We start from the raw sequence: 72089 nt of genomic DNA, 5'->3' as shown, positions 1-72089 counted from the left end.
ATCCAGAAAAGGTCGTGGTGGTGGTGTTCCAGTGGCTCTGCAGGCCATGGCACAGTGCCTCTTGGTCTACGGAGTCAAATGCAGCTTCGATGTCAGGAAGTGCCATCTCGACGAGAAGGCAAAGGGCAGGGAACTGCGTCGATAGTCGATTGCCCTTTGCGAACCCCTGGGTTGCCAAGTCGTGCCACGCCGCAAAATCATCTTTTGCAGCCAGGCAAGTAGGACGGAAGCAAAGTCCTATCCTGGAACCAACAGCGATATCGGGCGGTAGCCGAGATGCCTCTCCCCCTTGTTAAAAAAAACCACACGCCACTCATTACATTAACCACCATGACGAGGTAGTTTATTTGGGGAACCACACGTGGGTATGTCTGTGACGCCGATAACACTTAGCTTCACCGTGTGCGCGCAACGCGACGCTTTCCAAGTCACACGTAAATTAATAACGCGCACAAACCGACAATTCCACATCAGGACACAAAGCACCATTGTTTAAACTTCATCGGGAGTCAACTGGGATGTTACAAAACCCAATTATTTTGTATTCTTGCCCCAGAAATATAATTGAATGCGGTCATTGTCAAGATGCAGCACACACTGGAATGTGTAATGTTAACATTTACAACCCTCAATGTATCCCAGGGTAATGTGGTGGGGGGGGAGGCAACGAGGTGGCCTGAACAAAACAGGAGACACGAATGCAAGATGCGTGTCGGGCTATAAAAACGTAACTACGCCGGGTACGAAGATGTCGAACGTGTTATATTGCTTGCTGAAGTCACCGGTTTACTTGCCCAGGTCACGTGCGAACCGAGTCGCCACCAACCTGCAACGAGTTCGGAGCGGCTGATAATGAAACTACTTGTTCACCCAAATATGTTTTGTGTTTACTTTTTTTTTCCTTCCACGAGCACGGTTTAATCCGCAAAGCCGAGTAACCCACCCACCCACACAGACAACGGAGAGTTATAGCCTGTGTGACGAAGCGGCGAGTTCCGGCAGACGAGTGAGAACAATTTGAGGTTGGAGGTTGGGGGGTGGAAATTCGCCACGGAGTTCCGTGTCAAGCGGCCACCTCATGTGTCCACAGTTCTCTTGCACAGTGCATTGAGTTAAAGCTCGAAGGAATACATCCTAAAGGAAGCGAGGTGAAGAAGTATGCTACGTAACACAATTCTTGTTCCTGGGTAGTGTTATTTTGTAATTACCTATGCCTAAAAAGTATAGAAAATGGCTATTATTCCCCACAAATTCTGCTTTTGTGACCAGGACAGTGATATTTCGAAATTTACCTATTTTCCAATGAGAAAATGGGCGAATTTGGGTATTTTCGTTCACAAAGTCAGAAAAAAACAACATATTAATCAAAATTAACATGTATTTATACTAAAGTAATACAAAAATGACTACAACATATTTAGAAGTGAGTAGTTTTTCGAGATTTGCGATTATACTGTAAATCACTTTCACGAATCAGCCCCCAAATGTAGTCTGCCATCATGTTCTCGTTATACTGTCCTTGCTAGCAGCGTTAAAAGTCCAGTATATCCTGGTGGAACTGCTCGCCTTGCTCCTCCGAGTACGCTCCCATGTTCTCCTTGAATTTATCAAGATGAGCAGCAAGGATATGGATTAGGAGGGACATCCAACAGCCCATTGTGCCGTAGTTCTTCAAAGTCTCAACCAGCTCCACATAGTTTTTGACCTCGTGATTGCCCAGGAAGCCACGAACCACTGCGACAAAGCTGTTCTAAGCCACTTTCTCCTTACTAGTGAGCTTCTTGGGGAATTTATTGCACTCCGGGATCTTCTTTATCTGGGGTCCGACAAAGAAACCGGCTTTGACTTTTGCCTCAGACGGCTTAGGGAAGAAGTCTTGAAGGTACTTGAAAGCTGGCGACTCCTTATCTGCAGCTCTGATATTGTTTCATGAGGCCCAATTTGATGTAGAGTGGTGGCATCAGCACCTTCCGGGGGTCCACTAGTGGCTCCCACTTGACGTTGTTCCTCCCCACAGAGAACTGTGGCCAGTCTCGCCTGTGGTAGTGCACATTGGTTTCCCTGCTGTCCCAAAGGAATGCCACCATTTTGAAGTCTCCGATGACCTCCCAGCCGTACTTCAAGGCGTCCAGCAAGGTTTTGATGCTGTTGTAATCCTCTTTGAGGTGCACCGAGTGAGCCAGGGGCAGAGACGGGTACTTGTTACCATTATGGAGCAGCACGGCTTCGAGACTCCTGGATGAGCTGTCAATGAAGATGCGCCACTCATTCTGGTTACAGGTGATTCCGATTGCCTTGAACAGACTGGTCACATTGTGGCAGAATCAGAGCCCATCTTGACGGGTGAAGAAGCTGCAAGAAGGTTGATGACGCTTCCTCTGATCTGCGACTTGCGCACTTTTATCCAACAAGTTCAACTGCTTGAACCTAGACGTCAAAAGCTCGGCATTGGACTTGGTGAGACCAAGATCTCTGATCAAGTCGTTGAGGTCTTTTTGGTAACATTTTTCATGTATGATATATTTTTTTCAATAACATTGAAAATTGCTAAACATTTTAAAATAAAAAACTGTTACAATTTTTAAAATTGTCAAATTTTATAACATAAAATTCCGAGCAACAATTGTCCATCTTACCTTCCAGAGTTATTTTTTGCATTGCTCGCAGGTGAAATGAGGTGCCCATGGTTTGTCTTGATCCCCGACAGGCATGCTGAAATATGCCTTGTAGGCCTCACACATCATAGCAGATGCTTCCACAGAGTACTTTTTCACTTTTTTCTTGATAAATTGGCCGCAGACAGAGCAAAATGCGTCTGCCGGATGCTTGCAACCTCTTGATGCCATCTCAGAAAAATGCAGATATGTATCCACTTAGGCAGCTGGAACTAAACTGAACTGGTGGGCTTAATATATACGAGTATTTATATTAATGGAAAGTTCTAGAATGTTCGAGAAGTTACTCCAAGTTTACTCAGCACTCAATCTATCTGGAATGTTCTGGTAAATAGGTAAATTAAAAAATATCACTGTTCTGGTCACAAAAGAAAAGTTTGTGGGGAATAATAGCCATTTTCTGTACTTTTGAGGCATAAGCAATTAGGAAATAACACTACCGAGGAACAAAAAATAAATAAAAATTTGTTACACAGTGTTATAGAGCCTTAGCAAGGGTAAGGGTCAAACTTAAGATGGTTTGGGCACGAAAGAGGTGTAACTCGAAGGGCTATCGAGATGACACTGGGTGAGATAGAGACAGAGGGTGAGATTTTAGGATGTGGTAGAATGCGATACGGGGGGGGGGGGGGGGGAGTGGATGTGACGAGAGAGGAGCCACAGAATAGAAAACACAACGAGAGAGAAAATCCCAACAGCCAAAGAAAAATTGGGACCTTTGGCTTCGATGATGCTCAAATACAATTGTACGTCTAAAGATATTCCGCTCATCCAAAAGTTGTCTCGGCTGCTGACCTACCTGCTCGCGATGTTCCCATTCTCCATCCTAGGTGTTTTCGACAGCGAGTGAGAGCTGCACCTCTATACACGATGCTAATAATGCAGCCAATTCACATATTTGTTTTCGCCCTCCCAGTCCTATTTTTTACAAGTTGTTCCATCTGCGGTCCCGTCACCAGACAGACATTCCCATTCGGAACTCGCTTCGTGTCAGAACGACCCTTAGCAAACGTCACGCCTACTTCTGAAGTACCCTCGATTGCCTCATCCCACACGTCCTACATGGAGTGTGAACACGATAGACACCCTCTCTATTTATGACCAAAACATGAGAATTTCTCCACAATTCTGACTGTCGCCTGATGAGGCTGCTTATAATGATTACTGGCGAAACGTCACAGTAATCGAATTGTAAATGCACGTTTTATTTACGTAACAAATCTTACTAATTGGCTGTGTTGGGTGGTGGCGGGTTTAACGACGCATTTATATTTAAGCGATCTAACCCAAAAAAAACCCTTTATTATAGATATTGGTCGCAAAAGTCTACTACATGCTAAACAGACACCACAGGGCTACTACCTCTGAGGCCCTGTGATCATATAATCGGCCTCTTACCAATTCGCTCTTTTGTGCTCTGTAGAAAAATAAACAAAATAGTTTTTTTTTTTACCAGGTAAAGCCCAACTGAGATATTTCGCTCGTTTTTAGAAGTGACCTGGCTATCGCAAACAATAGCTCAACGAAGTGGCAACATCACGCGGAAATGTATAGCAGCCAAATACTCTAAACGCATGTTGATCCTAAATGTGAAGGAAAAATCGGAGCGCCCGGAGAATATTCCATGCGACCACGGGGAGAGCAATGAAGACTCCAAATATACAGCAGGCGTCATGGTCGGGATCGAACCCACGGCGTCCTGTATACCAGGCGAGGTAGTTAACATCTCGCCACCACGGCGCCCTGGGTGGTCCTTGCAAGGCAATCGCCCAAAAGTTTGAACTTTCAGAGCAGGAATATCCAAAATATGAGTAAAAAAGACATGTAATGTATTTTTTGCGTGTGTAGTCATTGGTGACCAGGCTTAGACCATACAATTACTAAACTAGAGACCCCAGTTAATTCAAGAGCGGCCAATACCCAGAATCAAACCCAGGGTCTTCGTGGTTTCCGGCTCAATGTGGATACATTACTAGCCTCCTGAGCTAGCCGGCCACCTCTCGGTACAGCCGATTCACGCCCGACATTTGTGGCTATTTCATAGCAAACTCTACTACAGCTCCCAGCAATGGAAGTGTGGAGTTAGGAGTACTCGGGCATAACTACGCTTCAAGGCCTGGTAAGGTCCACGTGCGAAGAGCACGCACACGTTTCTAATGGAAGACAAGCGATTAAAAATTGTGGCCTCTATTGCTACAATTTGATACATTGCATTGCGTCAATTTCACATATAAATAATGTTAGCAGCTACGGTCAATCTACTGCTGGATGAAGGCCTCCCCCAAGGTTTCGCCATCTCTCGCAGTCTTGCGACGCACAAATGCATCTGGCCATCTATCCTATGCCGATGTCATCATTACACCCTGGACTCATTCAATTATATTCTTGGTTCTTTCGGTAAAGTCACGTAGAAGGGAAATAATAAAATAATATTACTTTATTAATATTATGAATATTTTTTATTATTTCCCTTCTACGTGACTTTACCGAAAGAAAATAATATTAATATTATTTTATTTCCCAAGATTTAATTCAATTATGTTGAGGTGTGGAGTGCTAGCGTCAGGTCACACTCGCCTTGGGGGGAATGCCGTCAAGGTAAAGTGACGTCATGCCCCCCGGGGTATTTGAGGAGAGACCCGTGACGTAGACGGGGTCTTCGCCGTGAGCCAGCGGAGTGAGCGTTAGGGAACAGGGGGGCTCCAGGATAGAGGGTTGAGAGCCAGGCTAAAGGGGGGCTGCTTTACCCGGCTGGCCGAGTTGGCTGAACCCTCGGTCAGTGCTGTGGGAAGAGCCTGATAGCCTGGTGGGGTGTAGGGAACTCCCAGTACCCTTCCCCTGGGGAGATGAGTTAAGAACTCTGTGTTAACCCCTTCCCCTGGGGAGATTAGTTAATAACTCTTTGTTAACCCCTTCCCCTGGGGAGATTAGTTACTAACTCTGTGTTAACCCCTTCCCCTGGGGAGATTAGTTACTAACTCTGTGTTAACCCCTTCCCCTGGGGAGATTAGTTACTAACTCTGTGTTAACCCCTTCCCCTGGGGAGATTAGTTACTAACTCTGTGTTAACCCCTTCCCCTGGGGAGATTAGTTACTAACTCTGTGTTAACCCCTTCCCCTGGGGAGATTAGTTACTAACTCTGTGTTGACCCCTTCCCCTGGGGAGATGAGTTACTAACTCTGTGTTAACCCCTTCCCCTGGGGAGATTAGTTACTAACTCTGTGTTAACCCCTTCCCCTGGGGAGATGAGTTACTAACTCTGTGTTAACCCCTTCCCCTGGGGAGATGAGTTACTAACTCTGTGTTAACCCCTTCCCCTGGGGAGATGAGTTACTAACTCTGTGTTAACCCCTTCCCCTGGGGAGATGAGTTACTAACTCTGTGTTAACCCCTTCCCCTGGGGAGATGAGTTACTAACTCTGTGTTGACCCCTTCCCCCGAGTTAGGCGCAAGCCCTTAAATAAAGAGTTGGCGTCAGCCCCTACACGACTGGCTTCAACGTCCTTCTTACCACACAACAACTACACCCTGGACTAATTCAATTGGAAAAATCGGCATCAGCAGTGGACACAATTAGTAATATTCTGTTTTGATTGCGTAATGCCCTGATAAAAATTATCACCAGTAGAAGAAACAAAGAGGAAACTGTGGTTGTCGGGAGTTTTGATTTTCATAAAACGGGTTCAGAGAAGACGTAAAGGAGAAATTGAATTGGCCGTGGCGTGCCGACTCAGCTGATTGCGTGCCAGCCATCATGTACGCATGTATGTACCATGTGTACAGATGTGTGTACACATGGTACATACATGCGTACCATGTGTACACACGTGTGCACGGTTGTGTCTGGCAAAAACAACCCCCTACCTCCTCGTTGGTGCCGGACGGCAACGCTGTGGTGGGCAGTGCCGTGGAGGGAGGGCCTATTTAGATTGGCCTTTCCCCTCATGGCGTATGTAACCACCACAGCAGCCAAATGGGGGCTCTGGACAGGTGCGAGGGGCTGGTAACCCCATCCACCTTCAATTAATTACCACAAAACCACGACTGAAAAATGTAATTAATAAGCTTGTGCCGGAGGCCCCCGGGGGGAGAGGCATCTTGACATCTCCTAGCCAAACCCCATTTGGCAGAGCAAGGAGACTGAATCCTTACCCTCGGGGCTCCTCCAGAAACAACAAAAAAACACTAGGGGTGGCCACGTGGAATGTTCGAATGCTCACTGCGGAGGAGAGGCTGCCACTCCTCTGTCGGGAGATGGACCGGTACCGTCTGGAACTCTGTGGTATTCAGGAGGTCCAGTGGATCGGTTCTGGCTCCTGCCACTATGAGGAGTGGACAGTCTTCTACTCGTGGCAGGAGACTGCCAAACAACAGGGAGTGGCTTCTTCTGATCAAAAGAATGAAGGGGGCGTGGGAGCATGGCGGTGAGGTGTGGGAAGCTGTAAGCTCCAGGCTACTTTGGGCTCGCCTTCCCATCAACCAGAGGCGAGGAGTGGTGGTCGTGGTTACTTATGCCCCCACCGAAGACGAACATCCGTGAAGGGATGCAGGCAAGGCCGATGAGTCAGATGCCTTCTATGACCTCCTGTCACAGGTGCTAGCTAAAGTGGCCCCTCGGGATAAAGTCATCTTGTTGGGTGACTTCAAGGCCCAAGTTGGTCATGATGCTGGCACCTGGTCTGGAGTGATTGGAAGGCATGGGCCAGATCAGCTCAATAACAACGGCAGGAGGCTGCTAGATTTTTGTGCAGCCTATGGGCTTGTAATTACCAACACACTGTTCCGGCATCGGCGCATCCACACATCATGGATGCATGCCGGGTCTAAGCAAGGACATCTGCGGACTACATAGTGATGGAACAGTGGATGCGGGCCCATGTCCTTGACATCAGGACCTACCGTGGAGCTGATCTGCTCACTGACCATCGACTGGTCATCTGTAAGATGCGCCTGCCATTTTTCCACTCCAGTGGTGGGTGTACACCCAGGATCCCATTCAAACCCATAGTGGCATGGTCTCAGCTAGCTGATGAAAGTTGCAAGCGAGAATTTCATCATCGCTTGCGGCTGGGGTTGGCATCGTCCACCACTCCTGCTGATGTCGAGGGGAAATGGGCGAGGTTTAGGACTGCGGCTCATGCGGCTGCTTTAGGTACACGGTCCAGACCTCCCCAGAGACCCTTGGCTGATAGAGGTGTCCAGGCTGGCTGAGAAAAAGCGACAGGCCCACTCTCATCGGCTACAGCATCCCACGTTGGAGAATGAGGAGGCTTACCGCAGCCTTCGCTCAGAGGTTCAGAGAGCCGTGAGGCGCTGCAAGGATGGGTGGTGGTCGCGGGTTGCTGAGGAGATGGAGTCTGCCTCAATGGCCCGCGATCACAAATCACTCTTTAACTCCATCAAAAAAGTAACCTGCAGCGCCATACCTATTACCATCATTAAGGGAAACAACAGTGATCCAATATCCGACCCCCCAGGAACTGGTTTGCAGATTTGCTGAGCATTTCTGTGAGGCATTTCTGTGAGGTCCTGGGGGAGGGGAAATCCCTCAGCCTGGAAAACGTGGGACAAAGTGGGGATGACTCTGCTGAGGCTGCAGTGCCTCAAATATTGGAAGAAGTCATCCACTGGGAGTGGCTGACTGAAGTGCCATCTGTTGAGGAAGTACTGAAAGCAATCCGGTGTCTGAGATCAGGAAAGGCACCGGGCAGAGATGATCTCTAAAGTGAAATGCTGAGGGAGGGTGGCGTTTGTGCACAGACAGCCCTACATGACATCATAACAACAGTCTGGACCACTGGACGGGTTCCGCAGGATTGGAAGGATGCCCTGGTGGTCCCCCTCTTTAAGAAGGGGGACCGCACAGACTGTAACAACTACAGGGGCATCTCACTCCTCAGTGTGCCGGGAAAGGTCCTGGAAAGGATTATTCAACGTCGCCTTGCTAGGCACACTGAGAGGCTTGCGGAGCCCCAATGCGGTTTCATGAAAGGGCGGTCCTGCACAGATGCCATATTTTCTGTCCGTCTGCTACAGCAGAGGTGTAGGGAATTCCAACAAGACCTACATCTCTGCTTTATTGACCTGGTCAAGGCCTATGATACCATCAGTAGGCCTAGGCCTGGGTTGTTCTTCGTGCTTTCGGAGTCCCTGACCCTCTGATCATGATCATTAAGGACCTTAATGATGGTGAGCGGGCCTGGGTAAAACTACGTGGCGAGGAGTCGGAGCCATTCCCTGTACACCTTGGGGTTCGTGAAGCCTTCAATAACTGTACCGGAGGAATTTACATCTGGTAAAGATACAATGGGAGGCTGATCGATGCCTGGGTGCAGTCAAGGGATGGCTCTCTATTGCTCAACCATGTTATGTATGCGATGATCTGGTAATTGCTGCTCACTCAGAGGAGGAGTTCGAGGCACTGCTGCTGAACCTGGAGCTTGCCACTAAGAAGTAGGGCCTTACCATCAGCCCCACCAAAACTAAGCTCCTGCCTGGGTATTTTGTACCATCGGACACTCCACCCCCACAACTCCCAATTGGTGATGGGGCAGTTGTGGAGAGAGTGAAGAGTTTCCCATACCTGGGCAGTGTGCTCATGACCGGCTCCGGTTTGACAGCAGAGGTCTCACTACGAATCAATCGAGCGGCATTATTTTTTCATCGGTTGCGTAACGCTGTGTGGAAGCTACCTGGTCTGTCGCTCCACACGAAGCTTCAGGTCTTCTCGGTCACAGTCATTCCCTCCCTTCTCAACGCTTGCGAAACGTGAACCTGCGTCTGCCCCGTGACCTCGTGCCAGCGGGCGTTGGACACTTCACGGCGGTTGTTGTTGTTGTATACGCCGCGTGTAAACGTCGTGCTGGGTCACGCCGATGTTAGACGGGCGAACACAGGGACCGCGGCCAAGATAAATAATTAAAGAGGACGGCTGTAATGGAGACAGAAAAAGGGAGAAGACCCGAGGATTGGAGGAAACCCAAAGGAGATGTGTTCAGCGGGAAATAAGGAGTGGAGAGAGACTGGTGGAAGGTTCCAGAAGTGGGGGAGAGAGAGGAGAGATAGAGGGGTCTGGGTCAGGAGCACGGGGCTCCGGGATAAGAAAAGTGGCTGAAGGAGTTTCCTTCGAGTGTGGGTCATTGAGTGCCCATTATTGCGTCACTGACTGCGGGTTACCGAGGGTGCATTACTGGAACTGTTACCTGCACGACTTGTGTGGACTCCCTTTCGCATGTACTGCCATTCACCGTAACTCTACATCATTGGCCCACTATCTTACAAATCGTTATTCCTTCGATCATACGCATATGCTTTACGTGGGCGTATGGTACGTGCTTGCCTGCGTGTGTGTGTATGTAGATACCCTGTCTTTATATGTACACGTGACCTGGCATTGCTAATATCCTTACGGCCGAGTCGTAATTATTTTGGGCACCGGTTCAATTTTGGCAACTTGGGGCCACAGCACCAACGTACACCGAGCCCCCATGCTATTGCCAGTGATGTCCCAGAGTTTGTGGTAATGCCTATTAAAAAAAAATACACTTATCTCTAACCTGTAAGAGGCATATCGTCATTATTATTAAATAAATATGAGTTAATAAATAATTTGTAAAATATATTTCTTTAGAAAAAAATAAAACAAAAACATTAATATTAAAATATAGATTCAATATTAAAATTATACAAAGCAAATAAATTACATATTTTTGTGTTACAAAAATTAAACTTTAAAAAATATACAGTCCAGTATATCTGGTGTATATATATATATATACCAGGGGTGTTATGTGTATTCTGAGCCACGGAATGTTTCAGCTATTTCTGTTAATATCAACATTCTGCAGGCAGGCGTAACGGGAAGGGTTAGCACTATAAACGCGTGTCACAAAACCCTCAAGGGGCGTGGGAAACGCGTCCTTGAAATTCCTAACATCATGAAATGCAACCCAGAATCCGTGACAGTGATGGACAACCCAGAATCTGTGACAGCGATGGGCGACCCAGAATCTGTGACAGTGATGGGCGACCCAGAATCTGTGACAGTGATGGACAACCCAGAATCTGTGACAGCGATGGACAACCCAGAATCTGTGACAGTGATGGACAACCCAGAATCTGTGACAGTGATGGACAACCCAGAATCTGTGACAGTGATGGGCGACCCAGAATCTGTGACAGTGATGGGCGACCCAGAATCTGTGACAGTGATGGGTGACCCAGAATCTGTGACAGCGATGGGCGACCCAGAATCTGTGACAGTGATGGGCGACCCAGAATCTGTGACAGTGATGGGCGACCCAGAATCTGTGACAGTGATGGGCGACCCAGAATCTGTGACAGTGATGGGTGACCCAGAATCTGTGACAGTGATGGGCGACCCAGAATCTGTGACAGTGATGGGTGACCCAGAATCTGTGACAGCGATGGGCGACCCAGAATCTGTGACAGTGATGGGCGACCCAGAATCTGTGACAGTGATGGGCGACCCAGAATCTGTGACAGTGATGGGCGACCCAGAATCTGTGACAGTGATGGGTGACCCAGAATCTGTGACAGTGATGGCGACCCAGAATCTGTGACAGTGATGGGCAACCCCAGAATCTGTGACAGTGATGGGCGACCCAGAATCTGTGACAGTGATGGGCGACCCAGAATCTGTGACAGTGATGGGCGACCCAGAATCTGTGACAGTGATGGGCGACCCAGAATCTGTGACAGTGATGGGCGACCCAGAATCTGTGACAGTGATGGGCGACCCAGAATCTGTGACAGTGATGGGCAACCCAGAATCTGTGACAGTGATGGGCGACCCAGAATCTGTGACAGCGATGGACGACCCAGAATCTGTGACAGCGATGGACGACCCAGAATCTGTGACAGCGATGGACGACCCAGAATCTGTGACAGCGATGGGCGACCCAGAATCTGTGACAGCGTTGGGCGACCCAGAATCTGTGACAGCGATGGGCGACCCAGAATCTGTGACAGCGATGGGCGACCCAGAATCTGTGACAGCGATGGGCGACCCAAAATCTGACAGTGGTCCACGTGAGCGGCCCCTCCTTCACCTCAGAGGGCCGCAAGCTTGACATCGTGCTTGTGCACTAATCATGACCCCACGCACAGCCCGAGAGACACACTGAGATCAGGCCACCGTGAGCAGCTCCTCAGGATGCAGGTTGCCCACCACTGATCTACGAGCTGGTAGAGGCCACGCAACTCACTAATGCATTGCAATGCATTGTGGGTATTATGTTAAAAAACGATGAGACGTTGCTCTTCTGCATCACGGAATAATGATGTTAGATTTTAGTCCATCGGCCTATCGGGGTTCATGTACCAGGGTTTTCCAGCAGTATTTGTCTATGCAGGCAAACTCTGGACAGGCTTCCAGCAGAGTTAGGCCTGTTGCTGCTCGTTTTCCCGACTCTACTAATTACACTTAATCCGCAAGAGCTGTAATATAGACCGCACTAAGTAAAAAAACCCAATCCAACAATGGGTTTGTTTGGGCAGTCACTGGTGACCGGGTTGAGACGTGAAAACCTGGTTTGATTATAGGTCGGCTAAAACTCACGGTGGAACCCAAGATCTCAGCAGTGCCAGACGCTGCTCCGACGCCGTTATCAACCCCCTGGGCCAACTGGCTACTTCTCCGTGGGGGTTGCCACCTCTCCCAGTTTACCAGAATCGTCCTCTCAGATAGCTATCCTGGGAAATCTATCAAGCCTTCCCAGGGCATTAAAACCCTCCTTTTTTGCCAGCTGCATAATAATACACTACCCAAGATGATGCGTCTACTGGTGGATCACCCCACATCTGGTATCGTGAGATATTCCTCCTCTCGCGGTATGTCCCAGTCGTTTGGTACCTTGAGGAGGTGGCAACCCCTACTTCGCCGGGCTGCCGTGAAGTTCGGCACCCCTGGTTTACACGTACGTATGTACACGGATGTTGAACTCCTTTCGCACCGTGCAGAGCCAACCGTGCTAATCGGAGGCACACGGCGCGATCCCGGCAGGGCTGACGTGCCGGCGTTCGGCTCAGGGCAGCGCGCGCTGCGCCGGCGAGGAGACCACCGCGTTCCTCTCGGCCGCCAGCTCGCGCTCGTACAGCAGCAGCTGCCCCATGAAGCTGAGGTTGGGCGCGACGGCGGCGCGCCGGGCGCGCACGAAGGCGTAGGCGTCCGACGCGCCCAGCCCGCGGAGGCGCATCACGTAGGCGATGGCGACGGTCGGTGAGCGCGACACGCCCGCCTGGCAGTGCAGCAGCACGCTGCAGCCGCAGCGGCGCGCCTCCTCTGCCGGGGGGGGGTGGGGGGGAGGAGGAGACGAGCGGCGTGAGGAGACGACAACGGCGGCGGCGAATGGATGGGAGAGCGTGGAAGTGAAAGCAGGCGATGTGGAAAGGGAGAATGGAACGAGAAGACGAAGTAGGAGGAGGTGATTGGAGAAGAACAGGGGATATAGGTTACGAGAAGAGGAATAACTGTATCGGAATAAGAACAAGAACACCGCAGGAGGAACGGGGAAAAGGGAGAAGAGAAGGAAAATGAGACCTTGGAGGAAACTGGTGGAGGGATAGGAGAGCAGGAAATGATGAATCGGAGAAAAAAGGTAAATAGAGAAGATCCAGAGAAGAGTTGGAGCAAATTAATGAGAAAAATAGAAAAGAAAACAAAGCAGCTGAAGATAAACAGACGACTAAGAATATAAGAAGCAAATCAGCAAAGAACAACAGAAGAATAGCAATGAGATGGCATAAGTACAGAAGAATAAAGTAAACAATTTTTTTTATTTTACCAGGTAAGGCCCACTGAGCTATATACTGTTGCTCTTTTTCAGAAGCGACCTGGCCACAAATGGTAGCCCAACAAAGTGGCTTATTGTGTGGAAATCCATAGCAGCCAACATAAGAACAAATGGGGAATTGTAGCGGGAGCAACGGAGAGAGCAAGAGAATAATAAAACAGAACGAACCGGACAGGAGCTAATGGAAAAGCCAACAGGCCGGAGAACGCGAGAAGAGGCAAAAAAACCGCGACTCCCCCTCACAGCGCGACCGCTCACGCCTCCCCTCTCACCTATGAGCAAGAAGGCCGGACGGAAGTATTGGCGAAGGTCCTGGCCGTGCGTGTCGCTCGCCGGCAGGCGGCGGTACGCGATGCCGCCGGCGCCCGCGTGGTAGTGCGGCACGTGCGCCGTCACGTTGAGCACCAGCCCCACGTTGAGGCGGCGCAAGGTCGGGAGGTCGCGCGCCGCCCGCTCCCCACCCACGAACAGGTACGGCAGGAGCCGGGACGCGTCGCTGCTCTCCTGCGAAACTTCGCCGCCGACGGCTCCAGCCGCCGCCAAAAACCCCTGGCTCCGTGCGGTCGTGGCGGTGGAGGAGGTGGCGCCGCTACGCTCGTCCGGCGATGCGGATGATCGCAGGAGTGCGCCGGCTCGACCGTTGACGTGCGCGTCAAATGGCGACGTCGCCTCGGAGACATCTTCCACCCCGTGGTGTTCGCAGAGTGACTCGTGCAGCGCCCGAAAGTCGCTCAGCCCGCCTTGATTGTCAGTGGCAGAAACGGGGGAGGGCAGGGTGGGGGTAGAATGACAGAGAACATCAGGGTGGCGATGATGGTGGTGACGATGAGTGGTTGATGGAAAGAAGTAAAACTAGACCGCCAAGATCTCCAGTGTGTTTTCGGGTTGTGCTGCGTTGTGCTGCGTTGTTGTTCGACGTGCTGGCAGCTTCTTCAGCAACTAAATTTCGAGTTCATGAAGCAACATGTCGGACATCACGGCGAGCGGCATGCTGTAAGGCCAGTGAAAATTACGAAAAGGATAGAGCAGCAAGTGACTGGACAATAGTGTGTGGTGGAACGGCCTTGTAATCCAGCGCTTTGGAGACAACAGGTGCCGAATCACATAGATTTGAATAACTCCTATACCCAATGGATGTGAGGTGACAAAGATACGGCAGTACAGAAAGTAGGTTCAATAATACATTTTCAGAGAAATGCGTGTTATCCCCTTGTACGTGTGGGATTTCTCCATGTAACTCAGTGAACACAATATATTATTGTGGACACATGGATTCTGTGATGCATTTGAACACGAGTTTGTCGTCAGAAGTGGTGACTGTGCTGACGATCTCAGCCCGGTCACAAATGAGACCCCCCCAGTTTAACCGCAGACGCCTGTCTGGATTCGAACCCAACTCCTCAGCCATGCCAGATCAGCGTTGTGAGCCCTGAACCATCCGGCCAACTCAGGATTCGAACATGACATCCTCAAAGTGCGAGCCAATAGCTCGCCCTACCAATGATGTCACTCGTTCGGTGATTAACTATTTAAATTATTTGTAATAGACCAGCTAAGGCCCACTGAGCTATGTAGCTCTTTTTCATAAACAACCTGACCATGAATGATAGCTTAACGAAGTGGAAATTGATTGCAGCCAAATACTGTGCTCTCAATGCATGTTTCTAAATGTGGGGGGAAAAACCGGACAACCCAAAGAAAAATCCACGCGACCGAGGGAAGAACACGTAAACTCCAAATATACAGCAGGTAATAGGGTTTTTCCCCTTTTTTCTAGCAACAAAACTAAAACCTTTTTACAAGGATTCATGGCTGCATTAACCACAATACTTGCAGTCAAAATGCAAACAAAAAAACACACCAAGGGACGGCTTTCTTTAAGGCTTTCTTTAAGAAAGCCATCCCTTAGTGTGGACCAATCAGTTTCAAGGACAATGCATATATTATCATAGTGTGTTTTTTGTTTGCATTTTGATTGCAAGTATTGTGGTTAATGCAGACATGAATCCTTGTAAAAAGGTTTCAGTTTTGTTGCCAGAAAATAGGGGGAAAACCCTATTTTATATTTTGGTACTGGCAAAGGAGGTCTAATGATATACAGCAGGTGTCAGGGTCGGGATCGAACCCACGACCTCCTGTATACCAGGCGAGGTATTTAACAACTCGCCACCATCGATCATCGACTGACGGATGATCAGGGGGAGCAAACGCCCTCCGTTGCAACCCTCGTCCATCGATCGATGCTGCGCGTACCTCTAAGCACAAGCGGGTCGGCCCCCTCCCTGCGCAGGCTCTCCAGCACCAGCTTGAGTGCCGCTGCAGGGTCTCCCGAGCTGCCGTCGTAGAGCACCATGTCCCGGCGGGGCGGCCCTGCCGCCGCCACCGCCGCCGCCGCCGCCGCCGCCGCCGCCGGCGCCGACGTCGACGAGGCCTGCGCCAATCCTCCCGCCGCGTCCCCCGTGGCGCCAGCCGGACCGTCCGTCGTCGCCGCGGCAGCGGGACACACGAGCTGGGTGACGCGCAGCTTGCCCTGCGCCAGGCGCCGGCGGGAGAGGCGGTCGGAGCAGTTGACGTGCAGCGCGCCGCGGATGTGCGAGCGCGTGTACTCGCCGAACGGGCGGCAGTCGAGCAGCATGGGAGGCGGGGGCTCGGAGCAGCGCAGGCGCTCTGCAAGCTCGTGCGGCCAGATCGGGACGTAGTCGCACGCCGCGCCGCCGCCACTCGTAGCGATGCCACCTCCACCACCGGCACCAGTAGCTGTAGCGGCAGCAGCTGCGACACCGGCCGGGCCGCCACCTCTCTCCTCCCTTGTCTTCTCGGCGTTGGCTGCTGCTGCTGCGGCTGCTGCTGCTGCCGGTGCTTTTGACGACTTGGACGATTTGGCCAATTTCGATTTGGCCGACTTGGAGGATTTTGACGTCGCTCCAGACACTGCTACAGTGGAGCTGGTGTTGGGAGGCAAGCGAGTGTCGCTGCTGGGCATGGCGCTCGTCAGTCGGGTGCTGGCCGGGTGTGGAGGCGGCGGCGACGGCGGCGACGGCGTAAGGTACACTGGCCAGCAGGGGTGCAAAAGCTCGGGTGGCTGTGCTGGGTGGTGGGGCTGTGCGGGGTGGTGGGGCTGTGCGGGAGGAGTGGGCATGGACTTGCGGAGGAGCAGCGCAGGAGGCATGTGAGGACGTCGGTGGAGCCTAGGACACACAAAGATCCATCCGTGTAACCTCCACAGACTGTTGGGTTAAGTGCTGTAAGCAAGCTCCTATTAAGGCCGGAATGGCACACAAGGTGAGTGGTTTGGTCAACACCATGCCTGGACTGCATTTGTCTACCCTGTTCTGATGTTTACACACCGCACCAGGTGCTTATTCAAGGCCGAGTTGACCTATGGGAGGCCCAGGACTGGCTCACTTATTCGCCACTTATGTTTGCCATGGCCAGAAATCAAACTCGGGTCGCTGGGTTCGTAGCGCAGTGCACCAACCACATGAATATTCATGCACGTTCGTGGCACGTAACCAACCAGTCACAACATTTGTGGAATCATTTTTGTTCATCACAATTGATAAATATTATAGAAATTTGAAGGCACTTGGTGCTAAATTGATCTTATATATTTCCTAACCACTCCCTGGTTTTGTGTTGCACGCGGTGACACAAACGCAATAAACAACAAAGGATAGCTCACAAGTGCGCCTGCTGTCACAAACCTTAAAGCACGGGGCACACACAATAACGCCGTCATTCACCGAGGGCATCGTGGATATTCGCCATTGTGAAGTTACTCTCGAAGCGTCCCACCGGCTCGCTCGCCGAGCTCGACGCGAGCGCGTAGAGTTTAACGTCCCCGACAACACCCGCTTGTCATAAGGCGACACAATCAGACGTGCGTCAGCGTGAGTTCGCCGCGTCCTGAATTATCGACGTGAAATTGCGGCAGCCATTAAATTGAGGAAGTCGCCCTCCAAAATGTTTGTTGCCATATTACTCACGTCAACTTGACCATAGTTTCCCCTACTAAGAGTGACAAGTGCACAGAGTGGAACAACGTGGAAGTCCAGAATAAACACCACATCTGAGAGTCAAACATTGCACGTCCTGGCTCTGACATTCCTCCTTGAAGACGCTGGTTGTAATCATCAACCGCATCGGAACATCAACAGGCTGATGTGCATCTCGACTTCAGAAATGTTAAATTACAGACGTGCCACAGTAGCGCGATTGTGGCCATGCAGCCCAAACTATGGACCACACAGTAAACCCATTGTGGCCTGCGCTTCTTCAATGGAGGACCAACAGCAAAACGACAACTCTCTCTCTCCTGAAACCCTCTCATCGTGGCCAGAAGCAGACCCTCAACACCTGGTATACAGGAGGTCGTGGGTTCGATCCCAACCCTGGTGCTTGTATATTTGGAGTTTGCATGTTCTCCCCATGGTCACATGGATTTTTCTTCAGGTCCTCCAGTTTTCCCCTCCATATTTAGAAACATGCGTGTAGAGTATTCCGCCGCTATAAATTTCCACATAAGCCACTTCGTTGAGCTATCATTTGTGGCCAGGTCACTTCTGAGAAAGAGAGCCTTAAGTGGTGAAATAACAAAAAAATATTCAATAGTTCAACAGAAGCTGATAATGAACCCAAAGCGATCGACGAGGAAAGGTGCAGACGAACTCGGTGAATCCACAAGCCGGAGACTCTTCCCACGAATGATCAAGAGTTAGCCGTGTTGTACAATTTGTATTTTAGGTTTCACAGCACACACAGCACTCACAGCACACATACACAGATGTAATTCCATGAGCAAATGATATGCAATTTCAAATAATACATTACAGTAATTATATTTCACAAAAATGTTACGTGTTTTCTATTTTAATGCGAGTACCGCATACGTCTATGCAAGATGTTTTAGTTCGTATTATTATTATTCACGTGTGTATATTTTCAGCGGTGAGCTCAACACGTGATGTAGACATAGATTTTTCATACACCACTGACGGTGACATAATCATGTCGACACACGTACGTCAACGTAACACAACAAGTGTTCCCCATTTCTCTACCAAATGAGGAAACACAATACGACACAGTTGGCTTTTTATTTACAGAAACAAGAAACTTTAGTACTGTTCATAAAAAAACACGAATAAAGCACTGAGCCAAAACCAGTGATATCCTTGATTCAGATCCGAGTTTCAGCCACTTGCGATCAAACTGTGCTCTCACACGCAGAGTTCAAGGACTCGGCCCAGTCGTCACCAGCCAGGATCATTATTAATTGAAAAACTCATTTCTTTAGAACTGCTTTTTGTGTTTAGTTTGTTGTCCTTCCCGCTCACCTCCAATTCGCACGGTTGGCTACGTACGGTGCGAAGGAAGTTCAACGTACATGCATTCAATTATTCCACTTCTGGGTGAAGGACTCCCCAAGGCTGTCAGCAACCTCTCACGAATCTACGTTGCAACCGATGCCCCTAGCTGCCGCTCCGTCATTATTCTAGTGACGTGTTCTGCCTAGGCCCATTAACTTTTCTTCACAGTTTGAATTAACAATTCTTTATCCTGCCATTGTTTTCTTATCCGTGTTGCTCCCCTTTCTGTCACTCATAATTCCGAACATACATCTCTCCTTCACGCTTCTTGGCAAACGTTTCCGTTTGTTACATTTTCATCATTTATGACCTACGTTTCTGGGTTTTTTTTCACTTCAATAAAACGTCACCTCTGGGAGAAGAATAAATACATAATTCTAGATTTGAAGCTTTCGTGACTGCAAGGATTCATATTCTTAGGTTTTTTTCGGTAAAGTCACGTAGGTAAAAAAAAAAAATCTAAATTAAAATTAATAAAGGTAAAATAAAAATAAAATATTTTACTTTTATTAATTTTAATTTAGATTTTTTTACCTACGTGACTTTACCAAAAAAACCTAAAAATAAATACATATTTTGACTGCTTTGCGACAGGCAGCTGTAGGATGCGGAAGACAGTGCAGTACCACTAGCATGAGTGTGCGGACACGTAAAAGGGATCTCAGGAGTAGTTACGTGATATCACCTTCTGCGGGCTATTTCATAAATCTGTGGATGACTGTTCTGGGAAAGTTCTGAATTGAGTCTCTCACGACATGACGCCGTTAGCGCGTTTGGCAATCAATCTCTTGTGAAAAAGACCAAAAATTACGTGTTTTTAACACACAATTACATTCCCGAATAGATAAGCTTTGAAAATACTTATTTAGCTGCTGCTTTGCTCAGAGCGCTTGAAGATTGCGAGTTAAAATCTTTGCTTGGTCATCGGCTCAGTTCTATATTCATGGAAAGACCATCAACCTCCACCGCAGTGATGTCCTAAACCCCATCAACCCGATTATCACGGTTGGCTACATTCAGTGTGACAGAAGAATGGATACAATGGGTAGTATAATAACAACAAACCACAAACACCATCAGCCCGACACCACAATCCAAAATTCACCACGGAAATATAAATGTCCACCACTAGTTGAGAGTTGGGTATGGATATGACCACTACGACAATGAATGACTGTGCTCTCTTATCTATGGTACTATAATAACCATCACCACAAACAGCATCATCAGCATTACACCACGATACAAACCGCAACATCACCACCACCACCCATCCCCACTTGCATCCCACACAGACACCACCTCCACGACCCCACGACCACAATAACTACAAAAACACTTCAGACACCACTACCACAAGCAATTACAACAACCACAACATATACCATCATCAACCATTACGGATGTCACCACACAAAAACAATGCAGCCCATATACACTACCGCCACCAACCACAATTACAATACACCAACATCAACAGGAAAACACCACCCCAACCACAAACAATATCGGATTTCCACGCCACTCCCAACAAACAACGAAATTTACATCACCACAGTCCCAACCGCATACAATACCAAGATAACATTACCACATTAACGATAACATACAATTCCAACCACGATTTTTAAAGATACCAACACCACCACCATCCCACCATCACCACCGTCAACAACAACACAAAACAACACCAATGGCAAACCCGTTACAACCACAATCAACACCACCCTGAAACCACCACCACTGCCACCTCAACCACAATCACACCACTCACAATATCACCACCACGCTCACAACATCGCTTCCACCCCATTGACACCAACCACCACAATCACAATCCCAACACGCTGCCACCACCACCACCACCACCATCCCACAACCACAACGGCCACCACCATCGACAAAACATCATCTTCAGCCATGACCAATCCACTGCTGGATGAATGCCGGCTAACCCCCCTCCCCAACCGATGGTCATCTGTGCTCTCTCTACCATTGAGACGGGATTAGAGGGAGCAAGACGAACACGTAAACACAGCCACAGCAAGCCGCCCCGAAACTCTCACCACCACCACCAACATCATCATCATCAATCACAGCCACACCACCGATGCCACCACCACCACCACTACCTCGGCACCAGCACCACCAACAGCACCAGCAGCGGAGGAGGAGGAGCAGGCCCCTGGGTAGTCGCAGGGCAAGGCCGCCACAGGGCAGCCCTCCTGGCAGAGAGAGAGAGAGGAGCCCCCCACCCCGTAACCCCCACGATGTTTATTATTAAAAGGCGGCGGTGGCGGTGGCGCTCCGCTGAATCCTTCTTCAGCGCGGCCCGGTGACATCATCGGCAGCCAATGGGAAGGGCGCGTGGAGGCGGCGCGTTACGTAAGAGCAGCCTCCATCCCTCCCTCCCTCCTCCTCCATCCATCCTCATCATCCCGCCTCCATTCTCACCCATCCTCCCTCCCTCCTCCTCCATCATCCCTCCATCCTCATCCCTCCCTCCCTCCTCCTCCATCCATCCTCCTCCATCCATCCTCATCATCCATCCCTGCTCCTCCCTCCTGATCATCCCTCCTCCATCCTCATCCATCATCCATTCTTATCACCCCTCCCTCCTCATCATCCCCCCTCCATTCTCCTCCATCCTCCCTCCTCCTCCATCCATCCATCCTCATCCATCATCCATTCTCATCATCCCTCCTCCATTCTCCTCCATCCCCCCTCCTCCTCCATCCATCCATCCTCATCCATCATCCATTCTCATCATCCCTCCTCCATTCTCCTCCTCCATCCATCCTCCCTCCCTCCCTCTCTCCTCATCCATCATCCTCCCTCCCCCACGCACACGGCTGTCACGCCGGGCATATGTCGCAGCAGCAGCAGCCCCTACTAAGCCACACACAGGCTAATAAACGCACGCGTACACTGTTCACGGATTAAAACTCGCCCCCACATTGTAATACGGTGTTACAACACACACCGCAATACCCGCAGCTGCACACTGCCCAACAATATTGTATAACACACACACCATACAGTACTCTACGATGTATACACTACACACACGATAGCATATACACACCATATCATATACACACCATAAATACAGCATAATATACACGCGAAACAACACAACACAGTATTATACACACCCCACATTTAACACGCACACTACTACAACCCCACACTACACACAGCCAATTCAACACAGCACACACTACCCCATACAATACAGTGCTGTATAACACACACACACACCACATTCAATAAGGCAGACCACACAAACACACACCCCACAGAGATGTGCTGTGACACATGTGTTGGGTGTGTGTGTGTGTAGTGTGACGTCTCCGTGTATATTTATACACACCACATTGTCACACTTTACACTCCCCCCCTCCCACATATGGCACAGCTTAATACAAACACTGCCCACCACATTCAACACACCCCAGCATATGGCAGAACGCGATAAACGCATGTTGAGGTCAATACACACCCACTACACCCGCTCCCATGCAACACTACACACACTACGCACCCAATTCAACACAAACACACACACCTCATTCAAAACACCGCACTCCACACACACAAACCTCATTCAACACAGACTCATATGCACACCCCAACCCCCTTTGAGCCACAGAACATTATATTGCTGTGCTCGTTAATGAATTCTTTAAAATGGTGACATCCTTTCAATCATGATTTAAAGCTTTCGTGACTGCAGGGATTCATATTTTTAGTTCTTTCGGTAAAGTCACGTAGAAAGATTTCACACCTGATGACGATTGCTTGTGTTGCAGTCGAAACGTCGTGAGAATTTTATTGTTTTATATTTTTATTATTCTATTATTTCCCTTCTACGTGACTTTACCGAAAGAACCAAGAATATGAATCTTTCAATCATTTAGATCTGCTGGACATTTGAACGTGTTGCTTAAAAGCTCGTCTAAAATGATCAATTACCTGCTGACCTAGAATTGTGTTGTTTATATTTCACCATATCGGGGGGTTTTTTCTTCCTGAAAATTTTTTGGGCGATGGTGAAGTGAAAATTGCATCAGCACCGACCAACCTGCGTTGAGTAAAATGTATTAAGGACACAGATGGCCTGGTGGCGACGGGGTGGAGAGGTGTCAATTCGAACGAATTAATGCAACCTTACACCCCAATCTCACCAATGGTGATTTCTCGCCCATGTCTGAGAGCCCCCTCCTTGTGTCTTGGCTCTTCCATTCTTGCGCACGATGGCAGCACTATTTGTTTTTGCTGAATGCCAATGTCGATGTCTGATGGCCAAAACCAGAGGGCTTCCGGAGTGTAGAGTTCGTGTGGTGTTGCTGTTCCTCCAGAAATCGGGTTTACTCTGCGGTCCATAGTTCAATGGCGGCTCCTGCAAAATCTCTCAGGGGGGGCAAATGTCTGGATGATTGATAAGGATAAGGTCCACCCATGCAATGGATAAATTAACAGCTTAAGCATGTAAAGGCAACTTCACTTCTTTAATATTAATTAAAAATAAAGTGACTCTTACAATACATCTTGTTTGTTTCTATACTCACTATTAAAACAAACCACTCAAGTTTATTTTATTAAAGATTCCACTAGGTGGCGATAAATTATATTGTTGGATGAAACGTGCTTACGTATGATGACGTAAGCAGGTTCGGGCGAGCCCTCCCGGAAGCCATAGAGAATGCATTGCAGCGCCCGCCGTTCGAAAAAAATCATCTTTGAATGTAAGTCTATGGGGCCACTCGGGGCGATTCTCAGCCGGAGTGAAATCGCCCAAAAAGAGGCGGTACTCCACAGAACGTGACATGACGCTGATTGGACTATATCCAGAGGCTGACAGTGACGGCTAGCGTGACTCTGTGGTTGAATGACATTGGTGGTGCGTCGCCCAATCGCCCTAATGAAGAAACCTCCCCTGCCATAGTTTGGGTTGCATGTCCACAATCACGCTGCCGTGGCTTGTTTTTAATGTTACGAAGGAGATGTATGCCTTGGCCTATTGATGTCAAAGCCAGGAGGTGCGAGGTTTGGGTCTCGATTGAGTTGTTTCTTGTGGACGTCTGCGTTACACTGCTCGCCGACGTTCTTGCGGATCTGGGTGAGATCCCAGTGTAACGACTCTGACGACGATGTAATAAGAGCCACTTTATTGGAACACAGCCACAATACGGGACCTGAGGTTTCGTTCTTGCCGTCAGCTTCTAATTCCCTCCCTTTTTATACTCCCCAAGCCCCTTTACTGAAACCTTCATGTCCTTGTTTTTTTCCTTAGCCAATCCCTGCCCTTCCCCTCTCACGGATCCTCTCTGTTGTTTTCAGCTTAATTCCGTTCAAATCTTATTCCTCCAATCCCTTTAAAAGTCTGCCTCCCGAACAATCACCCTGGAGGCCTCTTTCTACCAATCGGTGACCTTTGTTTATTTGCAAATCGTCGTTTGGTTTTGGGTTCATTTGTCGGTCATCACACTTGGATGGTGACAGCAGCACGATGCCAGAAGGCGGATCAGAGAATGGAGTCGGTACGTGCTTGCTGCCTGCTGCGGGCTTCATTAGACGCTCTCCTCTCATCCCTTGCTCCAGTGCCCAACCCACCAATCACCGTCTCCATCTCTGAAGCTTTTACAGTTGTCCAGGCTTGAGCAAGTGGCTTAAACCAGAGGTCGCAACCGGGTACCCGATACCCGTACCCTACCCGATACCTGACTACCCGTACCCGGCCGGGTACGGGTACGGGTAGCCATTTGCGACCCTGGTGCGGCCGGGTACGGGTACAGGTAGGCCGTGAGTCACTGGTGAGTAACCGTTTGTCACTCATTTCGGGTAGGGTACGGGTAGGGAATGGGAACCCATACCCGGCCGGGTACGGGTACCCATTTGCGACCCTGGTGCGGCCGGGTACGGGTAAGGAATCAAAACCCGTTTGCGACCTCTGGCTTGAACTCCACGTTACGACGTGGTGCGTCTATTCCACGGGACAACTGGTGACGTTCCACAAAGTAGAACCCACTTCATTAACCCCGTAGAGTCGGATTGACAATGGGCGTTAACTTGGGTAGTAAAAGTCTGAATGCTTCTTCTGAGATAGTTGTTTTTACTTGAACTCGCAAACCTTCAGATTTTGACTCAAACATTCTGCCACAGCGTCACTGGGTCGGATCGGTTCAGTAATAATGTTGAGTGATATGATGCACATCGATCGCTTACAGAATACACACACTTAACCGAACATTTATTATACACGTTCAATTTTTTTTATTTTAATATTATAAAGCAAAAAATACCGAACAGACCGTTTTGGCTTGGATTCAGGAATACGTATACAGTACATACGTGAGCTAAGCGAGTCTTTAAAGGTTATAAAACCGCACATGAAATTTTGCACTTTTGTGCATTTTTCTAAATTCCAAAATGTTCAATATACAACATTAACAAATGCATGAACGTTAACGAAGCTGTATTGCAAACAGGCAAACTACTACTGTAGTGAGGAAACGTGAACAACGCACTCGCAAGGATCTGTTCATCGGCTTGTGATGATTCATTGATCAAAATTTATTCTTACAATCTGAAGACACGTATCAAATCGTGCATACACGAATCGGTTGTGCACACACTACATGCTCGTGTGGTTTAATCTAACAACTGAGGGAACGAGACAGAACGAGGCGGAACATACGAAACAAAAAATATAAATTAGCGATGGAATCATGACCCAGACTTGTGGCAATTCATCGAGCCGCGGGCGGGGTGAATAATTCAACAGCATCGGTCCACTCCCAGACACTGCCCCATGAATGTGTTGTGCTTTGATTTTTAATCCATAATTTACATGGCAATGTATTTCGTCAACGGCGTGTCGTGATGCCAGAGGAGCCCTCACTATTAGCCCAACCTCGTGCCACCGCCAGAAAAGGCAGCGAGACCTCTGGAGCAATAATCGACCTGATCGAACCAAACACAAAAGACAGTGCTCCTGCATGATCTTCGCATGTCATTAATCACCGGCACTTTTGTGTATGTTGACCTCGGTGCTGTGACGCACCAATTTCAAGTGACCAGCGAAATGCCATAGTTTATTTTGCGTGTGCAACCATTGGTGATGCGTTGTACGTTGGCACTCCGTGCCGTCTTTGAGCCCCGCCCCCCCTCCCTCCTGATATGTTCTATCATTGGCTACCACATTTTGATTAGCCCCCCCTCTCCTCCCCCTCAACTTGCTTTTTAAGGGATTACATCTTGAATCATTGCCTCACTTGATGCAGCTAATCCAGCTGTGACGGTCCCACCTGATGACGGAGACTTGTGTTGCCTCCGAAACGTCGTGATTTTTGTTTTATTTTATTTATTTTTATTAATTTTGATGTTTTACCTACGTGACTTTACCGAAAAAACCTAAGAATACGAATCCTTGCAGTCACGAAAGCTTCAAATCTAGAATCATTGGTGATAGCGTAGCCTGTTTTCTACAGCACACCATTCTCTCGTTCCATCACTCTTGATTTCCCGCACCTCTGATTAGCACAATTGGCTACATATGGTGCATAGAAAGTTCAAAATACTTGTGTGTCGAGATTCGTATGTGCGTGGAAGACGCCCTGTACACCAGACTGTGTCAGCTGGCAAAGTTCAGAGACCCACCATGCCACCCACTTTATTAACGATCGTTTAGCAGGTGGCTGAGTGACTCAGTGGGAGGTGCCATGGCAGTGCATTACCACCAACCCGACCAATCCAGCATCTCAAACACAACTGGAACGAGGACAATTAGGTCGACTAAAACTCGCAAGCGGCCCCACATCATACCCTCCCGAAGGTGGGAAACCCCCCACAACAGGCCACGGCCAGCGTGACGTGGCTCAAGATGCCATCGATATCACCAAACCCCGCCCATCACCTCCCGTCCAGCAGCACACAAGTGTTATTAAATTCGTCGAATAATTAAACTTCCTGGAAGAGAAATCGATTACTTTAAATCCAGATTGAAAAGTAATTTCTTTAGAACTGCTTATTTTATTTTAGTTTGTGGTCCTTCCCCCAGACCTCCAATTAGCACGGTTGGCTACGTACGGTGCAAAAGAAGTTTAAAATACATACATTCTAAAGGCAACAAAGCGGCCTAGACTCCGGCCCCTTGTTTGGCCTTGGAGCAGATAAAAACATTACGCTGTTAATCTATATCATGGTTTCTCAAACGCCAGACCTCACGAGCCGCCAGTATGGGTTTTTTTATGTTTACCAATCATCAGGTGCGTATAGTTTGTAAGCTGAATGTGCCATGTTAAAAGTGAAGTCTGGAAAATGTGGAAATGTGTGCAATGTTTTTGTTTTAAGGACTGTATTTTGAAAATCCCTGGGTTTGGAATTTCAAATGGCGTGAGACGTTAATGCATATCATAACAGAAAAACATTAGAATATAGAGATGGAATCAAGTAACTGTGCCAGAAATTATCGAATGTGCTTAATTTAGTGTCACACAGATGTGATAATAGCTCAGGAGATAGGGCTGGCTTTTCTGGATAATCGTGACAGGCAATTAGCTCGGAAGAAAACTTGAAAGTGGGCAGCAAATTCCAACTTGATAGGGCAGAAAAATTATACGATTTTTTTGTTACACAGAGGTCTGTGACTGCAAATCACCAACTCCCCTCCGTTTCTCGTCAAAAGTTCAACAATGTCAAACATTTGCAATTGGACTTTAGATTGACAGATCCCAAACAATGTTATTAACCTACCGAGACACTCAGCCACTGTACGGAACATTATTCATATTTGAAAGTTTATTTAGTGATTTTTATTATTCGCCTCAACCATTTCGTCAGTGTCTCTTCTCTCAATCCCGTGAGAGGCTCTGCTTATCCTCCATTGGTGGTCCAGTGATGGAAATTCCACATTCATATGGCAGGGGTTAGGCTTTAGAAAGGACAACCACTACCTTCAAAGTGGCCACAAGGAGCCGTTCAAAATTCAACACAGTATTGCTTCGATTTTTACTGGCGCATTCATTGTTTTCATGGGGTCCGTGAATATGTTCTCGAAGGATTTCCCGACTTGAGGAGGGCGATGCGGTGTCGCCACAACTGTAAACTCAAGCCACAACGAATGCTAGATCAGCGGTGCAGCTATCGAGTGTGCAGGCGGTGCAACTGCATCGCGGCCTGTGTGACATCGGGGCCTAGGCAACAGGCTCTAAAGAGGAGTGTGAGGGGGATTTACACAGGGCACGAATCATTTCGTTTTTTGGAGCAGGGCCCATGTCAACCACACCGTGCCACCGCGCTCAATTTCTGCAAAATGTTTACAAAAACAGACCGTCTGTCCTGTGAGCTCATATTTGTCTTCAATATGATTGACAAAGAAGTTTCATTTAACGATGACCATGTTGACGGTGTGTGATGAACGGCTTAATGCGGGCTTCTTCAACTATCCATAATAAACATTTATCGGGTTCTATCGCGATTATATAAATGCTAAACCCGCCACCACCTGACACGGCCAATTAGTAAGATTTGCGATGTAAACAAAACGTGTCAATTAGTTACTACTACTAATTGCTGTGGGTTTACTACTGGAGAGTAAACCCACAACAATTACAATTTGAGTACAACGTTTACAATCAGCCTCATCGGGCGATTTGCCAGAATTGTGAATAAGTCTTCCTGTTTCGGTCTTAAATTAGGAAAAGGTAATGTCACCACTGTTGGTTTAACGACACATTTATATTTACGCGATCTAACCCAATATACCCTTTATTAAGGCTAATATTCGACGCGAAAGCCTACTACGTGTTAAACTTCATCAACTATATTTTCGGGCAGGCCCCCAAAATAAAACGAACGCTTGCTGACAAGCTCATGCGACGTGACCAGATGATTTGGCGTCACACCGTGTCACCGTGTCAGGACGGCTGTACCTGTAACCACGAACGTGTACCCCGAGTCTCCATTGTCTCCCATTCATCGCTTGTTCAACTCGCTTTCATCCCACTAAGATGTGTCTCTGGTCTACACATTAGGTTTTTTTTTCGCTTGCTATCACGTGTTTGTCTCTTTCATCACAGGAAACTGGATCTCTCCGTGTGTCCCAGCGAGGGGTATCTCTTAGCGGGCCACTCCAAGGGCCTTCGCAGGCCACCAGTTTAAAGGAAGACGCAACCAAAACAACAAACACATCTGGCAGCTAAACACCTTTGCACAGTGGTGGAAATGTGCCGGTATACGACGGCACTTCTCAGAACACCAAACACGAGCAAACGGGCACACATTCACAACGGTTCATTTGCCTACGCTGCGGTGTTTCCACAGAGAGGGAATGACAGTGAACATGGCCTGCTGCAGGATGAATAAGTTTCATACCAGAGCTTCTACACTCACATTTGTACCACTGCCGATGTTGGCTATCCCTTGACACACCGCCTTGGCTATCCCCTGACACACCATCTTGGCTATCCCCTGACTCACAGTCTAGACACAAATATTTAGGAGCTGTTTGTGTTTTTGGGCCTGCCTCTTACTTTACGAGCAGCATTCGAGCACGTGGCTCTGACAAACGTGTGGTCGGCGTAGTGATGTCGATTTAGCCTGATGTCAAACCAAACAATCCGACTCGTTTACAGAAGTCCATGGGCTCTGGGGGCTGTCCTGACCACAATCATGTTTCTTGTTTCTTCTGCAGTGGCAGTGTTTTGAGAAATAATCCTTCATCTCCAACAAATCGATTTGTTTTTTTTTTCCCCTGGAAAAAAGTGAGCGTCTCGACTACTTCGTGTAATCGTCTTAGCGGCAGTGAGGTCCAGTCTCTGGATGGGACGACCCTTTTGTCTCTGTGCCGAAACACGTGTGGGCGGGTGCTCATAGCAGTTGGTGGTGCCGAGTCGTTGGTGGAAATTCCACTTTCCCATGGCAGGACCCTGTCTTTCTATGGGATGAACACCTTTGACTTTTCCATAAAGCGGTACTTATTTATCGACCCCCTCCCCCAAGGAATGACGATGATGGGTTGAGTCAACGTATATATAATGTGCTGTGATATGGAATAAAACTCAACATACACAATTTATAATCAAGTTGCCAAACACCCGAGTAAATAAAACATTTGTAAACTTTTAAATACATAAATACAACTTATTTGTAAATATTAAATCATGGAAAGACACACTAATATTAAATCATGGAAAGACACACTAACTACAACTTTCATAAATACATACAATCGCACGACACAAATACGACTTGTGATCGTTAACACTCGGTGTTCGTGTGTTCATGCGGTGTCTGGTTCTGGGACCTCCAATTTCAGCCACTGGGGGTAAATACCTTCCACGCTAATACTGCATTTTACAAACTAAACCATGAATACATGTTTGCAGGTAAGGCCCACTGAGCTACATAGCTCTTTTTAAGAAGCGACCTGGCCACAAATGACAGCTCAACGAAGTGGCTCATCATGCGGACATTTAAAGCAGCCAAATGCTCTAAACGCGTCTTGTTGATTATAGATGTGGAGGGAGAAACCGGAGAAAAATACACGTGACCACGGGAAGAAAGACACACAAACTTCCAATATTCAGCAGGCATCAGGGTCGGGATCGAAACTACGACCTCCTGTATACCAGGCGAGGGAGTTAACGTCTCGCCACCGTGGCACCCTTGATGTGCAGCTGTTGTGAATTACTGGGTGATTGGGCCGAGAGGCGAGGAGCTTCAGTCTAGCAGTCGCCACATTTACATTAGGGGTAGGGAACGCATGGCCCAAGGGCCAGATACGGCCCGTGACTTCATTTCATGCGGCCTGCAGGCCATGAGGCTTACCACTTCGATAGAAGCCTGCAAATTACATTTATCCATCACCGCAATAATTTTCGCCGCGCCAATCGGGTACTGGAGGGGAATATTTTTGACCTGTAACATTGCATTCTAATTTTCGCGCGACCGGCCACTTTTGAACTGTGTGCGTGAATCCCTTGTAGAGATCTGCAAGCAGCTTCCAAGGGTTTATAATTAGCTTCGGTCTTGGTTCCGGCTGCCGAGGATGTCTCATAATCAGCGTTAAGCTACAGACATCATAGTATTGGGTGGTGTTCCACTCCCAAAAGCCACAACTAAAAAATACTGTTGACATGACCGGCGCTTCGAAGACTGTCCAGACAAACGTGGTGCTTCTGAGAATGTTTAAACACAGCAGCAACCATCATAGTGTACAATTAGTAATTTGAAGACTTGCACAAATCTTCAGCGTCGCTCCACCCAATGCAATCTCAATGCTAACATCAGTTATACTCAGACCGCTGGCCTTCTAATATCTTGGAAATAAAAACACAGCAGCAGCGCAGGCCACCATCATCATCTCACTATTGGGATCAAGACTCAACTGAAGCACAGTTCAGATGATTGGAACACTTCTGATAAATGTTTGACCAGAGCAGCACCCATCATCATCAACCCTCCGTTAGGCTTGAGTCTCAACTTAAATACTATGAACATGGTGTTTGTGATGAATTTTCAACTTTTAGTAGCAGCAACCGTCATCATCACCATCATCATCATCATTTTCCTTCTATTGCGGCCAAGACTCAACTACAACATTGACCATTCAACTGTGGTGCTTTATGATCATCACGATCATCGTCATTATCGTGGTCCCTCCATTGCGGTCAGCTACCACACTGTCTCTTTCATCATCGTGCTTGATCACCAAAATCAGCACCGTCACCCTCACCGTCATCATGTCCGCTATCATCATCATCATAATTGTTCAACAAAACAGTGTCTATACGGCACTGGGAATTCATCATCACCCTCGTCGCTGTCATCACCGACACCGTCGCCGCGGCAATTGTCTTCATCATCATCATCGCCCTCGTCGCCGTGCCTCGTTCGCACGACCAACTCGTCAAATCTTGGCCTCGAGCATCTCGAGGAAGAGCTTGTGCATGGGCACGCGGCCCTCCAGCTTGAGCGCGTGGAAGTGCTGCACGGCGCGCGCCGCCGTCTGGCGCAGCAGCGGCAGCGTCATGAGCAGCTTGCCGGCGCGCCGCGGGTCATCGCGCCGCGCGCTGCCCGCGTGCTCCCACAGGGCCTCGTGCAGCGCGTCTCGCAGCCGCTGCACCCCGTCGCCGTCCTCGATGTGTGTCGAGTCTGGGCGGTGCGGAGGAGATGTGGAGGTGGTGCAGAGGAGGTGGTGCAGAGGTGGTGCAGAGGTGGTGCAGAGGAGGGGAGAAGGAATGGAGGAGGCAGAGGAAAGATGAGACGGGGAAAATCGAGACAGAATTGAGACGGGCAGCAGTACGGACATCAGCGAAAGTGAGACGGAGCGATAGAGACGCGGGCAGCGAGGAATTCTGCGAGCAGGTGTGAGACGAATGCCAGTTACACCGGCAGCCATCGGCAGTGCAAATGGGAAGTTGTTAGTGACGAGGCAGAGGAGGCTATTGAACTCCTCGCCAATTTGGCACACTGGAGGGGTCAATTATAAAGAGACTTGAGGGATTCGCCCCCCCTCCCCCCCCCACGTGGACAGAGGGATTGAAGCAAAAATGGCATCTTGAATACTGAACGGTATGGATGATGATTATTCTCCTCATTATTGTGAGTGCATAGTTTTTACTGTTAAACACCTTTCACACATCATACATGTTTGAAAAGTTAATCGCTGGAGAGATGCTCTAGCCGACGGAGTGGCTTTAAAATCCTAAATCTGAGGCAGCGATTCAAACCGGCATCGAGCGTTGAATCGTTCTGGCTCCCATCCCCTCGGCTCCACGCAGCCATTAGTGCCACCATCTCCCTCGTGACCACAGTCACGCGCCCCAGGCCCTCCAACTCCATCACCTGTATTGTGGCAAATCCAGTTCGCACCCCGACCCCCTCACCGCTTGTAGACCTGGCGGCACTGCTCATGCCTGCAGTAGTTAGGGGCCGTCCATAAGTGACGTCACGCGATTTCGGACGATTTTTGACCCCCCCCCCCCTCGTCACACGGCGTCACAAAAAGTCAGACCCCCCCCCTTCAAATATGACGTCACAAAGCTCTGCCCCCCCACCCCCCAAAATAAAACATGCTTCAAATCGCTTTAAACTATTGTCATTGTAGTGCGTATTTAATGTGGCGCTGCACTCTGATGTTGTAGAACGTGTTGTTATATATTTATTTAAAGTCGCGCATTTTGATGTGACGTCACATTTCTCAACCCCCCCCCCCCCTCGTCACACATCGTCACAAATGTCAGAGGCCAGCGGCTATGGGGTTAGGCATCAGCAGTAGAAGCAGCGGACACTTAAACAATTTTATTTGTAAGGCCCACTGAGCTATGTAGCTCTTTTTCATAAGCAACCTGGCAGCGAAGTGACTTATCACGTGGAAATGTATAGCAGCCGAATACTCCAAACGCGTGATGTTGATTCTAAATGTAGAGTGATAAACCGGAGGATTTGGAGAAAAATCCACGCGACCACGGGGAGAGAGAGACACGCAAACTCTACATATACAGCAGGCGTCAGGGCCGGGATTGAACCCACGCCCTCCTGCATACCAAGCGAGGTAGTTCACATCTGGCCACCGTGGTGCCACACTTGTAGCAGTAAGGGAGACATCAGAGAGGAGAGACCCCCAACTGAGTGCGTACAACAGCGAGTTATTTACAGTAAATATAGAGGTGTAGGCGCGGTGTAAAATTAAAGTTGAGTTGCAACTACATGGCGCTAACCGTAGTGTAAAGCCGGCCAAGAAGGTTATAACACTCGTATTAGAGGAACGACTTCTTGGCCACGGCTCTATACCGCGGTAGCGTCGTGCAGCTTCAGGGAAACGCTCTCGTGCAGAACCGAGACGGACACCAGTAGCAGCAGCAGCAGAGAGGAGGACACCAGGAGACGTCGGTGGGAGTGTAAACACCACGGCAGGAGATGGGCGTCAGATAAAAGTCAGCCTCGATTCTATTACTTATTGCGCACGGATGACAGCAGCAGTGTGCTTCAGAAGCTCGTCGCCAGCGTCGTGGTCTGCTGCTAGCCACGACGGGAGGGCTTCAGCAACAGAGAGAGTGAGAGGGAGAGTTTGTGTCGCTTTGCAGTTCCTCCTCCGTTAAAGGAGCACAGATGAGAGTGGTTTACAGGACGGTCCACGAGTCAGCCTCGTGTAGCCACCAGAGAGACGCCAAGCAGCAGTCGCACAAATAACATGCACGAGCAGCAGTCAGACAGACATGAGACACCAGAAGAAGTTCAACATACACGCAATAGCGCAAGTAAGACATCAGGCAGACGACGGCCAGCCTGTCGTAGCACTAGGGGCTAGAGAGACACCAGGCAGCAGTGGAACAGGCATCAGACAGACACGAGCAGCAAAGTTAGACACCGGGGAGGAACCAAAAAAAACAAGGACAAAGGTCACCCAGAGAGCATTAACAGCCTGTTGGGGCAAGTGCTGTTCGCGAGCACATTAGAAGGCCGGCACGGCACACGAAGGGGTGGGTGTCCAGCACCACGCCCGGTCGCCTTTGTCTCCCTAGTGGCGATGTTTATACACCGTACTAGGTACTCATTTGAGGCTGGTTCGAACTAGGGGGAGGCCCCGAATCGTTTGAGAGAATCATCACCGGTGTTGGCTATGAGCGGGAATCGAACTCGGGCGGCCAGGTTAGTAGTGCAGCGTGCAAACCGCTACGACACTACCGCTCCCCTCTGGGGAAGTTGTCGTTGACACAAGCAGTGTTAGAGATCGCCCACTCCAGCTGGGCCACCCGATTGTTGAATTCATCGATGGCCACCAACTGTTGGTTCAATGACTCGACGCTGTCACCTCTGAGTCGCCCGACCACCGCAAAGCTCTCACTTGTTTTAAAGACATAACTCGAAATAATAATTTGCGTTGTTGTGCAGAATCTTAAACGACGCTATTAAACTATTTTTCTTTTACCAGGTAAGGCCGACTGAGCTATACTGTGCAGCTCTTTTTCAGAAACGACCTGGCCACAAACGATCGCTCAACGAAGTGGCTTATCACGTGGAACTGCACAGCAGCCGAATACTCCAAACGCGTGACGTTGATCCTCAACGTGTCTCTGGAAAAACTGTGGGCCCTCACCGGAGTTGGCGAGCGCTATCGCCTTGAGCAGCACGTACTCCTCCCTCTCGAGGCGCAGCGCCTGGTACTTGCCCACCAGATGGAGCATGGCCTGCGCCAGCTCCTGCAGTCCGGCGCGGCGCGCCAGCCCCTCGCCCAGCACCAGGTCGTCGGCGAAGACGAGCGCGCCGTGGCACGGCAGCGAGCGGAACACCACTCCCAGCACAAGCACCTCCATCCACGCGCTCTGCAGCAGCGACATCTGGTCGCCGAGCGACAGGATGGAGAAACCTGCGGTGGGGTCAGGGGTCGTCACAGAGCGTTAGCGAGGCCCTTGCTAGTGCCGATAGTGACCGAGTGTGCTGCTACGTTCGAAAAACGAAACCACTCTTGGTGGCGGGTTTAACGACACATTTCTAGATTTACGTGATCTAACCCTCCCCAAAAAAAACTCTATTATGGAAAACCACTCTTGGCTTCAAAACTAAATGGTAACAATTTACTTAAGTCAAGAGGGAAAATTATGATGACGAGAAACCTGCGGTGGGGACAGGGGTCGTCACAGAGCGTTAGCAAGGCCCTTGCTAGTGCCGATAGTGACCGAGTGTGCTGCTACGTTCGAAAAACGAAACCACTCTTGGTGGCGGGTTTAACGACACATTTCTAGATTTACGTGATCTAACCCTCCCCAAAAAAACTATTATGGAAAACCACTCTTGGCTTAAAAACTAAATGGTAACAATTGACTTAAGTCCAGAGGAAAGATGATGACGACGATGTTCGTGTGCCAAATCAACTGCCAACAACTAGGATTTGAACTCAAAAACCTTCCCATTCACACAAAGATTCGTGGTCATCATTATGCTCATCCTCGTCGTCATTTATCGTCGCTATCATCAACATCATCATCGTCGCCATCGTTATTTATCGTCGTGAAGAGCGGTGACTCCACGCTGCAGCCGCGCTTCCTCGGCGAACGCCCTCCTGGCGGTGTGCACGTCCACGGCGACAACGCTTGGTCAGCATGCCGGGCGAGCTCTCTACGAGCACTCCCTGCGAGCACGCAGGATGAGCGCTCTGTGCGAGGACGCAGGGCTAGCGCTCTTTGCGAGCACTTTCTGTGAGCACGCTCGGCGGGCATGCTGGACGGCGGTGGTGGCGTCCGTATCGAGTGCCCAGGGGTAACCGCGCCGCCGCCGCTGGGACATAGGATTACCATGAGATTTTAACAAAATCAATGTGTGCGGCTCACTCGGGCTGTCTGTCTGCACATTGGCGCTCGCAACGCAGGCAGATGTCGATACGGGTCATCGACACGTGACGACGACGATGACGACGATGTACGTGTGTAGCCCCTCAGTCAATACACTGCTGGATGACGTTCGCCCCATGGGTTATTTGATCATACAAATTTTTTTTTTTTACCAGGTAAGGCCCACTGAGCTATATAGCTCTTTTTCAGAAGCGACCCGGCCACAAATGATAGCTCAACGAAGTGGCTTATCATCATGTGGAAATTTACAGCAGCCAAATACTCTAAACGCACGTTGATTCTAAATGTGGAGGGAAAAACCGGAGGACTCGGAGAAAAATCTACGCCACCGTGGGGAGAGAGACACGCAAACTCCTAAGCAGATCCTGAGTTGGGGGAAGTAGGCGGTGTGAGCTAGGAGGTGGTAGGCGGTACGAGCTGTGAGGTGGTAGGCGGTACGAGCTGTGAGGTGGTAGGCGCACCCGGCACGTGCTTGGCCCAGCCGATGATGAGCACGAGCTCGCGGTCGGCGAGGTCGCACAGCGTGGTGAGCGCTGTGACGTCACACTCGGCCGCCCCGGGCCCCGCCATGGCGAACAGGCGGTCGGGTTCCACGACGAGCAGCTGGGAGACCATCTTGTTGACTGACGGGCGGACATGGGGAGCAAGAAGATAGATGCGGAGAAACAGAAGAGGAGGGAAGGATAGAAAGGCAAGAAGTTAGCTGGTGAGATTGACTACAGGTTGCTTTCGTTAGAGATAGACGCGGGATTGGAGTCAAGGGCTGGCCTCATGAGGTCAAGGCCAAAAGCATGTTATGACTAAGTCGGTGTGAAGGCCGCATCCTCAGCTATGCAGTTCGGAAACTGCCAAACACTTTGAAACAAAATTGATAAATGATATCTGCGTAACCTCACAGTTGCATATTAGATTCATGTTCGTTACAAAAAAATAATTGGCAATCAGTCAATGTTAAGCAATGTAAAGATAGCAATGGTTATGAGAGATATCCGAGTAATTGAAGTCGTCGAAGCAAGGACACCGGAGGGATTGTGTCAGGGAAGAGATCTGAGACGTGGTCCCAAAACGACACAGACAACAACACATACAACAACACAGACAACAACACAGACAACAACACAGACAACAACACAAACAGCAACACAAACATCAACACAGACAACAACACAGACAACAACACAGACAACAACACAGACAACAACACAAACAACAACACAGACAACAACACAGACAACAACACAAACAACAACACAGACAACAACACAGACAACAACACAGACAACAACACAAACAACAACACAGACAACAACACAGACAACAACACAAACAGCAACACAAACATCAACACAGACAACAACACAAACAACAACACAGACAACAACACAGACAACAATACAGACAACAATACAGACAACAACACAAACAACAATACAAACAACAACACAAACAACAATACAAACAACAACACAAACAACAATACAAACAACAACACAGACAACAACACAGACAACAACACAAACAACAACACAGACAACAACACAGACAACAACACAGACAACAATACAGACAACAATACAAACAGCAACACAAACAGCAACACAGACAACAACACAGACAACAACACAAACAACAACACAAACATCAACACAGACAACAACACAGACAACAACACAAACAACAACACAGACAACAACACAGACAACAACACAGACAACAACACAAACAGCAACACAAACAACAACACAGACAACAACACAAACAGCAACACAAACATCAACACAGACAACAAAAGAGACAACAACAAAGACAACAACACAAACAACAACACAAACATCAACACAGACAACAACAGACAACAACACAAACAACAACACAGACAACAACACAGACAACAACACAGACAACAACACAAACATCAACACAGACAACAACACAGACAACAATACAAACAACAACACAGACAACAACACAGACAACAACACAGACAACAACACAGACAACAACACAAACATCAACACAGACAACAACACAAACATCAACACAGACAACAACACAGACAACAACACAAACAACAACACAGACAACAACACAGACAACAACACAAACAACAACACAAACATCAACACAGACAACAACACAGACAACAACACAAACATCAACACAGACAACAACACAGACAACAATACAAACAACAACACAGACAACAACACAGACAACAACACAGACAACAACACAAACATCAACACAGACAACAACACAGACAACAACACAAACATCAACACAGACAACAATACAAACAACAACACAAACAGCAACACAGACAACAACACAGACAACAACACAAACATCAACACAGACAACAACACAGACAACAACACAAACAACAACACAGACAACAACACAGACAACAACACAAACATCAACACAGACAACAACACAGACAACAATACAAACAACAACACAAACATCAACACAGACAACAACACAGACAACAACACAAACAACAACACAGACAACAACACAGACAACAACACAGACAACAATACAAACAACAACACAAACAGCAACACAAACAACAACACAGACAACAACACAGACAACAACACAGACAACAACACAAACATCAACACAGACAACAACACAGACAACAACACAAACAACAACACAGACAACAACACAAACATCAACACAGACAACAACACAGACAACAATACAAACAACAACACAAACATCAACACAGACAACAACACAGACAACAACACAAACAACAACACAGACAACAACACAGACAACAACACAGACAACAATACAAACAACAACACAAACAGCAACACAGACAACAACACAGACAACAACACAAACATCAACACAGACAACAACACAGACAACAACACAAACAACAACACAGACAACAACACAGACAACAACACAAACATCAACACAGACAATAACACAGACAACAACACAGACAACAACACAAACAACAAAAGAGACAACAACACAGACAACAACACAGACAACAACACAGACAACAACACAGACAACAACACAAACAACAAAAGAGACAACAACAAAGACAACAACACAAACATCAACACAGACAATAACACAGACAACAACACAGACAACAACAAAGACAACAACACAAACATCAAGACAGACAGACAACAATCACTTGTGCACACAAAGACAGACAAGAACAAATAAATAAGAAAGACGGACACACACAGACATGGCAGATACATCGAGATGGGAGTACTTTAGGCAAGCATAGATTAAGCAACCTTTACCGCAGTCCATAATATACGTTTTTTTGTTGGATTAGATCGTGTAAATATATAAATGTGTCGTTAAACCCGCCACCACCTGACACAGCCAACTAGTAAGGTTTGTCACATAAATAGAACACGCCAATTCGTCACTAGTACAGCACTAGTGTATAGTGTAGTAGTGTATAGTGTAGTAGTGTATAGTGTGGTAGTGTATAGTGTAGTAGTGTGTAGTAGTGTGTAGTGTATAGTGTAGTGTAGTATAATAGTACAGCACACCGGTGTGTTGGAGAGCAAAGCCACAACATTTACAAACTGAGCACGACGTTTCGCCAGTAATTACAACTAGCTTCATCAGGCGACAGCCAGATTTGTGGAGAAATCCTCCTGGATCGTTCCTTAAATAGATGGATTCGTACTCCGATTGTAAATGTTTGGCTTGGCTCTCCAACACACCGATGTGCTATACTAGTGACGAATTGGCACGTTCTGTTGACGTGACAAACCTTACGAATTGACTGTGGCAGGTTTAACGACGCATTTATATTCACGCGATCTAATCCAACAAAGAAAAACCTGAATGGATATTGGTTGCGAAAGCCTACGTGTTAAACCTCACCAGAGTGTTCAGTCACACTGTTTATTGACAGAAGTAACAGTAAACTATAAACTTGTATTTATTTATTTTACCAGGTAAGGCCCACTGAGCTATTTAGCTCCTTTTTAGAAGCGATCTGCCCACAAATGATAGCTCAACGAAGTGACTTATCACGTGGACATTTATATCAGCCAAATACTCTAGAACGCATGTTTCTAAATGTGGAGGGGAAACCAGAGGACCTGTAGAAAAATCGGCGCGACCGCTGGCGGAGAGACATCGCAAACTCCAAATATAATACAGGCGTCGGGATCGAACCAACGATCTCCTGTATACCACGCGAGGTAGTTAACGTCTCGCCACCGTGACTCACGTTGTGGGTGGAGATGTGAGTCATTGATTCGCGGCATCGTGCCATAAACCTGGTGGCCCGAGTTTTGATTCCAGGGCACGGCTAAAATGAGTGGCGAGTGATGCCTGAACAGGTCCTGGACACTCCTGTCGCCAACCCTTAACTGATGAAATATGGGGCCTTCATCCAGCAGTGGACTGACAAAGAGTTGGGCAATAGCTCTTCAGAGCAGAGAGGGCAACCAAATATCGTGGCAGTTTGAGGAGGAAAATGTGGAATTTCCGCCACTTGCTCGGGGTCACCAAGAGAGGCGAGCGCCACTGATGGCGCGTCTGTGTGGGGAGAGACGCTGCGGCTTGGGTTGGCAGGTGCAGCTGTTAAAGCCGAGTCTTGGGGGGGGGGGGAATAAGAAAAAATTGGAGACGTGGATCGTTGAAATTTAGAGATGGGTAATAAACAAATGGTTGAACGCTGATTTGCTCCATCACCCGGGATGCGCCTGACCTCGGCTGATCTCGGAGTTGGGCAGCAGATGGCAGTGCAGCACGACTTGTGGTTATAGTTGCTTGTGAATAAACGCCGAGAACGAGACGAATGTCTCGCCTCTTCCGGGCGACTCCTCTTTTCCGTGTACTAACGTGAGAGCGTGACACGAGCCGTCGCGCGTTAAAGTGATGCTGACTTGATGCAACGGATGACATTAACCCTACCCCCTGGTCCTGCTTGAACCACGAGCCCCGATTCAGACGTCTTCTTGTGAGGCCAGCGTAGCACGGGTTTGTCCCGGCTCGGCTCAGCATTGTTGCCAGCGGAAATCGGCGCCACACTGGCGTGGCTCGGATATGCCAGTGGGAAAGGGATATAACCAGGCCCGGACTGCCCTATGGCCGGTGGGCCGGTCTGTGTGGGGAAATTGCGAATGTGATGAGAGTAAAAAATAAAAAAATATTTCATTACGTCTGTGTGCGCTTCATTGCTTAGTTACGCTCTCAGTTGGCTACTAAGTCCCCATATTCAGCAGCCCCCAAAGATTCTTCCTCACCGGCCACCCACTTGTGTGTTTGCACCCAGCCCCCAAAGGGCCCAATGAGATCGCACTGCAGTTCGGGGCCCCGGCGTGTGCTTTACAAACAAATGCCTGGGCCCATTTCGAGTCCCAGTCCGTCACCGGGTGTAATAAGGCCACCCTTCGGGTGTACACGAGCCGCTCGGCAGTGACCTCAAGGGGGTCATGCGGGAGGAACCCAACGAGTCCTCTCACCGGGCCGCTTTGCGGGCTGCAAGGCGGCGGGCGGCTGCAGGAGGGCGCCGCTCTCCGCGTCAATCCGACGCTTGTATTTCTGTCGTCCCCCACGCACCCTGTCAAGACGCACACCTGCACGAGAAGACACAGAGATCCCCCTGTAACAATGTGGCTTCATGCAAGATCGTTGGGCCAGTGCTGTTAGCGAGCAGCATCTGTCAGGGCTGGCACGGCACACAATGGGGTGGGTGGTCGGCATCAAGCACTGCACCAAGCACTGATTTAGGGCTGAATGAACATAGGCGAGGCCCAAGACTGATTCAAATATACACCACTCTTATTAGTCACGAGCGGGAATGGAACTTGGGTCGCCGGGGTGAGCAGTGAAGCGCGCTAAACATTGCACCACCGCTCCCCGTAACAAAGACAACAATCCCCCATATAGCCTTAACACATTGTAGGAGCAAGTGCTGTTAGCGAGAACCTATGAAGACCGGCACGGCACACGAGGGGGTGAGTGTCTAACACCACGCCCGGCCGCCTCGCACCAGGTACTCAATGAGTCGACCTAGATAAAAGCGGGGAATCGAACCCGGGTCACCAGCTTCGTAGCGCAGCGCGCTGACCGCGACGCTACCGCTCCCCCAACACCGCCGCTCCATCGCCACCCAATGCGCTCGCCAACACGCGCGCAGAGCCGAGCCACCCGGCCACCTCGAGACGGCGCCGCTGCCGTTGGGCCGCGTGTTCGGTGCCGTCCGTGTCGCGCGCGCAGAGCCGAGAGCGGCGGCACGAGCGGCTGGGTGCGGTGCCACCGCGTGCCGCTGGATGACGACCGCTGCTCTGGCCCTCCCTCCCTCCCTCCCCACCCACCCAACTCCTCTCTCTCTTCTCTCTAAGTCTTTTTTTTTACGATCAGTGGAAACAAGAAGATGCTCGGTGTAGTCGGCACTTTGCTTCGTTCATCATTTCGTAATTTTTAAAAAAAATTACTTTGCTTTATGTAAACCCCCACCTCTCGCTCACTCTCTCGCTCACTCTCTCTCTCTCGCTCTGCACGCAGCCCTTCTCGCAGTCCGACGGCCTCCGACGGGTAGCTCATAACTGCATGCAGAGCTCCCCGTCATCTGCCACCGAGCATACGGCCTCCTCCATCGCCCACTGCTCCTTGAAGGCCGGCACGGCGTGGGTCAGCCGCGCCGCATGGCGGAACTCCAGCCCTCACACCCTGGCTCCGACCAGAGCACGCTCTCTCTCTCACCTTCCTTGAGCATGCCCACTCGCAGGCACTTTGTGAAGCGGCACGCCTGGCACGACTTGCGTCTGCGCTTGGTGATCTCGCACTCGCTCGCCGCAGGGCAGCTGTACTCGATGTTACCTGCACACACACACAAATGGCAAAGATCCCCCGTGTAGCCTGTAACAGACTGTTGGGGCAAGTGCTGTTCGCGAGCGGCTATGAAGGCTGGCACGGCACACGAGGGAGTGGGTGGCCAGCAGCATGCCCGGCCGCCTTTGTCTCCCCAGTGGCGATGTTTACACACCGCACCAAGTTCTCTTTTGAGGCTGAGTCGACCTAGGGGAGGCCCGGGACCGTTTCAGATAATTGTCACCGGTGTTGGTGGCCTTGAGTGGGAATCGAACTCGGGTAGCCGGGTTCGTAGCGCGGTGCACTAACCGCTACACCACCGCTCCTCACACGCAAACGCAAAGACAAAGATCCCCCGGATAGCCTGCGCACACTCGTGAAGCAAGTGTTGCTGCGAGCGAGCGCCGAGGAAGGCCGGCACGGCGTGGGCACCGCGCCTCCTCGCCCGCTCTGTCACCCCGATGGCCGCGCAGGCTTCTCGCGCTCTCTGGCAGCGAAACATGTCAGAGCTGAAGAGGTCCCCAACACAAGCAGCCGTCCTCAGGTGAAGAACGTCGTGAGAAATATTTTATTATGTTTTATTTTTATTATTTTTATTATTGTATTATTTCCCTTCTACGTGACTTTACCGAAAGAACCAAGAAGAAGGTCCCCAACACTCACACCGCAGTCTCCACACTTGCCCTGCCATAACGTCTGAAACCAGGGGCGGTTTCTTCATTAGGGCGATTGGGCGACGCACCACCAATGTCATTGAACCACAGTCACGCGAGCCGTCACTGCAGCCTCTGGATATAGTCCAATCAGCGTCATGTCACGTTCTGTGGAGTACCGCCTCTTTTGGGGCGATTTCACTCCGGCTGAGAATCGCCCCGAGTGTTCCCATAGACTTACATTCAAAGATGTTTTTTTTTCGAACGGGGGGCGCTCCAATGCATTCTCTATGGCTTCCGGGAGGGCTCGCACTAACGTGCTTACGTCATCATACGTGCTTACGTCATCATACGTAAGCACGTTTCATCCAACAATATAATTTGTGGCCACCTAGTGGAATCTTTAATAAAATAAACTTGAGTGGTTTGTTTTAATAGTGAGTATAGAAACAAACAAGATGTATTGTAAGAGTCACTTTATTTTTCATTAATATTAATGAAGTGAAGTTGCCTTTACATGCTTAAGCTGTTAATTTATCCATTGCATGGGTGGACCTTATCCTTATCAATCATCCAGACATTTGCCCCCCCCTGAGAGATTTTGCAGGAGCCGCCACTGTCTGAAACGTAAAATAAAAGTCCTCTTCTTCACTTTTCATTAACTTTTTTTTTAGTTGCTACTTACCTTTCTGGTGCAATGCGTTGCACGCGGTTGCAATTTATTCCGCTCGGTCGGTGTTAGCCACCGAGGTCGTGACGGGTTTCTTGTTTTTAATTCCTGTTGCTCCATCACCCAACTCCCCAATCCCCGGTACCGTTCCCGTACGACTGCAGTTCGCACCGATGCACTACTTTATTGAGAGCGATATTGGCACATGAAATAAAGATCGTTCGATCCATTGGTTCACTGCGATTGACATTGTGCTGATGAGATGTACCCTCGGTGTTGGCGACGAGGAAGGCACCAACCGACGACGAGACCGCGTCAAGGCAGGATGTGAACGTGGACAGCAGAGGGAGGTTAAGTTCATGTCGTCAGTGGCGACTTAAGAGCCCAGACATCGTCGGCATAGGGGCGGATGGCTTTTAAAGTCAGCAGCAGCCTCCTGCTTGCACGGGCAGGGTTGGCAACAGCGGTGGATCCAAGGAATGAGGCGGTGACAGGGGACAAGTTACCCAACGTCTCGAGACTCGGAAACCGATAGTTCAACTGAAATGTGCAATGTTATTGAGGGGCTGTGTGTCCTTGTCTCGATGTGGTCTGGGACTGTTCTTGCTGTTCTTTTTGCTGCCTTGCCCAAGCTCGGGAATTGGTGTACTTATGCAGTGTGAACTTATATAATTTATATCTATTTCAGGTATTTATTTGGAGTGATTTGCTTACCTTTCCGAAACTTTGCCCTCCTGTAATTTCTTGTTGTATTGCTTGTTGTTGCAATGTTCTGACCCACCCCGACTGGACATCCGTGAAAAAAGAGCTTCTTTGCTCATCGTATTTCTCCAAGGATAAATAAACATTCTGATTCTGACATTGTATTGATCATAACCCAAAGAAAACACACCGAATGCTTCACTTAATGATTGTAGATAGGGCACCTGTTTTTAAAATCTTGACATTTCGGGACCATATCCCACCCCCATCAGAAAATGTCCTGCCCCGCAGGTGTGAACGTGGGCGACTCGGCCCCCGACAACCCACCCTGGATGGTTCGCTTGAAGAAGGCCTTGCACGCCTCGCACGAGGCCACGCCGTAGTGGTAGCCAGAGGCCACGTCGCCGCACACCAGGCACAGCTTCTTGGGCACGGGCGGCCCGTGCAGCGCGAACGTCTCACAGGCTGAGCGGCCGCCAACGCCGACTCCGAGGCCTGGGCCCAGCGGCCCTCGCGGGAAGCCCGCCCCGTGGTTGGCGTTGCCACCTCTGAGGTTGAGCAAGAGAAGACAACGACAACAATGGGCGTGCATGGTGGCAGCAGCAGTGGGAGGGATTACACTGGTCAACACACTTTTTCTGGCATGAGGTATTCCAACGGATTTAAGGTAATTTTGGGGTGCTGATTCCAAATCTGGCATCAGTTTTTTGTCTATCACATCAGGTTTTTGAGAGATCAAATATTGCATTTTCAATAAAAACTGCAGAAGAAAAAGTATCAAATAAATGTGGATATCTACATGAAATGATGTTATAAACACACTATCTAAAAATAGAGCACCATATTTTAACACCAAAGCAGTCACTGACTCGCAACAACTTGCAATCATAAGTGACAGAGTTAATTGCGGGCAAAATCAATGAAAATGGGGTATGCCGATAGCATAAATCTGAGATCAGATTTGGAATCAGCACCCTGAAATTAGTCTAAATCAGCTGCAAAAGTCCAGGCCAGAATTTGTTGTTGTTGACCAGTGTAATCTCATGATAGATATTGGGAGAAGGAGGAACTTGGTGTGTCAACGGATCGCTACGTACGTTGCGAAATAAGTTCAACATACAGTTTGTTCTCCTATAACGAGGGAGTTGCTTTCCTGAGGAATACCGCGTCACAAAGCAGAGCTTTGTGACGTCATATTTGAGGGGGGGTCTGACTTTTTGTGACGCCGTATGACGGGGGGGGGGGGGGGGTCCAAAACCGTCCAAAATCGCATGACGTCATTTATGGACGGCACCTTATGAAAACAACACGCGGCGTTCCAGGAGAACGGACTGTACATACGTACGTCGTGATTGGGGCATTTGTTTGCAACTGACGTAACCCCACGCGTTTTATAGATTAGGTACAAAGTTGATTTTGTTTAACCATCTGAGGAAGTCCAGACAGCACGCCGGAGTGTCGTGTGCAAGAGTGATCTCGAGCGAAAGCAAAAACGTAAGAACAAGTAGAGCAAATGAAGCGATGAATGCAAATAAGAAACAGAGACAAAAATAGAAGAGGAAAAAATGTTCGAAAACAATGCACGGACATGTTATTTAAATAATGTAGAGTAACGAAAGTTACTAAAAATACTCATCATCAATTTTATTTCAGAGACATCAAAACATTTTAATTTAGGGCGAGTATCCCACTTGTATGCAAACAACTTGGGAAGACTTCAGACATTTGCAGCTTATTCGCATGATGATGATGACGACCCTGGGAAAACCGGGCCAGGCGTCAACCCTACCCACCCGTGGTGCACGTGTCCGTGGTGCCCTGACCCCCGCAGCCTCTCCACCTCCTCCTCCTCGCCCCCAGAGCCGGGGCTGCCCCTGTCCATGGGACGCGGCCGCGCTGGCGGCGGTGGTGGCGGCTGCGGCAGCGGCGGCCCGTGGCGGTCGTGCGAGGCGCCGTGCGGCTCCGTGTGGTGAGAGCCGCCGCCGCTGCGGTGATGTTGGTGGCCTCCGTTGGCCGGTGTCCCGAGTCGGTGGTCCAGGTGGAGGAGGCCGCCGGGTTGGGCTCGCACGCCGCCTCCTCCTCCGCCGCACGACGGCGGGGTCAGCGGGGAGCGTCGAGGGGGTGACGCCCGCTCCACGGGCTCGTGCTTCACGAACGCCGAGTGGTGGCCGGGGCTCAGGCCGAGAGGCGCGGGGGGCGCGGCGAGCGGCTCCGGGCGCCGATCGCCAGTGCCGGGACACACCCGGCCCAGCAGCCTGCACGCACACAAAGACCACCACCACCCCCAGCGTGTAGGCTGAACAGACTGTTGGGGCAAGTGCTGTGAGCGAGTAGTCGTAGTGGTACCGGTGAACCTGTAAACGCTGGCACACGAGGGGGTGGGTGGCCAGCACCACGCCCGGCCGCCTTTTTCCTCCCCAAGTGCCGATGTTTACACACCGCGCCAGGTACTCATTTGAGGCTGAGTCGACTTAGGGGAGGTCCACGACCGGTTCAGAGAATCGTCGCTGGTGACGGTTATCGACACCGACTCGCGCGCAAGTCGGTGAGCCGATGTCAACAATTGCCAAAGTTCAGCAGTCCCCCATATATGAAGATGTCTTCAGCCAATAAATGAGTGTCGTTCATATACGGGAAACACGACAGCGATGATCAGAGAGACGGACGGCAGGCGGATGTCGTGATTAAGGAACTCTCAAAAAGTGCAGCAATCTTGTTGATTTGTACTGGAAGTACAGCGAAGCGCGGAAATGATCCGATGGAATTGAGAAACTGATATCGCGATGATTGTCATATCATGAAAATGTTAATTGTATCGTGATAAACGATATTGCCGCCACCCTAATACCGTTCAGTCCGCACATGCACTTGTAGATATCGACACACACATTGTTTGCATTATAGACACATTTGCCAGTTTTGGATACAATGTTTAGATTTTTTCGGGTTTTATTGATTTGGTTGTTTATCATTAACGTTGTTTAACCGTTATATTGTAAAATATGGATACAATGTTCATTACAAAGCTGACTCAAAAAATTGCTTTGTCCATCTGTATATGCTGGGGTAACTAACAACGCTTGAAAGATGATCCAATACCAATTCAATCTTTATTTTAAAATGTTCCATGAGCCTTAAGGGAAAAATCAGCATACCGAGTTCACATTAATGGTATAAGTCGTCTACAAGTCATAGCACGGTTGGCTAGGTACGGTGCGAAAGAAGTTCAGAATGGCGTACATAAGACCCACAAAGAATCGGTTCTTACACGCGTGACTGTGGTCGAGACTACGAGCGATCGAGTTTTGGCAGCCAACGGAGGAGAAGAGTTTTGAGCGATGCAACGAGCTCGTGCTCAGGAGCTGCTGTGGATTGTGAACAATGCAGGATCAGTCATCAATAATTACACGCTCATTACACACAAAGTGCTTGCCACAAATGAACCACAATGCCTGGCTGGTCTCGTCGAGGAGCGTAAAACCATCACGGTCACCCTCGCAGTAGCGGCTTATGGCTCAACTATCGAACAAAGACGGTGGCCATCGCATCGCGCGCTTTCTAATGCTCTATTACTATAGTACTATAACGCCTTCAACTGAGGTAGCTGATGAGCGAGTGGATCAGCTAAAACCCATGAATGGGGGAATGAATGAATGAGTGACGTCGACGAATGAGTGACTATTTGAGAGGGTGCGGAGTGAATGAGACCTTGACGCTCTACGAGTTATTTTCAACGAGTTCCACTTCAGCGGAACGTTTGAGCGTCTGTCTCCAGCAGATGCGGCCACATGTCAGCTGCTGCTGGTGACCATACAATGGTACACGGGTATAGGTATTCAGGTAGTCCAGGCACACGGGTATAAGTATTCAGTTCATCCAGGTACACGGGTATACGTATTCAGGTAATCCAGGTACATGGGCATAGGTATTCAGGTATGCGGAAATACGTATTCAGGTAATCCAGGTACACGGGTATATGTATTCAGGTAATCCAGGTACACGGGTATCGGTACACATACACTTCCTGGGTACAGGTCAAGGCCGTAGCCATAGAGTCAACATTGGGGGGGACCAAATCTTCGAGGGGATCTGGGGGGTCCCCCCTCCCAGATAAAAATCTTAATTTGAAAACTAATTTCCTGCCATTTTCTGCCTAAAATATTAAAAAATTCACTAACACATGGGATGGACTTCATGTGTATTTTTTACAATAATGTCTAATAGTGTATTGTATTACATTTCTCTGTTTTTACTTTTTTACCATTTCTTGTTTAATTGTATGTAATGTTTGAGATTAAAGTACAACCATAATCACAATCATATAAACAGAAATCTATGCATTGATTTATATGAAGACAAGTCCAGATATTGTGGCCAAGGTTAGCAAATTGTTGTTTTTATTTACATAGCATAGCAATTATTATAACTTTTTAATATTTTTATAGCAATATATTGGGGGGGGGGACATTTTGAGCATATTTGAATATTGGTGGGAATGTGTCCCCCTAAATATATATAATTACGGCCTTGGTACAGGTGCATTATTAAATTGCACAGGTGTGCTAGCCATACCTATCAGCGCATAGATGGCCAATAATCGTACGTAATGTCGAGTTGCCATCTGAGCTACACATCTCAACGTAATCGATACATCTAAATTACACGAGACTTGGTTAATTGGTCATTTGTACTTACATTACTCCGGCTATTTGTAATCGCGATATTGTGTCCATCTCTGCATGAGTGGTAAGATATGTGGCGACTAATACCAATGGTCCAATGTACTTAAGCGTACACCTGAACTCAACGTAACACCTGCATTGATGAATACACACCTCTACCGCACACCGAGTCATCGGTAACGCTGGACTACGTTTACTGCTGCATAGCCATTATTGAACACTTTCAATGAACCGATTCCACCGATATTCAACCGCATAGGTGATTAAGTTTACCAATAATTGACAGCTCTTTGTCAATCCACTGCTGGATGAAGGCCTCCTCAAGCCGTGCGGGTCATGGGGGTTGTTTGACCATACTTCACCACGCCGGTCAATGCGGGTTTTAGTGACTGGGACGCCAGATGATATCACTCGCCACTGGTGCCAGACCTTGCCGGGAATCAATCGCGGGTCGCTGTGGTCGTAGCGTTGTGCGCTAACCACCGCTCTTCACCGCTCCACCCATTCAATGGTATAAACCACCGGTACCGATTTGCACAGCTGCACTAATTCGTACACGTAATACATTGATATACCTGTGCTGTTACACCTGCACTGACTTAGCGCTCTGGCACTGATCAATATACCTGGAATAACTGGTACACCTGTGTGTTAAACTGGTACACCTGTGTGTGTGTCTCTATGCTGCGGCTCTCTTGATTACAGTCCGGTATGTGTCATCTCGACCAGTCAACCCGCGTGTGTTAATCGCTCCACCCGTGCCGAACATAGAAATGAGGCCGAGTTGGTCCTTCTCTTCGTTTGTTGTCCTTCCCACGCACCTCCGATTATCACGATTGACGAAGTACGGTGCGAAAGAAGTTCAGCATACGTACAGATCTCGGAAGCTAAGCATCGTCGAGCCTGGATAGCGCTTGGATGGACGGCCTACGTGCACAGACTGGGTGCTAAAGGCGATTGCTTCAGGGCAGCAAGAAGGCAGTGCCCCGAAATCTATCGTTGTACGGTACGTCTATGCGCCACCGCCTTCATCAACCGCGTGTCAACCAGCGTGGGGACGCTATGGCATTCACGTGTGTGTGATATGCACTGCACATCGGGTGGGGACGAGAGTGCGTTTACTGGAGTGTGAAATGCGCCCGTGGTACACATTGTGCATGTTGTACACGTGGTGTCCGTAACAAATAATGAATAAATTAATAATAACCCCTATATTTATACATTTGCGCTGAATTGTACACAGCATATACGTGCTCATGTGTATACATAATTAGTGCATTGTGTTAATTAGTACACGTGTAGAACACCAGTTTTTCTATACGAGTAAACACATTATTGATACACGGACGTTGAACTTCTTTCGCACCGTACGTAGCCCACCGTGCTAAGCGGAGGTGCGGGGGAAGGACGGCACTGACACAGACCCATACGCATGGACGGTATCGACTTCCGGGGATTCCGTCCGAGTGCCTGGATCTCGTCCTGAAGATGCTTGACGCAGTTTCAAGCGAACGGTCGCCTTATCCGAGTCTTACATGTGACTGGGGAGAATTCAAACTCGCCCGGGGTTCGTAAGGCAGCGCGCTAACCACTGCGCCACCGTTCCCCGCGGTCACCAAAGTACAATTTCACTTGTGCGACTTTGTCGGGTCTTTACGACACATTTGGTCAGATCATTGCGTGGCCTAACCCACAATTGCATTCTGGTAAACCTTTTTACTGACGTTGACTGATGTGCCCGCGCCAATTGCTGGATCCACAAGTGATGAATAGCATTCTAGATTTGAAGCTTTCGTGACTGTAAGGATTCATATTCTTAGGTTTTTTTCGGTAAAGTCACGTAGGTAAAAAATTAAAATTAATAAAAGTAAAATAAAAATAAAATAAAAATAAAATAAAAATCACGACGTTTTGGAGGCAACACAAGCTTCCGTCATCAGGTGGAACCGTCACAGCACGATAGCTGTATCACTTGATAATTAATTTTAATTTTTTACCTACGTGACTTTACCGAAAAAACGTAAGAATATGATGAATAGCAATCTGCGTTGAATGGAACACATGTCGAAGGTGATGGGTGAGTTTTCGCGTCTTGTCCTTCTGTATCGATGGGAATCTCACAGCTCACGTCGCTACTCACGTACTCATCCGTGCTCCTGCGTTCATCGCTTCACTTAGGTTACTAATCGCTCTTATATACCGACCGAGACACTTTGCAATGGACACATATGAACGTAATTAAAATGCGTTTTGGGATATAATGTAATGTAAGTAATGCAATCGATTACTATCCAATTATCGGTTCGATTACTCGACTTATCGGTTATCAACATTAACCAACATTAACCAGACGGTGCATCACCTATTTATATATTTGTGAGGGTTCATCACGTGTAGCGGCGTCTACTGTAGATGTAAAAAAAACCTTTTTTTTAAATTATAATAATCATGATTTTAGTTCTCTACCCTGGAAATTCTTACAGTCTCGTGACTTTTTGTTCAAAAGAGAGTTCGAAGTACAGGGCGATTATTGCGATGATGTAACAACTCTAGGTATTCGTGTGGACCGTGGCGCGTTTGGCACACAATAACCTCCACTTGTTAATGACGCCAAAGGATCGCTTAGAGTCCTCTGTGAAGCAGACGGCGCGTATTACGGTAGTAGTATTGTGGTGAACACACCCGCAGTGGTAACCAGGGCGGCCGCTGGTTTCGAACCACGAACCAAAGCGACAAGCCCGCGAACGCGTTATACCGCCGGGCTAACGTCACCTCCAGATAAATACCAACGCATTGTAGACGAGCAGACTGTCGTTGTACATCTTAAACTCCGCTTAAACAACAACTTCATCAGCTAAATAGCATTGCACCGTATCAAATGACGTGACAGTCACTACAGTATATACAAAGACAAATATTCCTCCTCAGGATAGCCTCAATAGACTGTTGGGGCAATCCTCAATCCTCAATCCTCGCAGCAGTTTCTGGGCGGGGCCATCAGACAGAGCGGGCGGTCACCGCACCGCGTGGCGCTTTCAGATGCGCTGTTTCAGCGGCCGTCTGGAACGTTCTTCCTTTAAGACGTTAGGGAAGCAGCTGGGGAGATATGTACTTGTAAATCATCCAGATTGTAAACTCATTTCTTTTCGACTGCTTTGTGTGTTTTCGTTTGTTGTCCTTGTTCCCGGCACGGTTAGCTACGTACGGTGCGAAAGAAGTTCAACATGCATACATGGAGGGTTGCTGTTTGACCATACTTCACCACCGGTTGGTGAGAGCGGCCCACAACCGCGTGAGCAGGGAGTCGAACTTAGACCGCTGGCTTCACACGCACTCTCGTCTCACTCCCACCCCAAGTGCGTGTTCATTTGTGTATTTTACAATGTGTACATGCTGTGGTGTGTGTGTCTGTGTGTGTGGTAGTGTAGCGATTAGCGCACTGCGCTATGAACCCGGCGACCCGGGTTCGATTCCCGCTCACGGCCAACATCAGTGACGATTATCCTAACCGGTCCCGGGCCTCCCCTAGGTCGACTCAGCCTCAAATGAGTACCTGGTGCGGTGTGTAAGCATTGCCACTAGGGAGACAAATGCGGTCGGGCGTGGTGCTGGCCACCCACCCCCTCGTGTACCGTTCCGGCCTTCATAGGTGCTCGCTAACAGCACTTGCCCCTACAGTCTGTTAAGGCTATATGGGGGATCTTTGTCTTTGTGTGCAATGCACGGTGTTTGGGAGCGGCGGTGTGGTCGTGGCGATCGCGATGCGCTACGAATCCGGCGACCCGAGTTCGATTCCCGCTCGCGGCCACCAAAACCAGTGACGAGTTTCTGAGCCGGTCGTAAGCCTCCCCGAGGTCTACTCGGCCTTAAATTAGTCCTCGTTTCGGTGTGTAAACATCAGTGCTGGGGAGACAAAGGCGGCCGGGCGTGGTGTTGACCACCCACCCCCCTCCTGTGTCGTCCCGGCCTTAATAGGTGCTCGCTAACTGGGCTTGCCCCAACAGTCCGTTTAAGGTTACCTGGGGAGTCTTTGTCTTTTATATTCCGTGTGTGAGTACTGTATATATGTGTGTGTATGTATACACACATATGTATGTATACACACATATAACGGTGTATTCTCTGTACGTGTATGTAGTTATTCTTTATGTACGTGTGTGTGTTGTGGGGAGCGGTGGTGTAGCGGTTAGCGCACTGCGCTACGAACCCGGCGACCCGAGTTAGATTCCCGCTCACGGCCAACACCGGTGACGATTATCTGAACCGATCCTGGGCATCCCCTAGGTCGACTCAGCCTCAAATGAGTACCTGGTGCGATGTGTAAATATCGCAACTAGGGAGACAAAGGCGGCCCGGGCGTGGTGCTGGCCACCCACCTCCTCGTGTGTCGTGACGGCCTTACTGGGTGCTCGCTAACAGCACTTGGCCCAACAATCTATAAGGCTGCAATTGATGATATCTGTTAGTCTATACTGTATACGTGTATTCAGCTTACGAATGTACATATATATGCACGCAATACACTACATCTGTGTATAGGAGCGTATATATTCTACGTATGTGTTTTTAGCACAGAGGTCGGTCACATTTCAGACAATAAGAAGAACAATAAGAGACATTTCTTTAGCTGTTGTCTTTGAAAAAAGTAGTTACGGTATCCGCATCACACGCAGAGCCACTTGTACACAAGCACAGCGCATGACAAATTCTGACTTAAATAAACAACACAGGTGATGGAATAAACTGCGTCTATTTCGTTTTTTTCCCTCCCCCATTTAGTTATTTCACAATGTAGTTCGACCGCTGTACATTTTGTCGTCACCAATACATTCCATAGTAACCCCATTCCATGCCATATTTAATTCTGTTTAAATTATGTTTTAAGATTTCAGATTTTTTGTTCTTTGTTTCAATGGCTGCTTCGCAAAGGGGAGGGGGGCAGCCAAAGAGTCGAAAGGGGGGCAGCCAAAGAGGCACGAGGGGTCACAGTACTGTGATCTTGCAGATTGTGAGCGGTCCAGGTGGCTCAGCTCGAGCAAGCGACAGTTCAGATCCTGGTGCAGCCGCAGGGGAGTGGGGGAAGTCAACACCAACCGTCCCATGTATATAGACATCCCCCGCCATAGGAATGTGGAATTTCCACTTTGACTTTGTACTTGGTCGATAAAACTACTCTCTCACACACACTTAGTAGATTAAGATTTTACCGTATGAGTCTCAAACATCCAAATATAGGAGCCGCAGAGCTTGGGCAATTGGCTAACACACTGCGGCTACGACCCCGTCGTCTTTGAGTGTGCGACTCCACCGACACGGACTAACAGCAGCGGGGAGTGATCGTCTGCAATCGGTTCTTGGCCTCCGCTAGCTTGGCTCGGTCTTAGGTGTGTACCTGTATGTGTATGAGCATCAACACTGGGGAGACAAAGGCGGCCGGGCGTGGTTCTGGCCGCACCAATCTCTCGTGCTGTGCCCGCCTTCGTGATAGCTACTCGCGAGCAGCACTTGTCCCAAAAGCCTGGGAGGTCTATCCGGGGGACATTTGTCTTTGTAGCTTAATATGCGCTCACTAACAGTGCCTTCTCATGCTGACTATACGAACAAACGTTGATTTTTTTTTTGGTCTTCGCGTGTTATTTTTTTTTATGCGTGTAATCACAAAAGAAACCCGAACTAAGAGTAATGATGTCAGTTTTATTCTCAATCGTATTATTTACAGCGTATGATTTAGTCGTGGTCATACTACTAAGTACATCTCTCTACGTAGCCATGATGTAATTTTCAAAGACAACCCGATACATTGGATAATAACACCGTGACCCTATAGAAAAATGAGAAAATATTAAATATGCGACGTTTCGGACAATGGCCCTTTTTCATAGCACATAGACAATATATTTAAATGGAAACTGAACTACACTATTTTTATTTTCCCAGGTAGGGCCCACTGAACTATATACAGTAGCTCTTTTTCAGAAGCGACCTGGCCACAAATGATAGTTCGACGAAGTGGCATATCACGTGGAGATGTATAGCAGCCCAAATACTCGAAACGCGTGTACGTTGAAGATTAAATAAAGTATAGGACGCGACCCAACAAACACACAGATCCATTCACGAGAAGAACAAACACACTTCGAATTAACTTTCAGGCAACTTTCATAGCGAAACATCGTAATATCAATTCTGCCTGATAATGCTCCTTGTAACTACCAGCGAAACGTCGGACTTCCCAATTGTTAAATTACGTGAGTTTTGGTCTGCCGGCGGTGTTGATGAAGCAGTAAGAGGCTGGCATCGTTTGTTCATCACGTACCTACTTTATTCATTGGCTGTGTCGGGTGGTGGAGGGTGGAACGACACACGTTTTACTCACGCGGCGATATGAACCCAAAATAAAAACAATTATGAATCAGAATATTGGTCGCGAAAGCCTGCGACTACACGTGTTCAAAATCAGAATATGTATTTATATTGGAGGAGGAATCCGATGAGCTATAAAGCTCTTTATCTTTTACAGATGTTTAGTAGGGGGCACGGGGTCAGGACGTTACGCCAACAAGCAATACGATTTCAGACATCATCATCATAACTCGCATTCCAACCTCGCCATGACTTGTCACGACCAACACGATCGAGGGGGCAGTGGGTACACAATGGCAGTACACAATGGCAGTGGGTAGTAGGTACACAACGGCAGTACACAATGGCAGTACACAATGGCAACACACAGTACACAATGGCAGTACACAATGGCAGTGGGTGGTCGGTACATAATGGCAGTATACAGTACACAATGGCAGTGGGTAGTAGGTACATAATGGCAGTACACAATGGCAATGGGTAGTAGGTACACAATGGCAGTACACAATGTCAGTGGGTAGTGAGGACACAATGGCAGTACACAATGTCAGTGGGTAGTGGGTACATAATGGCAGTACACAATGTCAGTGGGTAGTGAGGACACAGTGGCAGTACACAATGTCAGTGGGTAGTGGATACATAATGGCAGTACACAATGGCAGTGCACAATGTCAGTGGGTAGTGGGTACATAATGACAGTACACAATGGCAGTACACAGTACACAATGTCAGTGGGTAGTAGGTACATAATGGCAGTACAACGGTAGTACACAATGTCAGTACACAATGTCAAATGTCAGTACATAATGGCAGTACATAGTACATAATGGCAGTGGGTAGTAGGTACATAATGGCAGTATACAGTACACAAAGGCAATACAACGGCAGTACAACGGCAGTACACAATGGAAGTGGGTAGTAGGTACATAATGGCAGTACACAATGGCAGTACACAATGTCAGTGGGTACACAATGGCAGTATACAGTACACAGTACACAATGGCAGTGGGCAGTACAATGTCAGTGCACAATGTCAGTGCACAATGTCAGTACACAATGGCAGTACATAACGGCAGTACACAATGGCAGTGGCAGTACACAATGGGCTACGCGCAACGTCGTGGAGGGGGTCGGCTGAGCCGGGTCACCCCGAGTCGTGAACATCATCAACAACATCAACAACATCAACACCAACAACATCAACGACGACGACGACTCGGCCGATGCTCCATCAACTGCAGTGTGCTCTTCACTCACTTCCAGAGGGAAGGGGGGGGGGCACTTCCGCCACACATTTGACACCAGTGGGGGTGTTGACAGCAGCAGCACGATGACGATGATGATGATGGGGCGGTGTTTTCACTCTTTGTGGATTGTCAGGGGCCACACTAAAGGCCACCAGGGGCCGCGAGTGGCCCACAGGCCTCGCGATGAAGAACGCTGCTGGGTGAGCAGTGGCGCACGAGCACACGGACCCCCAACACTCAGCAACATTCATGAAGATAACTATTGAGACTAACTATTTGATTTTATTTCAGCCCTTTGAACTATCCGGATAGGTCTTTTTTCAGAAGCGACCTGGCTATCACAAATGCTCGCTCACGGAAGAGGCTTGACATCACGTGCAAATTTATGTCAACCAAAGACTCTAAACGCACGTTGATTCTGAATGTACAGGGAAAAATCTACGCCACGGTGGGGAGAGAGACACGCAAACTCCTGAGCAGATCCTGAGTTGGGGGAAGTCGGCGGTGCGAGCTGGGGGGAGGTATGAGAAAAATCCAAGCGAACACGAGGAGAGAGACACGCAAAGTCCAAATATACAGGCGTCAGGGTCAGGGTCGAACCCACGACCTCCTGTACACCAGGCGAGGGAGTTAACATCTCGCCACCCAAGATACAGGGCTGTATACGATTGTAGCAACACGACACGAACTCTCTCTCACGTAGCCCTCTCGTCGTGGCTAGCAGACCTCGACATTGAACGTCTTGTCAAGCGCAATAAGAAAATCGAGATACATAGACTGGCAGAGATGCATAGAGACAGAGGCCCATCGAGACACGGAGCTGCACAGAGACTCATACCGATACATAGAGGCCAATAGAAACACAGAGAGACCTCAACATTGGCATTTCTCTTCCGAACACACTGCTGCTGCGGCCATGCGCAAGAGATAGACAGCTCATACGTAACTCACAGCACGTGAATGTGTATGTGCTGTGAAGAAGGACCATTGCCCGAAACGTCGCCGATAATGTATTCGTCCTTGTGAGGCCACGCGGTGTGGTTTTTACGGATGCGTCGAGTCTGTGCGAATGTTCACGAGGACGCAAATCACTTTGACAACAATCGCCGACTCCGAATCGGCGATGATGGGCAGAGTGGTTTCCTGTTTGCATGGCGCATCGAGGCGGTGCAGCCCTGAGCCAGTGGTGCAAATTCCACATTACTTTGGCCGGGGCGAGCCTATATCCATAAGCCAACCTCTGTTGATTTCTCCATTAAAGCGATACTCGTTTTATAGACCCTGTAGGGATGATGGGCTGAGTCAACGAACCGCTGGTGTCCGCCTTATGTGAACCACGACCCTAACAGGATTTGAACTCGCAACCTTACGATTGAGAGCCGTGGAGCTCTCACCGGCCACGACTCACATCTAATATCCGAACCGGTCATGACCCCCACATCAAGGCAGCAACCCGCACCGACCAGCGTGGTGAAGTATGGTCAAACAAACCACGGCGAGCGGCGGGGTTTGTTTGACCATGTGTGTATGTTGAATTTCTTTCGCACCGTACGTAGCCAACCGAGGTGCGGGACGAAGGACAACAGCGCACGGCGGACTGACAGACAAAGAGATGCAACGCGTACATTAAAATAACCCCATTCTAATTGAATCGCGCGCATTCATCAACGGCACGCGCATCTTGTGAATTGCATATTCATCGTTTGTTCGATAGCAACGTGCGATTGTAATTGCAGCAGGGTGGAGCAACTATGTGGACTCGAGTCGCCTACGACTGTCGCCTTGCTCACGAGGCACTGGGGGATGATGGGGCCTTCCCTTAGGTCGACTCGGCCTCAAATGAGCGCTCGGAATAACGCGACAACAACAACAACAAAAGACACGCGCACACCGTCGGCAGTTCCTGAAGAGAGGCGGGCCGTGATCGTCTCGTCTTAAATCGCCACCCTCGCAACTCCGATTAGCGCAGTAGACCACGTACGGTGCGAAAGAAGTTCACCGTACATACGGTTACATCAAGGCCGTAATTAGAATATATATTGGGGGGGACACATCCACCCCCCAATATTAAAAGATTAAAATATTCTCAAAATGTCCCCCCAAATATATTGCTATAAAATAGATTTCTGTTTATATGATTGTGGTTATGGTTGTACTTTATAAATCCTTAATCTCTGCCATTACATACAACGAAACAAGAAAAGGTAAAAAAAAGAAAAAACAGAGCAATGTAATACAATACACGATTAGACATTATTGTAAAGAATAAATAAAAAGTCCATCCCATGTGTTAGTGATTTTTTTTTTGGCAGGAAATGTCAGAAAATTAGTTTTCACATTTAGATTTTTCTGAGGTGGGGGGGGGGGACCCCAGACCCCCTGGAAGATTTGGTCCCCCCCCAATGTTGACTCCATGGCTACAACCTTGGGTTACATACATTTCCTTCTGCCTGTCCAGGTGAGGTGGGCAGCGGTGGTGTAGCGGTTAGCGCACCGCGCTACAATCCCGGCTATGACCTCGAGATCGATTCCCGCTCACGGCCACCCACCAACATCGCTGAGGAATATCTGAGCCCCTCCTGGGATTCCCCTAGGTCGACTCGGCCTCAAACGAGTACCTGGTGCGGTGTGTAAACATCGCCACTGGGGAGACAAAGGCGGACGGGCTTGATTCCGGCCACCCACCTCTGGTGTGCGTGCCGGCCTTCATAGGTGCTCGCTAAAAGCACTTGCCCCAACAGTCTGATAAGGCTACACGGGGGATCTTTGTCTTTGTGTGGCGGTGTTTAGAGCAGCGATGTTAGCCGCGGCCGGGAATCAAACACGTGGTCTTCAAGTTCGTCGTGCAGTGTGCTGACTCCAACACACAAGATACAGTTCCCCTACATAGTCTTTAACAGACTGTTGGGGCAAGAGCAGTTCGCGAGCACCTATGAAGGCCGGCACGGCACACGAGGGGGTGGGTGGCCAGCACCACGCCCAGCCGCCTTTGTCTCACCAGTGGCGATGCTGAAACATTTGAGGTTGAGTCGACCTAGGGGAGGCTCTGGACCGGTTCAGGTAATCGTCACTGGGTGTTGGCCGTGAACGAGAATATATCCCGGTTGGCCCTGGTTCGTAGCGCAATGCGCTAGCTACTACACAAAGACAAAGACCCCCTCCCCCCGTGTAGCCTGTAACGGACTGTTGGGGCAAGTGCTGTTAGCGAGCACATATGAAGGCCGACAGGATACGCATGCACACAAGCACGAGTGGCCGTGTAAAACCGAACTCACATTTCTAGTGGAGGGGCGCGGGTTGTGCCTTCTGCCGAGTTGTCTCCGCCGATCCGATGTCCTCCTCTGTCGTCGTTCGACCACCTCCACCACCACCTCGACCACCACCTCCACCACCACCTCCACCACCACCTCCACCACCTCGGCAGCTCGCAGTGAGCAGCAGCTGGGGTCTGCAGAGTGAAGGTGACAGCAGCAGCAGCGACAGCAGCAGCAGCAATGACAGCAGCAGCAGCAGCGACAGCAGCAGCAGCAGCGACAGCAGCGACAGCAGCAGCAGCGACAGCAGCAGTGACAGCAGCAGCAGCGACAGCAGCGACAGCAGCAGCGACAGCAGCAGTGACAGCAGCAGCAGCAGCAGCGACAGCAGCAGCAGCAGCAGCGACAGCAGCGACAGCAGCAGCGACAGCAGCAGCAGCGACAGCAGCGGCAGCAGCAGCAGCAGCGACACAGCAGCAGCAGCAGTGACACAGCAGCAGCAGCAGCGACACAGCAGTAGCAGCAGTGACAGCAGCAGCGACAGCAGCAGCAGCGACAGCAGCAGCAGCAGCGACAGCAGCAGCGACAGCAGCAGCAGCAGTGACAGCAGCAGCAGCGACAGCAGCAGCAGCAGCAGCGACAGCAGCAGCAGCGACAGCAGCAGCAGCGACAGCAGCAGCAGCGACAGCAGCGACAGCAGCAGCAGCAGCAGCAGCGACAGCAGCAGCAGCAGTGACAGCAGCAGCAGCAGCGACAGCAGCGACAGCAGCAGCAGCAGCGACAGCAGCAGCAGCAGCGACAGCAGCAGCGACAGCAGCAGCAGCAGCAGCGACAGCAGCAACAACAGCAGCAGCAGCAGGAGCAGCAGCAGCAGCAGCGAGCGCTCAAATGTCACGTCGCAATTCCTCTTCCTCTCCATTCTTCCATCGACGAGCCGTGGGGCCGGCGCGACACCTTGACCTGAACCAGCGGTGGGAAATTCCACATTCCCACGGCGGGGCCGCTCCCGTTTAAACCTTCGCTGCGATAACGAAGACCGTGAAAGGATAAAGGTGCGGCCCTGACACTGCCGTGCTCGCGCTACTGCTGGCCGGAATGTCATTGACGCCACACGGAGGGCCCTCAACAAGCGCTGTCCTTCACGGGCCACCATGCACCCCGCGCACGTCATCTTGCACATTAAGCCGATTTGTGTACACGCGCTGTAGCATTATCATTTGCAGAGCCACGGGAACGATGTCGAGTATTTGGCTGCTTGCTACGAAAGATCGGCACGTGATAAGCCACTTCGTTGGGCTATCATCCGTGGCCAGGTCGCTTCTGAAAAAGCTATATAGCTCAGTGGGCCTTATCTGTTAAAATAAACATCGTTTCTAGTTTGATTAACTTGCTATTCATTGGACAATCTAAAAACGCTGTGCGGTGGGCAGTCAACACATCTTTTGTGTGTTAAAAACAAACAAACGCAGAGTCACAATCTTAATTTAAACCGGAGGTATCCGATGAGCTATGAAGCTATTTTTTTTCACGGATGTCCAGTCGTAGCATCTGCAAGACAACAGCTTTGTGACCGACTGCTCTGCCGGGTGATTGAGCCCACTCGTCCACGATGGCCATACGCCTTGAATTGAGTTGGGACTAACCCCACCACTTTACACCAACCACACGTGCGATATGCTGATCGAGAAACTTAACCGTGGCCGTTAACTCCCCATTCCGACTGTGGTCATCCAGAACAGACCGCACAACGAATAACCCGCAATGCCCCAATCCACAAATACGAAGGAGACATCAGAGACATGATACGCTATTCCGCTTACTCCTGTGACGCGATTATTTATCTCACTGAGACCACATGAATGTGCTGAATAGAGCCGCCGTGGAATCACCCCCAGTGAGGAGCTCGCATCTGGCTCCAATTCTAAAGGGTTCACATCGCGGAGCCTTAACAGACTGAAGAGAGTGGAGTCTCGGCAGATGCAACTCTCTCGTGAAATCATGGGGCGGCTTCTACACAACAACCGCACAACGTGCTCGGTCAGGAGAAGCACACCACATGGATCACATCTCCCGAGATGCCCTGCAACACCACAATGCAACTCGTCAACATTTGCCAATGCCAACACGAGAAGCGGTGGAGACCAGTGCAGAGTATTGGGAAAAGACCCGTGCGTCGGTTGGACAGGAGACATGACGAGGAAGAGATCTGAATGTGAACATTGGCGCATGCTGCCCTGTATTGACACCATCAGCCGTACGGAATAAGAAGGCGGATAAGGAAATAAGGTCGTGCACATTCGCGCTGCTGGCTGGATAGTCACGGGGGCGAGGGGCAGAGAATGTGTGAGAGAGAAAACAACAACAACACTCGGCCCATTGTTTTGTCAACTGCCGCGCCGGGAAATCGAATCGAACCGGGCATCTCTAGATTGCAAATCCATTGTGCAAATAAATTGATAACGCCGCGTAACTAAAAATTCGCCATCACGATAATCTCTTGTTCAAGTCCGGAAAATGTTACAGACGCTTGCTCGCACGCGTTCGCGGCACGCGTCACGGTGTGTTTTTGTTTGACCATACTTCGCCGCGCCGGTCGGTGCGGGCCCGTGAGAGTCAGGGGAGGGAACCTGCGGGTACGCTTCGGATGTATCTGTGAACATCCGTGGTGGGGGAAATCGCTTGTATAGCTCATCGCATACCTCCGGTGAAAATAAATATTCCGATTCTGATATCTCGCCAACTGACGCTCGCAGTTTGGTTGTGGCCGGGAATCGAACGGAGATGACGGCGTTCACAACGCGGTGCGCGAAAGGCTACAGTTTTGGCTCAAAGTTGCACGATTTTTTTTGGGTTTAAATGCGGAGTGGATCGCTGCCCAAGCCGTCGTTAATTGACCACGTTCGTTCTGCGCGTGACAACTTTACCGATTGGCCGTTTCGGGTGGAGTAGGGTGTACGACACACAGTTTACTCAAGCGTACGATATGTCCTCTTAAAAAATATATGTATTACGCATGTATGTATGTTGAACTTCTTTCGCACCGTACGTAGCCAACCGTGCTAATCGGAGGTGCGGGGATAGGACAACGAAACACTCTAACGAAATGACTTTTCAATCCGGATGACTTAAAAGTGCGTAGCGCCCAATGGCTTCCTAATATCTTCGGGAAGAGCGTTCCAGACGGCCGCAGAAGCGCATCTGAAAGCGCGCGATGCGGTGACCGCCGTCTTTGTCCCGACGGCCAGCCAGAGGCTGCTGCTGCTGCGAGCATGACCGAAGCTACACCCCCCCCCCTGCCCCACACGGTACCTCTCGCTACAAACCCTTCTCCATCACCACTTCGAGCTTGAGCCTCTTCTTGCGCACCGTACAACGCCAACCGTGCCAGTCGGCTGGCTACGTGGTACGGTCATTTACAAGCAGCAAACAATTTATCCGCCGGTGTCACACACGCACACACGCACACACGCACACACGCACACCTAAAAAGTAAACTGTTAACATTTTAAGAGTAAATATATATGCCCTTATACCGTACGTAATTAACCGCTGACATTTCCATTGCGAGAGAACGTTGTATCTCAGTGTACGCACACGCAGACCAATGAACACCGTTCTCTGTGCACCGCACCGACGGTGATTTGTCTGCGGACAGACGGGTCCCCGTCGTGGGAACGTGGAATGTTTACCAACTGACTCATTTACACGCCCGCTCTGTTGAGCAGCGCCACACTTGCTACTCTCGCGCCTGTGTGCTATACAACTCGCACTACACACAGAAGGTGTGTGTGTATTATTATTATTGAATTAGTTATCTGATGTGTCATAAACACCATCACTGGAAAGACAAAGGCGGCCGGGCGGGGTGCTTGGCACGCCATCGCTCTCGTGCTCGATAAGAAAGAGACACTTGCCCAAAAAAGTCCGTGTCGGCTACGCGGACGACCGGATCGTTCATTGGTGTACTGCCTTGTGCTGGTGACGGCAGTGCTGCTGCTGATGCATGCACGTGGTTCTCTCTACCTGGGCATCTGAGCAGAGTTTCCGCGGCCGTGGAGAGCTCCGAGTTGAGTGCGTGGCAATGCCGTCCCCTCTTTATAAGAGACACGCAGCAGCAGCAGCACCGGCGGCGGCGATCGCTCCCACCCCCCACATCATCCACCACGCACCCCCCACTCTCCCCGTGTCATAGCACACACACACACAAAGACAGAGATTGCCCGTATAGCCTTGAACAGGCTGTTGGGGCAAGTGCTGTTTGAGAGCAGCACCTATGAAGGCCGGGACGGAACGCGAGGGGATGGGTAGGGCCAGCCCGGCCGCCTTTGTCTCCCCTGTATTGATGTTTTTATGCCCCGCACCAGGTACTCATTTTAAGGCTGAGTCGACCTACGGGAGACCCGTCACCGGTTCAGATAATCGTCACCGATGGTGGCCGTGAGTGGGAATGGAACTTGGGTCACCGGGTTCGTAGTGCAACGGTTACGGCTCCCAAAGCACACACGACACATGACACAAAGACAAAGATCCCCCGTCTTTGTGTTGGGGCAAGTGCTGTCAAGGGGTGGGAGGCCAGAACCCGGCCGGGCCGCCTTTGCCTTTCCGGTGGGGGGGGGGGGGGGGGGTAAAACACGTTTAAGGCTAAGTCGATCTAGGGGAGGTCCAGAATCGGTTTTCAGATATTCGTCACCGATGTTGGCTGAGCTGGAAACGATCTCGGTCGGCCAGGTTGGGAGCGCAGTGCGCTAACCACTACACTACCCCTGCCCTCTGGCGCTACCCCATACTCACAGACACACAACCTCTCATTCAGCAACACTCACCTACACACAGACACACAAACTCTCATTCAGCAACACTTACCTACACACAGACACACAAAGTCTCATTCAGCAACACTCACCTACACACAGACACACAATCTCTCATTCAGCAACACTTACCTACACACAGACACACAAACTCTCATTCAGCAACACTTACCTACACACAGACACACAATCTCTCATTCAGCAACACTTACCTACACACAGACACACAAACTCTCATTCAGCAACACTTACCTACACACAGACACACAAACTCTCATTCAGCAACACTTACCGACACACAGACACACAAACTCTCATTCAGCAACACTTACCTACACACAGACACACAACCTCTCATTCAGCAACACTTACCTACACACAGACACACAACCTCTCATTCAGCAACACACACCTACACACAGACACACAAACTCTCATTCAGCAACACTTACCTACACACAGACACACAAAGTCTCATTCAGCAACACTCACCTACACACAGACACACAATCTCTCATTCAGCAACACTTACCTACACACAGACACACAAACTCTCATTCAGCAACACTTACCTACACACAGACACACAATCTCTCATTCAGCAACACTTACCTACACACAGACACACAAACTCTCATTCAGCAACACTCACCTACACACAGACACACAAACTCTCATTCAGCAACACTTACCTACACACAGACACACAAACTCTCAGCAACACTCACCTACACACAGACACACAAACTCTCATTCAGCAACACTTACCTACACACAGACACACAAACTCTAATTCAACAACACTCGCCTACACACAGACACACAACCTCTCATTCAGCAACACTTACCTACACACAGACACACAAACTCTAATTCAGCAACACTCGCCTACACACAGACACACAAACTCTAATTCAGCAACACTTACCTACACACAGACACACAAACTCTAATTCAGCAACACTCACCTACACACAGACACACAAACTCTCATTCAGCAACACTCGCCTACACACAGACACACAACCTCTCATTCAGCAACACTTACCTACACACAGACACACAACCTCTCATTCAGCAACACTTACCTACACACAGACACACAAACTCTAATTCAGCAACACTCACCTACACACAGACACACAAACTCTCATTCAGCAACACTCGCCTACACACAGACACACAACCTCTCATTCAGCAACACTTACCTACACACAGACACACAACCTCTCATTCAGCAACACTTACCTACACACAGACACACAAACTCTCATTCAGCAACACTTACCTACACACAGAGACACAAACTCTCATTCAGCAACACTTACCTACACACAGACACACAACCTCTCATTCAGCAACACTCACCTACACATAGACACACAAACTCTCATTCAGCAACACTTACCTACACACAGAGACACAAACTCTCATTCAGCAACACTTACCTACACACAGACACACAAACTCTCGTTCAGCAACACTTACCTACACACAGAGACACAACCTCTCATTCAGCAACACTTACCTACACACAGACACACAACTTCTCATTCAGCAACACTCACCTACACACAGACACACAAACTCTCATTCAGTAACACTTACCTACACACAGACACACAAACTCTCATTCAGCAACACTCACCTACACACAGACACACAAACTCTCATTCAGTAACACTTACCTACACACAGACACACAAACTCTCATTCAGCAACACTCACCTACACACAGACACATAAACTCTCATTCAGTAACACTCACCTACACACAAACACACAAACTCTCGTTCAGCAACACTCACCTACACACAGACAAAGAACCCCCATATAGCCTTGCAACAGACTGCTGGGACGAGTGCTGTTCGCGAGCACCTATGAAGGCCGGCACGGCACAAGAGCGGGTGGGGTGATCAACTCCAAGCCCGGCCCCCTTTGTCTCCCCGATGACGATGCTTACACATGGCACCAAGTACACCATTACGGCTGAGTCGACCTCGGGGATGCCCAAGATCGGTTCAAATGTCCGCCACTATTATTGGTCGTGAGCGGGAATTCGGGTCACAGGGTTCTTAACCCAGTGCGCTAACCACTGGACTACCGCTTCCCACACACCTACACACACAGACACACGCACATGAACACGGGGGGGAGCGGTGGCGCATTGGTTAGCGCACTGCCTTACGGGCCCGGTCATCCCCCGCTTAACGATTCCCCCCCCCACTGACCAGCGTGGTGCAGTAGAGTCGAACAACCCCCATGAGCCACATCCAGCAGTGGATTGTCAGAGGGCCATTACAAATGCGCTAAAAGTAATTTCTTTTACGAATAACGGGCACGTGTGTGGGTGCGTAACAATGTTGGTAAATGCTCGAGTCGAGACGGAATGATGCCGATGTCGAACGATCACTGAAAGAGACGCGACTCGCAAGTCAGAGGTCGCCCTTTTCGATCTCCGCGTGCGGCAGTCGAAACAATGGGACTGGTCTCGTAAACTCTCCCGCTGCCGCTGCTGCTGCTCGCTCTGTTCCTCCCCGCAATGGAACACCAAGCAGTGAGTTCGTCGCGTTGCGTGTGGTGGGTCATGGTGTGGGTATCGTCACCTCTGCATCACTGTTGTTTTGTTTGTTGGACGTCTGCGTGGAGGTGAAGGCCCAAATAGCTCCTCCTCGGCTGGCGGCGCCATCCGTCAGCAGTCGTGTGCGGAGCTATTGCAGGGCTGCGCCTTTGCCTGGAGTCCGGGGGGATGTTTGTTTTTCGTGTGTATGTACACGCGTGCATGTGTGTGTGTGTATGTACACGCGTGCATGTGTGTGTGTGTATGTACACGCGTGCATGTGTGTGTGTGTACACGCGTGCATGTGTGTGTGTGTATGTACACGCGTGCATGTGTGTGTGTGTATGTACACGCGTGCATGTGTGTGTGTATGTACACGCGTGCATGTGTGTGTGTGTATGTACACGCGTGCGTGTGTGTGTGTGTGTATGTACACGCGTGCATGTGTGTGTGTGTATGTACACGCGTGCATGTGTGTGTGTGTATGTACACGCGTGCATGTGTGTGTGTGTATGTACACGCGTGCATGTGTGTGTGTGTGTACACGCGTGCATGTGTGTGTGTATGTACACGCGTGCATGTGTGTGTATGTACACGCGTGCATGTGTGTGTGTATGTACACGCGTGCACGCGTGCATGTGTGTGTGTATGTACACGCGTGCATGTGTGGTGTATGTACACGCGTGCATGTGTGTGTGTATGTACACGCGTGCATGTGTGTGTGTGTATGTACACGCGTGCATGTGTGTGTGTGTATGTACACGCGTGCATGTGTGTGTGTATGTACACGCGTGCATGTGTGTGTATGTACACGCGTGCATGTGTGTGTGTGTATGTACACGCGTGCATGTGTGTGTGTATGTACACGCGTGCATGTGTGTGTATGTACACGCGTGCATGTGTGTGTGTGTACACGCGTGCATGTGTGTGTGTGTATGTACACGCGTGCATGTGTGTGTATGTACACGCGTGCATGTGTGTGTAGTGTACACGCGTGCATGTGTGTGTATGTACACGCGTGCATGTGTGTGTATGCGGTGGTGTAGCGGTTGACGCGCTGCGACCTGAGTTCGATACCCGCTCACGGCCATACCAGTGACGATTATCTGAACTGGTTCTGGGCCTCCCCTAAGTCGACTCGGCCTCAAATGAGTACCTGGTGCGGTGTGTTAACATCGCCACGAAGGCGGTCGGACGTGGTGCTGGCCACCCACCCCCTCTTGTGCCGTGCCGGCCTTCATGGGTGCTCGCTAACAGCACTTGCCGCAACAGTCTGTGAAGGCTATACGGGGGATCTTTCTCTTTGTGTTTGTGAATCAATCGGGAAGTGGTATAGAAGAAAACATTGTGATCGACTGAACCATGAACGAGTGAACCGATTGGATGGCTCAATGCGGCACGGCATATAAGGAGCATAAACCCTAATCGCAGCGGCCTAGACTCGCCATCCAACAAAGACGGTGGCCACCGCATTGCGTGGCGCTTTCAGATGCACTTCTGCGGCCGTCTGGAACGTTCTTCCTTCCACTGGGAGCTTCGCACTTTAAAGTAATCCGGATTGCAAACTCATCTCTTTAGAGCCGCTTTTGGTGCTTAGTTTGTTGTCCTTCCCCCGCACCTCCGATTAGCACGGTTGGCTACGTACGGTGCGAAAGAAGTCCAACATACATACGTATTTACCTGCTGAAACGGGGACCCTTGTTTTAAACGTCGATGTTTATCTGTGTGTACGTGTAAGCCGGGAATTAATTTCTCAACCCGATATTTTCCTACAAGGCCGGCTGAATTAGAGTACCGCATTGCTTACCGGCGTAAGGCACTACCACTAGTACAAGCTACGCCTATCCACTACACAATGTATCGCGAGGACGCGCGGTGACGGCACGGAGTGTGCCTAACGTGGGGTGCTTTAAATAAATGACATTTTGTCTGTAATCACCGATCTTACATCTAGTACAAAGACAAAGATCCCCCGTGTAGCCTCAACAGACTGCTGGGGCAAGCGCTGTTAGCAAGCACCAATGAAGGCCGGCACGGCGCACGAGGGGGTGGGTGGCCAGCACCACGCTCGACCGCCTTTGTTTCCCTAGTGGCGATGTTTACTACATATCGTGCCAGGTACTCATTTGAGGCTGAATCGACCTAGGGGAGGCCCACGTACCGGTTCAGATAATCGCCACCGGTGTTGGCCGTGAGCGGGAATCGAACTCGGGTCGCCGGGTTCGTAGCGCAGCGTGCTAACCGCTGCACCACCGCTCCCCCAACACAGAGTACATAGAACCGCACACATATGTAATGCGGGCGCGGGCGACCTCCCGGATGTGACGTCACGGAGAGGTGGAGTTAGGTGACGTGGGAGGAAAGGTTAAGGTTCTTAAGGGAGGAGACCGGAAGAGGAAGGCAGAACGAGTGGGACTGGACCAGAGTAAGGCCACGTGGGCAAAGCCAAGGGGTGGCAGCGGCGGCCAGCGGTGGCCAGCTAAGGGAGCAGCCAGCGGAGCTGCGAGAGAAGACAGCGGTGGGGCGGCTGGAGAGAAGGCGGACGAGGAGCTGCGGGGAACACAGCCGGCGAGGCTGTGTGTGAGGGAGAGGCTACGAGAGCGACGAGAGGAGAGAGAGGCTGAGAGAACGACGAGGGGAGAAACTGCAGAAGAGCAGTATCAGTGTCAGTATAGAGTCTTATAGAAGGACAGCCGTGCGGGTTAAGAGAGAAGAACCGAATAAAGGACACCAAGCCAGACATCGTGGTCGAGTCTTTTATTACATTGGTGTCGGAAGTGCAACGGCATGTCGAAACAAGTGAGAAAGAAAAATGTTCCAGCGCCGGCATCGGCTTCTTCGTCCGAAGACGAAGACTTCCCTCCAAACATGGATCCTGCCAGGGTGGTGGAGGAGAGCCCTGCTGAAACGAGTGCGGGGACGGGAGTGGAAGATGTAGCCACAGTGTCAGGGCCGCCGACACCATCAGACGCTGATCGGCGATGGCTGCAGGTGGCTGAGCAACTGGAGACTCTCAAGGACGCCCTGGGCCAATTGTGTCATCTCGTCACCCCAAGCACGGCGACGGAGAGAGCGGAGAGTGCTCCACAGGCCGCCACGGGTTCTTCACTCCCGGCGCCATGGGCCACGCGGCAGGAGGCCGCCATCTTGCGCGTGCCGCGGCGGGAATCCGCCATCTTGACCACGCCGCGATTCGACGCCATTTTGAATTTGCCTCCGGAGGAACCATCGGCGGAGGGCGGAGTGAAGCGAAGTCGGAGTCGCCATCTCACCACGGTCAAGGAATTCGCCATTGGGGGCGACTGGAGCGCTTTCGCCTGCAGATTTTTAGCGGCGGTCCGTTCTGCGAGATGGACCGATGCTGAGGCCTTGGAAGTGTTGCCGACTCTTCTGGACGACGAATCTGTTCGTTTTTTTCGCTCCATTAAGGCCGAGAAGAAGAGGACATTATATGGAGTTTTTCAAGAAATGGCCGACGCCTACGAGCCACCTGACGACGCGCATCGGCGATTCGCTCAACGACAACGAGCGCCCGAGGAGTCGCCTGTGGCGTACAGGGGTGCAGTGCTTGATTTGGCTATGGCCGCGTATCCAGATACAACACCTGACCTGCTCGAGCCTCTCATCTTGGGCAAGATGCTCGAGCTGTCGCGGGATCTTGGGATTCCCATGCCGGTGTGCGGGCATGAGAAGCTCACCTCCCGGGCGGCGGCGAAATGTCTGGATGCACAATTCAACCTACGACGATGGAAACAGGTCACGGCGTGGACAGGGGGGCCCGTCGCGGAGGGTGGCGCTCTGGGTTGGGACCCTACGAAGTCGGTATACGTGCCGGATGAGCGGGGCCCTCAGGAGCTGACGGCCGCCTCGGTGCCATGGTCAGGCCGCGGTGGACCGGCCTCTCGTGCTGCACCGCCGATACGCGGGCGGCGCGATGCAAGGCCTGCGCTTCGGCGCAACGACGCCGATTGCTTCCGCTGCGGACGGAAGGGCCACTACGCGAAGGACTGCTGGGCCCGCATCCCGGGTCCGCCACAACAGGAGGCCTCATTACCGGCCAAGCCGCCCAAGGATCCACCGAAACAGGCAAGTCGGCACGC

General features: G+C 49.7%; 2 protein-coding genes across 3 annotated transcripts; both read right to left on the bottom strand.

Moving 5' to 3' along the window:
* Positions 1-11349: 11349 nt before the first annotated feature.
* On the bottom strand, positions 11350-21123 carry LOC133352678 (dual specificity protein phosphatase 10-like). 2 transcript variants are annotated; one of them, XM_061568478.1, is made up of 4 exons: positions 17195-17739; positions 15744-16678; positions 13763-14230; positions 11350-12979 (listed from the first exon to the last, which is right to left on the bottom strand). In XM_061568478.1, the coding sequence occupies exons 1-4, from the start codon at positions 17227-17229 to the stop codon at positions 12723-12725; spliced, it is 1695 nt and encodes a 564-aa protein (XP_061424462.1). In that variant the 5' UTR covers positions 17230-17739; the 3' UTR covers positions 11350-12722. The 2 variants fall into 2 exon arrangements, with proteins under 2 accessions (XP_061424462.1, XP_061424463.1); XM_061568479.1 differs by lacking the exon at positions 17195-17739 and adding an exon at positions 20992-21123 and having other exon boundaries at positions 11351-12979.
* An 8844-nt stretch (positions 21124-29967) lies between these two features.
* Positions 29968-60712, bottom strand: ESRRB (estrogen related receptor beta). The gene is made up of 8 exons (XM_061568263.1): positions 60640-60712; positions 46866-47327; positions 45400-45620; positions 42940-43056; positions 41697-41810; positions 36678-36839; positions 34965-35234; positions 29968-32017 (listed from the first exon to the last, which is right to left on the bottom strand). Coding segments are annotated over exons 1-8 (1593 nt in total). The 5' UTR covers positions 60642-60712; the 3' UTR covers positions 29968-31772.
* Between the last annotated feature and the right edge of the window lie 11377 nt (positions 60713-72089).

The sequence above is a fragment of the Lethenteron reissneri genome, chromosome 41 (assembly GCF_015708825.2).
Source record: "Lethenteron reissneri isolate LAM-NWPU_2019-01 chromosome 41, ASM1570882v1, whole genome shotgun sequence".
In the NCBI taxonomy this organism is placed as follows: domain Eukaryota; kingdom Metazoa; phylum Chordata; class Hyperoartia; order Petromyzontiformes; family Petromyzontidae; genus Lethenteron; species Lethenteron reissneri.
Note: the sequence above shows the minus strand (reverse complement) of the source record. Positions and strands in the feature narration are given on the sequence as shown.

Coding starts and splice junctions, on each gene's coding strand:
- ESRRB (XM_061568263.1), bottom strand. Junction 43,057..45,399: donor CTTCAAGCGAACCATCCAGG/GTGGGTTGTCGG, acceptor GTGTGTGTGCAG/GTAACATCGAGTACAGCTGC. Junction 32,018..34,964: donor GATAGCGCTCGCCAACTCCG/GTGAGGGCCCAC, acceptor CGCACCGCCCAG/ACTCGACACACATCGAGGAC.
- LOC133352678 (XM_061568478.1), bottom strand. CDS start 17,229: ATGACGGCGTTATTGTGTGTGCCCCGTGCTTTAAG. Junction 16,679..17,194: donor TGTGTGCCCCGTGCTTTAAG/GTTTGTGACAGC, acceptor TGTGTGTCCTAG/GCTCCACCGACGTCCTCACA. Junction 14,231..15,743: donor CGACCCGCTTGTGCTTAGAG/GTACGCGCAGCA, acceptor CTGACAATCAAG/GCGGGCTGAGCGACTTTCGG.